Genomic DNA, 72,089 nt, shown 5'->3' with positions numbered 1-72,089 from the left:
TTGGACTCCTGGAGCTCCATCTGGGGTTTGGCCGTGGATCTCTACATCTGCCTCCATCAGTCACCAGATGAGAGTTCTATCATGACAGTTAGGGTGTTCGGCCATCTGATCACCAGAATAGGTCAGTTCAGTCATTTTCTTGACCACTGCCAATAGTCTATAGTGGAGTATCATTGTGGATTTCATGGGGACCTCTCTAGCACTCTGATTTTTCCTATTCCCATAGGGTCTTCATTCTTCATGGTATCTCCCTCTCTGTTCTCCCACTCTGTTCCTGATCGAGCTGGGACCTCCCACTCCCCTAAGCTCTCTTTCCCCTGACCCTTGCCCTCCATTACCCACCCCCACCCCCAGTTTGCTCATGTAGCTCTCTGTCACTGGGTGATCCCTATGTCTTTCTTAGGGTCCTCTTTACTAGGTAGCCTCCCTAGAGTTGTGAATTGCAGTCTGGTTATCCTTTGCATTACATCTAGTATCCACTTATGAGTGAGTACATACCATGTTTGTCTTTCTGAGTCTGGGTTGCCTCATTCAGGATGATATTTTCTAGTTTCATCCATTTGTCTGCAAACCTCATGATGTCATTACCACTTTGGAAATCAATATGGCGCTATCTTAGAAAATTGGGAATCAACCTCCCTTAAGACCCAGCTATACCACTCTTGGGCATATATCCAAGGAATGCTCAATCATACCACAAGGACACATGCTCAACTATGTTCATAGCAGCATTATTTGTAATAGCCAGAACTTGGAAATCACCTAGATGCCCTTCCACTGAAGAATGGATAAATAAAATGTGGTACATATACACAATGGAGTACCACTCTGTCATCTTTTAACAAGTCCCCAGATGGGGTTGCAGCTCTAGTAAATACTGTATTCTAAGAGCAGGAATTTTAAATAAGATCCAAGAAATCTCCATTGTCCATACAGCTCATGCTCATGATTATTCATAATGCTCACCATGACATTTGTGCTCTTATAAACTGTAAGAATGTCTTTAACTGTACATTAGCTATTCCATTATAATACCTACTTTGTGAGTGATTGAACTGAGGCACATAAGCTTAGGAATAATTTGAGGTTGAGTAGTATTTGGCAGGCCAGGGGAGAAACACAGGTATCTCCTTCCCCCAAAAACCCAGCCCATTAACATGGCAGAGGAAATTCTCTTGTCTTGTAAATAATGTAAATAAAAAATACTCTATAGCAGTGATATAGTGTTGATTTCTTAAACTGTGCTCTAGCTTGGCTACTGCCTTATTTCTTTTTCTGTCTTATGCTGCTAATTGATAATTTTTAGTGTTTGAGAATTTCATAAAACCTACTCCCTTTCTCTTCCTTCAATTCTTTTTCTATTTCTCCTAAAAGTTTCTGCTCACAACCTCATGTGCTGAGGTCACTTAGAGATGCCTGTAGGTGCATGGATGCAGGAACATCTTTTGGAACATGGGTAGTCTCTCAGGAGTCTCATCACTAGTGAAAACTGATTTAACCAGCTGCAAACAATAGCCACTGATTTCTCACCTGGAAGTGGTACTTGAAGTCTGATAACTAGTTCACTATGCCCACCTTACCTTTTTAGTAATGTTTCATGGGTAGTACGGAGCCGGGTATGGATAAGCATTTGGAAATGGACCTGGATTTTGTGGGTATAGTGGATAACTTGGATAATAACGTGATGGATAAGGCCTCTGCATAAAAACCCAAAATAAGAAACAAATACATAAATAAGAAAAAGGCAAAAGAAAATATACAGTCAGCACAGGAATTTATAAATATAATTAAAATGTTATCAACAAATGTAACATGTATACAATAGGATATATTCCAGTCATAAATAATGAAATTCTGTCATATATAGTATTATGGAACTTAAATGTGTTGTTTTAAAAGGTAGAAGTATGGAACACAGAAAAACATTATATCTTCCAACTTATAAATGTCAGCTAAATAGTTGATCTAAAGTAAAGAATAGTAGTTACTAGAGGTCAAGGATGGCACAATAGTGAGAATGATGGGGAGAAGATGGTTCATGGATACCAGAGTAAAGTTGAGGAGGATGAAAAATTTATTCTATTCTACTGCATCTTAAAGTGAAACTAAGGAAAAGCAAATGAAAATGCAAAATTTCAGAAGAACACTATTACAATTTTAGAAATTACTTATTATTTTTCAATATTAGTTTTCCTTCCCCTATTCCTCGTTTGTGACTCCATAGAAACAACATTATCCACACTCAGCAGGACTGAAACACTTTTGATTCCCAGAGACTGACAGCACACACAAGACCTCCGCCTGTTCAAACAAGACAAAATCCTTCCCAGCATGAAGCAGGGGAAGAAGACACAGGGTTCCATCCCTAACCAAGGAGCTATTTATAATCTTTTCCTGCTGGGAAAAGGAATATTGATTTTCTATGGTGAAGTATCACTGCATATAACAAACACATTTTTAATGTTACCCCCCAAAAATATACGTGTTTGAGGTGAGAGATATGCATATTACATTGACCTGCTCCTTCCACATTGTAAACAGCAGTGAATAATCCTATCATACCCCACTAGAATGTACAGTTTAAATCCTGCCTTGCTGGTGATCCTATTAGCTACAATGCTGACTTTAATGGCAAGGGTGACATTAACTATTATGGGAGAAATAAACTGCTTCTGATTATATCTGGGCCCACTCTACCAATGGGAACTCATGCCCTGTACTTTAAACCTGGTCAGGAGACTATGAGGGGGAATGAGTGGAGAATCACAGGCCCTAGTGGATAAAAAATGTTTTGCTAAATGGACATGACATTGATCTGTCTTCTTAGTACTCAGCTATATACCCAGAGATGAGTGCTGTCATCAGCCTTCCTCAGAGAAGCAAAATTTTGCTGTGATTATTGCAGAGGATCACAACTCATCAACGTGCCAATAACACATAACTGTGGAACTGTGGGGAGCTCAGCCCTAAATGGCTCATCTACATCGCCTCCTTCAATGCTCCAGGAACGTCATTGAAGAGTGAGTAGAAAGAATGTAAGAGCCCTCTGGACTATGACAAAACAGTGCCTTCTGGACTTGACACAGCCATCGAACTCATGGACTTCACTGTGTTTACCTGCAGAAAACCTTCGCAAGACAGAGCATGCCATCATTTTTCATGCCAGATGTGAGGTGCACACAAGACCAAGCTCCTCAATGAGGAAAAGTGGACAGTTACAGGGTATTGTGAGAGAGTATGCCATTTTCTCCCATGGTGCAGCCTCTGATAAGCTGCTCATGTTCCAGTGCTATCCCCTCAGTTAGGCTCATGTAAACAAGTACAATTAAACTCATTGTCACAGAAAAGAAGAAAAAACCAAACCACCACCACCATCACCACCACCATCACCACTACCACCACCACCACCACCACCACCACCACCACCACCACCACCATCACCACCACCATCACCACCACCATCATCACCACCACCACCACCACCACCACTACCACCACTACCACCACCACCACCACCACCACAACAACAACAACAACAACAAAATAGGTATACAGATAGGAAGGAGGATTTTGGTAAAGAGAGGAGAGAAAGAGAGAGTATAATGGGGATGAGAATACTGTTGACTCAAAATATACATGTGTGATACGTTAAAGAATCAATCGTAGTATAGTAAAACAATATGAGATATTGAAAATATATATTAGTAAGATGTAAAATCTAAAGGGAATTTTTCTCTATTAAATATTATCAAGTTAACTTTATTAATTTGATTAATCGAAAATCATCACAAAGTATAAACCGATTGTATCTCTGTGTAATTAATGACATTATTTTTCAACTAGGCATTATTGTAATTAAATAAGAACATTTATTCTTTTGTTCAAGACAATTACTGTTTAAGAAATATAGTTTAGTTCTAAGAATGACTGGACTTTGTAATTAAATATATTTTTTGTCTAAGTAATTTCCCAGAACATTTTTCATAGCACCAATAATTATAGAATGCTACATACACGAGTTGTGTGTGTTAATCATTCCACTCATACAGCAGTATGATCATTCCTATAGAATAGATACTCAGAAAAAATTGTACTGTATAACATAATCACCTCATGCTTCAGTCTCTTCCAAAATTTCTGCATAAAGTAAAAAAGGATTAATAGTCAGTATTTGTTTGGTGATGTTAAGTATGAAGTTGCCCAGTGGATGGGAGTATCTTACCTCACCCGATTTATCAGCACTCTGGGTGAAAAATAAAACAGAATAAAGAATTTCTTAATGCTCATTTTTTATACTGCAAGATAGATGTACAATTGCACTAATTACTAAAATTACAGTTAACAAGAAAATGAACAAAAATATCTTGGAAGAGATTATGCTAAATTGTCGTTTTGTTTAATCACATTTTGGAAATAGTGTAAAACAAACTTTTAAACACCGTATTGTACTCAGTTCTTTCTTAAATGTGTGAAACAAAATTAAATTTTATCACCATGGCTTGGCATATTAAAGTTAAGATGAAAGTTTTCCACCTTATTTTTTTATACTTTTATGTTGTAAGTTTCTCAAAACCTGCTGATATTTACAATGTTTATTTCGATTAGTCTACTGTTATGGGTACATATGAAAAATAAAATTTTCTTTCTCAGAGTCAAACAAAGTGATACAAATTGGGTTCTATTAGTAATTTACTACCTAGAATATTCATGGACTGTTTTATGACATGAATTTCAGCAGCTAGATATATAAAAGAGAGGAGTGGTGATACTGCCTTCCAGAGGTTTGTAGGCTTTTTTGCAGTAATTGCTAAAACAATCAGGGAATTCCATGCTTGGTTGACTTAAGAGTTTTTGAAAAGTTTAGAAACAACTGGTTTACCCAGCCAGCCTGAAGTTGGTGCTAGCTATCCTTGAATAAATTAGCTTTAATGGATATACTTGAGAATTCCATTTTGTACATACTCCAAAATGTATGTTCCATCTTAGTGGGTTTTGCTGTTCTCTCGGGTTTCTTTATAAGGCTTAGAGATTACAATTTTAAACTTAAATATGTATATTTCATCAGCTCTCAATTTTATTAGTGTTGGAAACATTAACTTTTTAAAAAATATAATTATAATGTGGTGCCTGGAGATAAGTACTGAATTTTCTACACCTTTATATATGTAAGTTAATTCAAGGAAAGCTAACAGATGAAAATAATAAAATAATACACACAAATTCATACATATTCATACAAATCCAAACGATATCCAGGTCACTTGGACTAGGATAAAACATAGAAACAGATTCTGGGAATACATTCTATACTTACAATCATGGAAAACATGACAGCCATGATAAGGGCGAAAAAAAGAAACCTCATGTTTGGCTGAGTCCTTAGAAAACATAAGGCAAAAAATCAGTAACACATTTATTCCCAAGTTCACACTTATAGTATTTGTCATCACAATGTATGCTAAAACACTGCAAAACATACCAGAGATTCAAAGACAAGTGAAACACATTGCCTAACTCAAGGAATGTAGACATTAGTAATATTGGTGGGGGCAAAGGAGTGTTGTGGAAACAAAACCCTAATTCAATGAAAGCCCATGAGTGAGCATCTTACATAGAGAAGTGAATGGAAGTATAAGTAAAGAAGAGAGGAAAATCTGAGTTGGTTTTTTCACAATGAATAAAGTTGGTATCATGAGACTGCAAAGAAACAAAACAGGGCAGGAGATACACCACTAGTGCCCAAATATTTCAGCACATAAAGAGGACAAACTTGCAAACAATTGAAAACCCAGGCTATTCCAGGTTTTCCAGTTCTAGAGGAGAGCACATGGAAACGTTATACAGGCACAGTATTAGAGAAATATAAAAAAAGTAAAATGAGAAGCTTTAAAGACAGTTGATGAAAATTGAGCCAGGTGGTATGGTGCAAAATATAGGTACACAAACTTTGGTATAGTTTACTCAATAGTGGGTGTGATTTGTGCAGAAGAGCTCTGACATGCCCCATGTCTTGGTCTCTCCAGCTTATGTCATCTTTACTAAATAGAATGACATAGAAAATATGGTATCGAAAAGAAATGAGGAAGCTTTGTTTTAATCTTTTACAGGAGTCTCACAAGGGAGGAAGTTGTTGTTTGTCCCCATTGATCCACAATAGCAAACAGTGCCACCAGCAGATATCTTCAAACTATACCCACGTGCTGCTCCCAACAGTTTTCAGGTGTGGCGTTTTCAATACCTTGTTGTTTTCATTTGATAATCTTAGGTCTAGTCAGCGCATCTTATGCACACATACATTGTTCTGAGTCAGTGCGTTAATGAGTCAGAGAGGAGCAATGAGGATCATGGTACTTTGGAAAGTTGAAAGCATAGAAAAAAGATTGATTATATTGCTTTCCTTAAAGGTCAGGTAATTCTAAATAAGTTATAACACCATGTGAGCAGCCTGAGCAGGTATAATGAATGATCTCAAAGCACATTATCCACTTGGATACTGGTTGGTTGGAAGTTTGATTGGTAAAGGTAAGCTTCAAACAGCATTTCTCAGAAAAAAACATTCCTACTTCAAGGCTCTTTCTTGAGAATTAGAGCATTGATGATATTATATAGATAAAAGTCAAATTGAAAAGAAGTGGATGGAAAAAATAGATGTAGGTACATTAAGATAATTAATTTAACCCACTTAATAACTGAAAATTGAATATTAATTGATGATGAAGAGAAATAGTCTTCAAGTACTTGTCACAGAAGTCATAAAGAAAAATAGACTGAATAGATGATAGATTTAGATGTAGATAGTCAGGTGTATATAGAAATCTACATTAGTATTTGAGGGGGGCTTAGATCCTAAACATCAACTTTAAATGTTGCATTGCTAAAATTTTTCTGCATATAATCTTGAGGGTGAGATGAGAAAAGCTTATTCTAATGAAGAGCTAATATGCAGAAGGCTGCTAAAAATTGTTCATTTTAAGAACTGATATATGTTTTTACATTGCTTGTTATAAAGGTGATAAAATTTTTCATTGATGTCCATGAAGTAACCATGAGTAATTATTTATTCTTTGACACATCCAACCTCATAAATTTTGAAAAATACATTATTTCTATTTTCCTTATAACTTTGAGTTAATATATAAGTTATACATAAAGTCAATATTGAGAAGATGAAAAATGGGTAGTGAAGAAGATGAGAAAATCTTGGGTCTTGCCACTGAATATGGATGAAGTACTATAGCCTCATAGTTCCCATCCTCTATGCACTGATTGCCAAGGTTGCTTGAGAGGAGCTAATACTTGAACTCACCTTTAGATCTCAACATTTTTGTCCTGTATTTAAAACTTTATAATTTAAATCTTTATAAACCTTTACAAATCTCCAAAAATCATTTGAATTACTTTTAGTATCGTTCTTATAAACTGAGCATTATCATTCAATTCAAACAATTTTATCACACAAATAATTCCACTGAGACATCCTGGAAGATTATATATGAATATTTTACCTTGATCCAAGGTGAGCCTGAACAATCAGAGCAGTGGAGGTGAAGCCTTCCTCAGAGTGCGAGGTATTTAAACTCACTGAAATACCACCTTTGTTTTTCTAAAGGATGCCAATATGAGATCATGTCTAGGGGACTAAAGGAATGCCCAGTTCTGTCTTGCAAAACACTAAAGATTAGTTTAGGAATGATATTTTTACAAGAGAAGTGTATGAAGTCAAGTGACTGGAAAACACAGAAAAAAATGCATAAGCAATTTATTCCTCTGCTGGGAACTAACGACTAATACTTATACTTATGAGTATTCATTAACTATTAATTAACAATGATCTAGGAATTTAAATAAGAAGGAAAAATAATTATGGTAAAGAAAAACATAAAAATAATTGAAATATTGAAACCGTATCCGTGCAGAAAAGCTTCTAAAACTGTCTCTGTGGACACAAGTGCCCTGTTCAAATGTTAATCCTTCTGCTAATTAACACATATTAAAAAGGTCCAGGTGAAATGAATGCTGCAGTAATTGAGTTCAGAAATTATTAAGATGACTGAAAACTAAGACTTTTAGCATAGTAGCTATTGTATCTCAAGTAGGGCATCTTCAAAATGTCATAACTCTCCAGTCATATTATAATCTTATCAAAGTCTCATCTGTTCCCCTGTAAGAATGGAACAGGGTGTCAGAGAATTAAAATCATCACTTTTTTAAAAAGCACATGACTTCTCTAAAAGTTCATAGCTCTCCAATAACCAAATCCAAAGATACTAAAATATTTAAAACAACAATTTCAAGTCTAATTTTAAAACTTATAAATAATGCCGAATGAAAGACAAATAAACATATGAACACATTAAAGATGACACTTAAAGAATTGAACAAGAAATTCACCGAAGAGATAGGGATTCCAGGGGAAAAGAAAAATTTGGAAAAATGAGAAATTCAATAAATGAAAAACTCATCAGAAGCATCACCAATAAACTACAACCAAAAAAAAAAAGCATTTTGTATCTCTCTCTCTCTCACTCTCTCTCTCTCTCTCTCTCTCTCTCTCTCTCTCTCTCTCTCTCTCTCTCTGTGTGTGTGTGTGTGTGTGTGCATGTGTCTGTGTGTGTGTGTGTGTGCATGTGTATGTGTGCATTTGTTTGTGGGTGTTACTGTGTGTGAGCACATTTGTAATGTGGGTGCATGGAAATCAGAGGTTAAGGTTTTTTTTTTTTTTGGTTTTTCGAGACAGGGTTTCTCTGTGTAGCTTTGCGCCTTTCCTGGAACTCACTTGGTGGCGCACGCCTTTAATCCCAGCACTTGGGAGGTAGAGCCAGGCGGATTTCTGTGAGTTCGAGGCCAGCCTGGGCTACCAAGTGAGTTCCAGAGGTTAAGTTTGAATGACTGCCTTGATTGCATTCCCCTTTGATGGTCTCTGGCTTGAATCAAGAGTTTGATAATTGAGCTAATCCAGCTAGTCAGCCTGCCCTGGGGATCCCTAGCCCCTACTTCTAGGCACTGGGATTGTAGGAAACCTGCCATACCTATTGACATCTAGTATGGCTGCCTGGACCCAAACACTTGTCCCCATGATTGTATAAATTTCTTATCCACTGAGATATCTCCCTGATCCCAGTTATTACAAAAGTGCTTTCTAGGTGTTATCTTGTAATTTTACTTTAACTTTGTACAATGGCTTTAGAACATATTACAGCATAAGTAAGATGTCGACTTTAAAAAAAAATGTAGTAATGAATAACATTTTATGTAAATAGTTCTTAATGTGAAGTGATTCTAGATATTGTAGTAACTTTATTTGGTAAATCTCATGTAGTAGTGGGAGTATGGCAGTTCTTAATTTAAATAAATTCATTTATTTTAATCCTTAAGAAAATCATGTTCATAAAAGGCAGTTCATTTTTGACAAAATTGTAGTAGGAAAAAAAAGGAAAAGACAATTAATTTTCACCTAATCTTTAGAAATTCAAAAAGTAAACAGTCCACCAGCTTCAAAATTGCTAGATAAATTATTCTCATAGCTAAATGTTTGTGATGATTTTCAACTTTAAGTTAAAATTTATGATTTCTGCATTTGCCTCTGAGTGTGGCATATGGATACATCATACTCAGCACCTCCTTGGATCCTGTGGGGAGTGAAAACTTAACATGATACAGTGAACTTGGGAGTGCACAAGGAATCTTCATTTTAATAACATTTCTGAGTAACTCTTTGAATGAAATTTAGAACACACACACACAGGAAACATTTTAAATGGAGGTTGTAAATAAACATAAATCTACTTAAATCTTAAGTGTTGCAAGGAAATAATCATGAAGGAGATGATCTGTGATGTGTTTTCAGAAAAATCTAGGTTATAATCTGGCTAGTGTCCAATTACATTTTATTAATATATTAAAGTATTGGTTTAGAGATGATTCATTTGGTAAAGTGGTTGCCTTGCATGCATGAAGAACTGTATTCCCCTTAAACAACATACAAATGTTGAGGGTTTTAGTGCACACTTGCAACCTCAGCTCTGGAAAGACAAGGACAGAGCTTACTTAGCCTAATAGAAGGTCCCTAGGAAGATGAGAGGTCCTGTCTCAGCACAACTATTGCACCTAAGCTAGAGGATCTTGGGGACGAGCTGGAGGAGGGGATCATAACTGAACAGGAATCATAACAGGAACAGGAAGAGGAGGATCATAACAGGAACAGGAAGAGGGGATCATAACAGGAACAGGAAGAGGAGGATCATTACAGAGGAATCGGAAGTTTGCAGTAAGGATTGTATGCTACAAATGTCATTGCAGGTACATGATTAGCATTTAATTCAAGATGACATCCTAAGCAAGATGTGAGCAATGATAGAACAGTAGACAGGCTGATGTGTAAGGGGGGAAGCTAACCAGGCTTCAACTCTATATAAAGAACTATCTGCAAATAAATGCTGAGAGTTGAAGAAATACTCTTCCCCAGGGGTGAGTCCCTCAGTTATTCAAAATCAGGTGGTCAGCCCTGAATCACAAACATAAAAGTAATATAATATAGAATAAACACGTTGTATTAATATATTTAGGACTATATACATATATTAAGGATATATGTATAAAATATAATTGGAAAGCCATGTGGCAAAACTTTGCTATAGAGCAAATGGTGAGTATATGAAAGTGGTTAAGGGAGGAAAAAGAAGAGGAAAATTATATATATATATATATATATATATATATATATATATATAATATTTAAAAAGAAGTCAGTATATACCTTATATATATTAACCATATATATGTATACGTGTATTAACCATAATAACAAAACATGCTGCCAGTACCTGAGGGACAACACAACATCTGAGGATTTCATTTGTCCATGTACGTACACACTAATACATGCACACATGGAAATTCATAAAAATAACTTAATAATTCAGTGAAATTTGACTTTGTCATTGTTGTTATTTTCTAGTATGATTTGTAGCTATAACAAATCTGATAATACCAATCAAATCCAGAGAATATTGACAGTGGGAAAAAGATTGGTAGTGTTCTGTACCTACTGAAATATAATTGATGATAAAAATCCAAGAATTCAGTCCAGGCAGGTCCAGTCCCCTCCTCCCAGGCTGAGCCAAGTGTCCCTGTATAACTGAATCTACCAAGTTGAACTCAATCCTCAGGGGAGTCTTTGCCATGGAGAAGATGGGAATGGGGGGTGGGCTCGGAGGAAGGGAGGGGCAAGAGAGGGGCAAACAAGGGAATCCGTGGCTGATATGTAAAATTAAATTAAATTATAAAATAAAATTAAAAAAATAAAAACAAACTAGAAATTTAAAAAATCTAAGAATTACTTAAGTCATTTTGAAAGTGTCAATGATATCCTTCTTTCCTTATTTTATATTATTTTATCCTTCATTTCTGTCATTTCAATAAGTTTTACAATAATTTTAGATAATCTAATTGATATGGTTGTAGCAGACCTATGATATCTATAACAAAGTGAACAATAAGCAAACTAATGATCCAAAGGCATTGCCAACCAAAAATGCATGCTACTGCACAGTTAAACACTCTGCTTATACTAGAATCAATTCAGGAAGTAGGAAATGTTATCACTCTATTACTTATTTTCTGTTTCAACAATTTAGGAATGCCAGAGATTATTCATGACAGGGGAAACAGGAATAGTGGGCTCTAAATAGAACTAACCTTCTTTTGTTAGTTATCATTTCATAATGCACAATAAAAGGTCCTTTGAGCACACTGATGACAGAGATCATATTTTGACATTTATAACTAATTAAACATGTATGTATCATCCGCTTGTCACTACACAACATGCTCATTGAAAATGCCAGATCATCTTTTATTAGAGGAACATCAATAAAGGGCTACAAGAATAACACTTGTGTGACCTTCAAGTGGGAGCTTCAGATTACAGCCCAGGAAGCAATATTGACAGTGATGTTTAAACAAGATTTAGCTCTTCCTTTTCCTCACCTCTTTCATTTATCCTGAGAATTGAAGCATGCTACAGGATGTACTGAAAACTCGTGATCCTTACTAGACTCAAATAATTATTTTCCTGTTAGAATGCATAAAGCAGAAAATTCTGACAAACATACTGCATTATATCTGTCTAATAAATATTATAGAGTCTCTCTGGTACTGGGAACACTTGGTAATATGCTCTGTTCTTGGTTCTAGTGTCTTATCACACAATTGATGAGACACTCGTAGTTACAACAATCAGTTTAAAGGTATCACAAAGTCACTTATACATGTTTACATTTTGAAACAACATGTTTATACATTTTATTAAATTTGAGCCTTTTTGAACTTATTGACTGTAGTTAAAACCATGCAAATAGAAGAGGTTATGACAAAATCCTTCATGAAATCACAAGTGAAGTAGCTGGAGACAGATATCTCATAGATAAATAACCCTGATGTAATATGATGGAGGAGAATATGAGAACAGAGGGGAACTGGTAAAATCTGTGAATATTGTGGTAGCAACAAAAAAAGAAACTTCAAGAAGGAAATCAAAATGTCTGAAAATCAATGTTGCATTGACTTTGGATGATCCTCAATGGAAGGAATTTAAAATCTTAATACAATATGTACAAGAATGACCATATATTATATTTCAGAGAACAAGTATGTGAACAAAAATGGTTAGTATTTTTTGATGCCATCATAGGTTTCATTCAAAATAATATGATTATGTAAACAATTCTCCATGAGTAATATAAGACATAGTGAGAGATAAAATGTCTACAAATAGCATGTGCTATATATCAGCTCTCAATGCTGGCTGTGGGGGGAGTTAGAAATTAGATCACGTGTAGATTCTTTTCAGAATGTCGAGATTGGGAAGTTTAACAGTGTTACAATAATTGGACTAAATTGTCTCATTAGTTTGTTCTTGAATTGGCTGCTGGTTAGTTGAATTAAACATTTCCTATATTTAACCATGCATGAGGCTAGCTAACTATCATTTAATTGAAAGATATGCAAGATAAAATAACAGGAAAAGATGTAGTAAATAATAATTAGCTCTACCTTTAAAAACATGTAAATAGCCAGGGGTAGTGGGGCATACCTTTGATTATAGCAAATGGGAGTCAGAGGCAGGTGGAGCTCTGTGGATTGTAGGCAGCTGGTCAATATAGTGAGTTCCAGAATAGCTGGAGCTACATAGTAAAACTTTGTCTTGAAAAAATATTTATTCTTGTAGTTTTATTTTTTTTTGGTAGAAACAATAGAATATGTGTGAATTTCTAGAGTTACTGAAATACTGAGGTTCACTGGATTTGCTTCATACATTTCATGTATGTGCATAATGATAGATATGTAGCCTTGGTTTCAGAAATAGTGAATTCTATTTAACTGAATACAAATAAGTGTGTGGAAATCTTAGGATCATAATACTTTCTGTTTTGTGAAAGAGAATGTTCTCAACCTTTGCTTCTTTTCTGTACAATACATGAAATCATTTTCATGTGATTTCACTAAGCTTTTCAAAATTAAAGGCTGAATTTATTTTCCTGGTTTGAAGAGCTGGCATAATCCAAAATAATTATTAGACACTGAAGGAAAAGGAAGTGTTCAGTTCCTTTTTCCAGATAGATGTGAATAGTTTCTCTTTGCCCTGACTGAGTAAAAAGATTCCAAGCATGATGGAGACCAACGATATTGTGAAAAGGAGGAAGGGGATACTTAAGCACATGGATTAGTTACTTTATTGTCATCTATGGAACCAAATACATGAAGAGAACTAACTGAATAAAGGAATTCTGTTGTTTGAGAGCATGGTCTGTCATGTCAGGGAAGACATGATGGCAGGTGACTTCATGCTTAGGAATGGAATGTTCCATTACAAAGCAAAGCAGATCAAGTATCTGATAAACAACACATCTTGAACTCAGACACTTACTCTTATCTAACCCAGTACCCAAGCATGTTGAACAGTGCCACCTACATTTAGGATAAGTCTTCCACAACCACTTAAAAATTCTAGAAATGCTCTCACAATCACACTCAAGGTGTGCATCATTACTAATCTAGGTGTCTCATACACCGATCATAACATTCTAAGCTACACATTGTTAACTTTAAGACAAACATTCCTTAAACCATAACATTGTGTCCCTGACTCCTAAATTGTCATGCACATTTCATAGTGTACATTGCATGTACTGTATTACTATGGTGTGATTCTGTAAACTGAAACAAATTCTTTACAACACAAGCTGATGTTAGTCATGGTGTTTTATCACTACAATAGAAACCCTAACTATGACACAAATTGCTTGTAAAGAGTTTTTTCTCTATAGCTTAGATGGAGTTTTCCATATCACTCATGATTAATAAAAGGCCCACTATCTCTAACAATGACTACTTTCTTTAATTGTTCTATTAATCAAATATCCTTCATCTTCCTCCAATAACTTTTTATTTTGTACTCTTTTATGGGTTTATCTTTTGTCAGAAAGAAAATATGTCCTATAAAATAACATAAGACATTGAGTCATATTGCCACAATGAGTAACAGACTATGCCTGGTACAGTTTACACCATGACAATGAACTTAAAACGAAATATAAAAATACCTAGCGAATGGAGTGTTTGAAGCCGAGAATCAAATTTACTGGGAACATGGTAGAACTATTTGAAATCAGGGAGATGAACAAAGAAGTCCTGACAAAGAGAAGTAGACATATAGATTCTTTTCTCTCTTGCTTCTTGAATTAACCCAGATACTCTCCCCAGTCAAAAAAAAAAAAATCTCTTATCTGGAAAAGAGTAGTCAGAAGGACAAACTCAAGGCAGAATTCTGAGCTTTTTCTATGGGAGAAGCATATGGCCCTTACAGGTCCAGTTTGAGAGCTGAGTTGTTATGTCACTTTTCCGTTGACCCAATGAAAGAACTCAGCCAATACTAGAGAGTTTTCATGAAGTGGGTATAGATAGGAAGGTATGAGGACAAATTACCTTTCTTTGCAGATGACATGACTTAAATGTGGAAAAGTATATGCAGCATCACCTACAGAAAACTGATAGAACTGAATACAGCAATTGCCAACAAAGTAATGCACAGCAACTGTATGCAAAGCAGTTACAAAATAATGGGGAAATGTCCAATAGTCTTAGAAATAAGTCTGCATGAGAAAATGAATTACATCCTTTTAGAATACTAGAAAATATATTGTAAATTCAATAGACTTTTTTTTTAACCATATAGTTTTCCAGGAAATGGATATTTCTTACCTCTTTTAGATGTAGATTAGTTTCCTAGGAAAAGAAAGAAAAGAGCTTTGAGTACATCTCAATTTTAAAATTCAAGATTCTACAATCACATTATTTACAGTAGTCATGATCACACAAGTTGGAATCATAGTCTTGAGCTAACAATAAACAACAATTATAATTTTAATGGTATTTTTAGAACTCATCATGTTATTTAAACCTTAAAAGACATACACCTAGTCTTGTTCTATATTGTGTAGGGAACAAGACTTTGCTTTTATATTCTTCTGTAGTTTTATATTTATCACCTATATCTTTTATTGTATTAAAGTTTGTATGCACTGTTCTGAGATTTTTTTTAATTATGAAAGTATTTGTACTTAATTGGATGTGTTTTTGGAATAATAGATATTAGCATTTGAATTTTAACTTTCATTCCCTTTATACGATGTGTTAAGTTCATTGGCTTTGATATAATGAACAACACGAAATCAACAGATAAATCTACCTTGAGCATAGCTTATGTTCTGTTTAAATAAATTAAATCATTTCAGAATAGTAAAATATAAGCTAGAAATTCAATTTAATTTTCATCATAAGTTTTCTGGTAAATGAAGATGTCTTACCTTTTCTTGTAGATTCACTGTCTCAGAAAACAAATAAAATGGTTTAGTTTTGCTTTAATTTTAGGATTTTACTATTATATTGTTTTTCATAGTTGTGATTAAGCAGATGAAGACAAAATACTGAGTAAATAATAAATACATACTTTTATTCTATTTAATGGTAGTTTTCAAAGATGTGACAGTGGGGTTTTATATTACTTGTTTCATTTGAATATCAATTTAATTACTTCATATTTTATAATATGTCTAAATGGGGAGAAAGTTTTATCAGTGAAGAAGGGCAAATGAGTGATAATTTTCTCCATTGTATCATGCAGAGTACCCTCCATCATTATAAAAGCTAGCGGGTGTGGCTTCCTGCTCAGGCCAGCTTGATATCTCCATGATGTAAGACTGAAAAATAAGATTCTCCAGCAATAGATTCTTACTATTAAGTTCTGGAGGGTAACCAAGAGCAACTGCAATCGCCTGTAAGTTTGAGGTTTTATGGAAACTCAATGTCTAACAATTCCAGAAGAAATAACCAATTCCTGCACAGAACTTTTTAATTTTTATTTGTTAGCCTGTGGAGCATAGTAGAGCTATTGCCATTCAGTTATAGGGTAACTCCATATTACCAATTCCTCACTTCTCCCCCCACCACCATACACAGGAGAGAGAGTTTCTGCCGAAGTAGGTAGGTTTTCATATGGCTTTTTAGAAAAGTCTTTAGTCTATTTACCCCTCCCTGTATTTCCTCCTGTACCCTGCCCTTTCTTTCACTATTTCAATTTAACATTTCTTGTTCCTTTAATCCTTTAAATTCATTTAGTCTTTATATCAGTACTTTCTATCAGGCTTCATTTTTAGGCCCACCCCACCAAAGCCTTTGACCAATTCTCTGACCTCTCTGTGTATTTCTAATGAAACATAAGTACCTGGGGATTTAAAGATACAAATCCTTCTTCATAGGGCTCAGGGAACTCCTTGGAAGGGGAGGCAGAAAGAGTGTAAGAGCCAGAAAAGATTGGGGAGAACAGGAGAGCAAGGCTTTCTAAATCAATGGAGCAAACTCACATAAACGCACAAGACTGAAGCCACAAGCACAGGCCTACACGAGTGTGCACCAGGTCCTCTTTGTATAAATTATGGATTTCAGTTTAGTATTTTTATGGGACTCCTGAATCAGTGGTGGTTCTCTGATTCTTTCCCATTCTCTTTGACTCCTTTCCTTCTGTTGGTTTGACGTGTCATGCTTCAATGTGATGGGTTTTATTTTATCAAATAACATTTTATTCTGTTATGCTTAGTTATTATTTCTCACAAGCTCCTTTTTTTTTCTGAGAGACATAAGAGAAGTGGATCTGGGAGGGAAGGAAGGTGGGGAGGAACTTGGAGGAGTAAGGGGGACTGTAGTCAGCATACATTGTATGAGGAAGAAAATCTATTTATTACCAACATAAGGGAAAAAGAAAAAAAGGTAACATTCATAAATTATATAAAATGAGTAGCATTTATCTTTCTGAGTCCCGGTTGCTTCACTTAGAATGTTGGTATCCAGCTCCATATATTTGTCTATGAATTTTATGATTCTATAATTCTCAGTAGCTGAACAATATCACATAGTGTAAATATACCACATCTTACCCAATTGTTAACCCGGACAGCTACAATAACATTTGTCCTGGAGAAATGCCCATTGATGCAATAAAACCATGAACATCATGGGAGTAGTTGTACTTTCTACTTGGATATAAGTCCAGTTATACAGGTAAAATCCATACCTGGCATCATTGCCAATCTGGAAATCTGTGGCTAGACAGGTCACTGACCCTAGGGAGCAACCCACTACTGTTATTTTGCAACTGGTCATAGTATTGAACATATTCCCAATGGCTTCTTATATCCAAAGTTTAATGCAGCTCTCAACTCTAATCAGAGATCCTACAATTTGCAGTAGACAGATTACTATCACAGAGACCCACAACTAGTCAAAGTGCAGTGAATGAGAGACTGTGGAATGCTCAGCTCTAAAAAGGACACCTGTATCCCAGGTCCTTCTTCCAGAGTTCAGGAATCAGTGTGGAATTGTAGACAGAAAGACTGTAAGTGCCAGAGGCAGTGGATGACTACAAGTAAACAGTGTTCTACAGACTAGAGAAGAGCATCACCTGTGAACTCACAGTCATTGTAACAGCACAGGCTGTTACAAGTACTTTGGGAGATCAAGGCATAGGTGATGCACATTGTAAATGCATGCTAATATTTAGAAATTGTGTTTGCTTTAGAGGCTTTAAGTTATCATGTACGTTAACAAAAATATTGTTTCAGTATGCTTACAATAAACAACAGAAAGCTAATTTCTTACTGTTTACTTTACAATTCTGTCCAAGAAATAGTTGATGCTTTTGGAACTGAATATCAGGCATTTGTTCCTGATGTTTGATAAATTGTATAGCTTAGTGCTTAGTTGCCCAGAGTGTGGAAGTGAATGAGTGCCATCTGGGAGCTTGGGTAAATTACAAATTCTTACTCCACTTTTCTAAATTTGCTAAATAAGAACCCAGGGTACAAATGCTTCGATGTGAGTCATTACCTATTTTAATATTGAACAAATTATGTGTGTTTCTACATGATTCCATAAGTAAAAATACAATAATGTTTTGTCTACTTTATCATAAGACACTGAGAACTGAATCTCCTATGCTTTGTTCAAGTTGTCCTTCTGAACTCTGTGATTGCTCTAAAAAGATTTTTATCTCAGTCACAAAATGTTATTTCTGACACAGATGTGCCAAGGAATGGTTGTATCAGGGGCTAGAAGTAGCTCAAGAAAAGGTAACTGGACCCTGGATCTGCAACATTCCAACCCCTCCCCCTCCTTTTGTACTAATCTTCTAATCAGCCAAGCATTCTCCTGTAAACACAGCACCTTTCCAGGAGTTCTGCACAGGACCAGTGCAAGGATTATTGGAGCACAAGAATGATTTAGTAAAAAAACCCAACAATCTAGTTGATGGGGCCATTGCCTAATAAATTATATGAAATATGACAATTCATTGGAATTAACTGACTTCAAGAACTGTTGAAGAAATGTTACTTAGTCCAAGTAACATATCTGGTTTATTCAAGACCAGATAAACGATGCTGTATTTGATATTTATTTCTTTGCTAAATGAAATGGATTTCCATCAGAATCATTAGTATTATTGGGTTTAGAAGCACGAAATTGGAGATATTAAAAACAAGAGGAATTAGAAATGTACATAGCATCATGTACAGAAATGTTCTTCTGGAAGGTCTTTTCTCATTTTACCTAGTATTTTTTTTTTAACCATTATACTGAAACACAGAGGAAGTACAAACTTTCATGAGCAATGAAAAAGCCAATGAAGTAACTGGATAGAACTCTCCAAAAGAAAAGAAAAAAGAATTATTCATAAAATGTAAAAATGCTGTAGATATTTGTTTGGCACAAAAAACCTACATGTAGCTAATATTAGTGAATATGACCCAGCACCTGAATGAGCACAGCAGACAGTGTAGAGAATGAAATAAGAAATAACCACAGAAAAATTCAAAATATCACCTGGCTTCTGCAATTTAAAATTCTTTCAAATTCATCTATAACTACTTATTAAGTATAGCTGTACTTTCATTCTCATGTGTTGCTTTCAAATCATATTTCAATATATGCTGGATATTAAAAATACTTATGATCCAAAACTTAAATGTCATTACCTAAATTTTTTACTTTGCTATTAAAACTAGATAGTTATGTTTAATTATGTGCCCAAATACAATTAAAAGTGTTGATATCACCTCATATATTTTCACTCAAACAAAGGCATCTCCTCTTTTAGCTGTGTAATAATCCTGTATTTTTGGTATGTAAATATTTGATATTTTATAAAATTTAGAATATAGTGTTGCACATAAAAAACTTTACTTTGAAACTTTAAGTTGGTGATATTAATATATTGTTATGATGAAATTATGTTATTGGTTTGAACTTGTATTGCTCATGTAATTTGTTGTGATCAGATATCTTAACCTCATTGTCTTACAAACCACATTGGAATGTTATCAAAATGGACATTCATACTCCATGGCTTGTGTATAATTTCCTGCTCTCAAGTTCTCCTACTTCCCCAGAAGACATGTGTTTAGTGATTATAAAATTGTGTTTTGGAAGGAAGAGCTTTCATCAACATCCTGGGAAGGCCCTGGGTCAGGATGTGCTCTGTGTAGTGGGATGTAGTACTTCACATTGTAATGTTACCTGTTTTCTGAATGGCAGTGGCTAGACCTTACTATGGAAAGTGAAAACAATTCCCTGTATGTTTCTTCAGAAATAGATAGAGAAAACTTGACACTATGATCTAATAACAGCATCGTCAAGACCAGGTAACTTAAGAACAAATGTAACCATCACATGCCAATCACTTTGATAACCAGAGCAAAATAAAGTAGAGAGTAAGAAGTGCATGCCACAACAAAACAAGCAGAAAGGCTAGGGAAGTGATGAAAGTGTTTCTCGCGAGCAATGACTCCCCCCTACAGCATGCATATTCAAGATGGCAGGACACTGTGCCACAAATTGTAGCATATAATGTCAATTTTATCAGTTTCTGATTAACGATAAAGATATGATAAATGTAGTCATTGTTTATTTCAGATATTTTCCTGCAGACTTCTATTTTAATTAAGCACTGTTGTAATCTATTTGCAATTGCTTTGACCTAGCAACCAATCTAAAGCTCCAAAAGCATTAACTAGCAATAGTATCATTCCAGAGAAAAGTGGTAGTTAAAATCTACAGTTAAATTGTATTCAACAATACTTAGGTTGATTTGCCTGAAAAATGTGATATTTTATTTATTTTTTGTTTTAAAAGTCAGGAAGGTCATCAATTATTCATGCGCTGTGAGACAGACATAGTGGAGTACAAACCCAGACTTAACCACTTATGTTGTAATGCCACTATTCAGGAACAATCTTTGTAGGAGATGATAGCTAAGAACATTTTATACTTATGAATGAATACATACTGCATTTGTCCTTCTGGATCTGGGTTAACTCAGTCAAGATAATTTTTTCTAGTTCCATCCATTTGCCTACAAATTTTATGATGTCATTATTTTTTACTGCTATGTAGTACTCCATTGTGTAAATGTACTGCATTTTCTTTATCCATTCTTCAGTTAAGGGGCATCTAGGTTGTTTCCAGATTCTGTATATTATGAATAATGCTGCTACAAACATAGTTGAGAACATACCCGTGTGGTGTGGTGGAGCATCTTTTGGCTATATGCCCAAGAGTAGTATTGCTGGGTCTTGAGGTAGGTTGATTCCTAGTTTTCTGAGATACCGCTATACTGATTTCCAGAGTGACTGTACAAGATGGCACTTCCAGCAGCAGTGGAGGAGTGTTCCCCTTTCTCTGCATCATCTCCAACATTGTGAACATGAGAAATTGAGAAGGCTGAGTTTGGGAGGGACTGAAAGAAAAGCAATGAAAGAGATATCTTGACAGAGTGAGACAGTATGGGTTTAGGGAGAAACCTGGTGCTAGGGAAATCCCCAGGAATCCACAAGGATGACCTCAGATTAGACTACTAACAATGGTGGAGAAGGTGCCTGATCTACCTTCCTCTGTACTCAAATTGGTAACTACCCTAATTATCATCATAGAACCTACATCCAGTGATTGATGGAAACAGATGCAAAGACCCAAGCTCCTGGAGTTCAGGTGAAAAGAAGAAGGAGGAACTATAGGAACAATGGGGGATCAAGATCACGATGTGAAAAACCACAGAGACAGCTGACCCAAGCTAGTGGGAGCTCATGGACTCTGGACTGACAGCTGGGAAACCTGAATGGGACCAAATTAGGCTCTCTGAATGTGGGTGACAGTTTTGTGGCTTGATCTGTTTGTGAGGCTCCTGGCAGTGAAATGCTGTGGGATGGTCTGTATGTCAAATTGCTCTGATTGGTCAATAAATAAAACACTGATTGGCCAGTGGCCAGGCAGGAAGTATAGGTGAGACTAACAGAGGTGAAAAGAACAGGAAGGCGGAAGGAGTCACTGCCAGCCGCCACCATGACAAGCAGCATGTGAAGATGCCGCACGAGCCACGTGGCAAAATATAGATTTATGGAAATGGATTAATTTAAGCTATAAGAACAGTTAGCAAGAAGCCTGCCACGGCCATACAGTTTGTAAGCAATATAAGTCTCTGTGTTTACTTGGTCGGGTCTGAGCGGCTGTGGGACTGGTGGGTGACACAGGTTTTTCCTGACTGTGGGCCAGGCAGGAAAACTCTAGCTACAGTGAAACGAGAACTTATCCTAAGTACATGAGCTGGCTTTTTAAAGGCCATTTCCTATGGTGAGAATGCCTTTCTCAGCCTTTATTCAGGGGTGGGGGTGGAGGGAGAGGGGCTTAGTCCTGTCCCAACTTGGTATGACAGCCTGTGTTGACTACCCAAGGGAGGCCTTACCCCCTATGAGGAGTGAATGGGGGGTGATGCAAGGAAGATGGAGGGAGGAAGTGGAGAAGGCAAGGGAGGGGGAACAGTGGTTGGTATGTAAAATGAAAAAAAATTATAATTAAAAAAGGATATTTTACACTTCAGAACTACAGGTATCAATTATCTATGACTCACATCTTGGTCTTTGTAAATTTTATGTTCTTCCATTATAAGAGAGAAGTCACCAAAGGGACATAAGTTTACTATGAGTGTGGCATGTAGCTGGGGTTATCTCCTGGTCCTGTTTGGCCCACAGTCAGGACAAATCTCTCTCACCCGCCAGTCCCCCAGCCAAGTAAACACACAGAGATGATTATATTATTTAAACTGTTTGGCCTGATGACTCAGGCTTCCTGCTATCTAGTTCTTATATCTTAAATTAACTCATTTCTATTAATCTATATCTTGCCACGTGGCTCGTGTCTTACCAGTACTTTACACCCTGCTCCTCATGGCAGCGGCTGGCAGCATCTCCTGACTCAGCCTTCTCCCACCCAGCATTCTCCTCTCTCCTTGTCCTGCCTACACTATCCTTTCCGCCTGGCTACTGGCCAATCAGCATTTTATTTGTCAATCAATCATAGCAACATATATTCACAGCATACAGGACATCCCACAGCAGTGACATCAACTTGGTGGATTAAGAATACCTAATTAATATTTAAGTGGGCCTTGCTTCTTCCTGTCTATGCACAAGCCTTCCTGTTTCTCATGAAAACTAGAAATTGTTATTCATTAGACAAAGATACAGGAAGTTTATTTGTTTAGCTAAAATATATTATTTGCTTGATCAAATATAAAACACCTAAGATGGTCTAATAACCCAAATATCAGGCTATTTTTGAAGACTTATAAAGTCCTTGGGTATTTTGAAAAAATGTCAGACAACATTGGATTCCAATAACTTCATATATCTGCTATAAAAAATTCTTCATTGTGTACAATGGGAAAAGAACATAATAAAGGGTTGTTCCTTTTTAATGCAGAAAGAATGGAAAATGGAAATAAATACCACAGACAGAAAAAGGTGCTTGATTTATTGCTTTATTTTTGAAATGGATTTCAATGAAGTAGAATCATTAGTGACATCAGATTTAAAAATCGTAAGTTGAAGAAGTCCAGCCCAACATGAATTGGAAAGCAAATATCAGGAGGCAGAGAATAAACCAACAAAGGTCTTTCTTCATTCCAAATAACTGCTTAATTATTCAGTTGAAACACTATGACAATAATATGTGAATGTAGAGATGAGAAGACACATTATTAACAGGGTTGAATCAGACCTGAATGGGAGAAGAAAATGGTGGGTTATAATAAAAATGATATATTATTATAATTTTAATATAGTAACAAAATTCTCTCTATAAAGATAATGTTACTTACTAAAACCCATTAAATATCACATGGAGCAGAAAATAAAATTTAAGCAAAATACTTTTATAATATTATCCATGTTTTACAACTTAAAATTTTTTAAGCGCTTCAACAAACTACATTTTCCCATAAAAGAATCTAGCCATTACCTTAATGTTTGTTGTTTCCAAATAGTGTCCTAATTCATGGTACAATTTTAAAACATCTTAATCATAAACCTAATGACTGTGTTCATTTTCTGATTCTTCCTCTTTATTAATCATAACCTGAAATCAACTGGAATGAAATGGACAATGTATTTATAACAAATTAAACTATTTTGCCTTTCATCTTTGAACTGTAAGATATTCCTCTATTATCTGACTTTGTATAACATGAATATTCCCTTTTCTCAGAAATTGGAATGCTTCAGGATGTGTGTAAATCGATGAGTTGACATTCTAAAAACACTGTTATTTTATAATTTTATACATCTTTATGTTAGAATTATGCTATTGGTTTTGCCTTAAATTTTATTGGTTTCAACCAAAATTTCTCATTGGTATTGCTTAAACTTTGAGTTTTATAACACACTGTGCTATGAGTCACATGAGCAATGCTCTTGACATACTGACTCTAACTTGTAAATGTGCATATGGTTTCCTTTATTCTGTAAACGAGTTCCCAGATGGACATGTGTAGCTCTATCAAGACTGTATTTAAGAAAGATGAATTTTAAACACTATCTAGAAAGTCTTCATTGTCCGCACTGCCTGTGCTCATGAGTTCATGAGCATTCACAATACTTACTATGACATTTATGCCTTATAACTTGCAAGAATCTTTTAACTGTATATTGTCTATTGCAATATCATATATATTTTGTAGATCTATGATAAAACCAATGTTAATGAACTTAGAAATAATTTAAGGTTGAATAGTAATTGACAGGCTAAGATAGAAACACAGGGATCTCCTTTACCCCTAAACCCAGACAGTCTATTAACTGGGGCAGAGAATATAATTCTCTTATCAGGATCTGAACGAATAATATTATTCAGGAATAAAGCATTGATTTTTTTAATTTGAGTTTTAGCCTGGTTATTGGCTCATTTCTCTTCTTTTTTACACTTTTAGCATCAATAACTTTTATTTTTTGAGAATTTCATATGTACATATCTGCATTTTGACCAAATTCACTCCCCTTTCTTCTCCTTCAAAATAATATGTACTATAAACATATTATTGTATATATATAAAACATATGATTCAACAGAGTTGAGATTAGCTGAGTATCAGGAATAATAATATACTTCCCAAATAATGAGGGCTATTTGGGTCCAGCCCAAATTACCCTCTCCCAGGGTCTGCAGGAGAATCTACAACTAGCTGGAAATCTAATCTTAAGGATATCAAAAGAATCTATGCACACTGTGCTCTTTCAGTTCGATTACTTTATTATTCTATATAAGCTAATTCCCTGTCTCTGATCTCTCTCTGTTCTCTATTTTTTTCTACTGCTTCTCTAAATCTACAGCTTCTTTTCAGCTCCCATTCTTCTCTCTTGCTTGACTTCTCACATTTCTAACTGGAGACTCCTTGCAATCCTGAGAAAAGTTTCAAAACCTTCAAGGTCATAGAGCATTCCTAGAATAGAGGATAAGGAGCAGAACCATTACCATAGTAAAGCAAGGTTCCAAGGTCTCAGGACAAGCGATAGGGGGAACAGTACTCAGTGCCACAAACTCTGAGATATAACTTTTTATTAGCAGACTTGGCAAACGAAGAATTGCCAAGCTTTTCATAGGTTGTTTTGTGTTAGTAGCCTTGATAGACACCTGTGATTCTGACCTTGTGCATAACTGTAGCTAGAGTTTTCCTGCCTGGCCCACAGTCAGGACAAATCTCTGTCATCTGCCAGTCCCACAGCCGCTCAGACCCAACCAAGTAAACACATAGACTTATATTGCTTACAAACTGTATGACTGTGGCAGGCTTCTTGCTAACTGTTCTTATATCTTAAATTAATCCATTTCTATAACTCTACACCTTGCCACGTGGCTCATGGCTTACCGGCATCTTCACATGCTGCTTGTCATGGCGGCTGCTGGCAGTGTCTTCCTCTGCCTTCCTGTTCTCTCCATTCTCCTCTCTGTTAGTCCCACCTATACTTCCTGCCTAGCCACTGGCCAATAAGTGTTTTATTTATTGACCAATCAGAGCAATTTGACATACAGACCATCCCACAGCATATAACTGTAAAGTTTTAAACTTATGATCTATTTACAAAGACCTTTAGTCTAGTTTGAACTTGCTCTGAGCTGAATGTGTGCAGTTTGTGTTAGACTGAGGAGAGATCATTATTTTCTGTGTTAGTCTGAGCAAAAGGAACAAAGCAGTTTTAATTGTCCACAGTCTCATGGAAAAATGGATCTGGCTGTGAAGCATATTCTAATATATTTTCTATGTATCAAAATTATACAACTAAATGAAAAGCCTTCTTTCTGACCACCCACAGATATATGTGCCCATAAGATTAAGATATAATCATGAGATTACATATATACATTTTATGAAAATGCATGGTAATGGGAAAATATCATATCTGTTGTTGCACAAGAAGTTTACAACAAGAAACAGCCAATTCATTCAAAAGGCAGTAATTCCAAAACACCTTGCACGATGGTATCCTCCACCAGTAACCTTGGTTCTGGTAGGTTGACCTTCTGAACTCTAGTTGTCACCTGCTGTATACTCTTATGGCCTTTTGCTACCAGCAGCTCTCAATACCTGAAGAATTACATTGGACTTTACTTCGATGTGATGGGTTAGTTCTCTTTATTTTTCTCAACTGACAGTATCAGTCAGTTTTTGAACTAAACACATATCCAGATCCATCTTACCTCTTTAAACATTTCCTGTGGTTAGTAACCCAAAGGATTATAAGTTAATCCTTTTCCAGCATCATGCTGTGGAAGATCAGTATCCGTGTCTACTACTGTTTCAGGTGGCACATATCGGCGATGATGTCTCTGCAAATACAGAAAGAGAAAGTTAAAGATTTGAGACCACATAACTATAACTACTATATCTGTCATTAATGAATTGTATGGCCTGGAGTCACTGTAGATTTATGTATGAATTACATGATGCTATTCATACAGCTTTATGAGATTTTTATATTGTATGCAGAAGATCAAGTTTCAAAGAAGGTAAAAACAATATATTCATAGCTTATTAGTTTTTTATTTACAAGTTAGACTACTGGTGAAAGAAAAACATAGAAAATGAGCTTTAAATCTCTTTTATGATGTTATCTTCATCTGACCACCCCGAATCCTTGAATCTACAGGGAAGTGATTTCAAACTTATAGCTTCTCTACAGCACTGTTGAGTTCTATCAGCCTCCGGCCTCTTGTGCTGCCTATACTTCTGACTATTCCAATGAATCTCTCTTCTGTCATAGGTGTCCTGAATCATTTTAAGCTTTGTATATTGTGTATTAGAGAAGAAATTTTGGCGATATCACATTGATTTGATACAATTTAATGCAGCACCAAAACAAAACAAAAAAAGTCAAGCTAGTCTTAGCAGTTATCTGTCACTCTCACCAAAAGACTGGAAAAAGAGAAAATGATGTGTCCCTCAATAGAGTGTTTGAGGAAGAACATGAAGGCCACTAGAAATAATGTCAAATTGAAATCATGGAGATACATGACAGCCTTATGCAGAAAAGTATTCACAGCTTCCTCCCTAGTCTCTTAAGATCAACAATGAACTGAAAGTTCAGCTAATACCCTAACTGTAAGAGCCTTTGTCCAGTGACTGATGGAGGCAGATGCAGCAGAGATCCACAGCTAGGCACTAGGCGGAGCTCTGGGAATCCAATTGATGAGAGAGAGGAGGGATTCTGTAGGTGAGGGACATCGAGATTATGATGGGAAGACGTGCAAAGACGACCACACTAGTGGAAGCCCATGAACTGTAGACCAGTGGCTGTGGAGCCCCCATGGGACTGGACTAGGTCCTCTAGATTTGGAAGACAGTTGTTTGGCTCGAACTGTTTGGGGGGCACCCAGGCAGGGGGATCAGAATCCGTCCCTGGTGCATGGTCAGGCTTTTGGGAATCCAGTGCCTGTGGTGTGACATCTTTCAATATTAACTGTGATATTTCTACTTGGCCTTGCTCAGCCTTGGTGCAGTGGGAAGGGTCTTGGACCTGCCTAGGCTCAGTGTGCTGGGCTCTGCTGACTCCTCATGGGAGACCTTGATTTGGGAGATGTGGAGATGCAGGGTGGCTTGGGAGAGAGGGCTGGGGGTGGGAGGAGAAAGGTGGGATCTGTGGGTGGTATGTAGAGTGAGTAGAAAATTTCTTAATAAACAAAAATGAAAAAAATATTCATCTCAGCAAAGATAGAAAGCAAAAACAGAACACTTCAAATTCTGGCTTTAGTGTCAGCTAAATAATTACAAACTTCAATTTTGTGTCTTTACTATAATAAATACATTCTCTGTTTTAAAACAACACATGCTTAATTTAAATTCATCAAGTGTTCATGCTATTATGAATCCTACAGATTCTAACTGTCTCTGACAAACTACCAAGTCATATATTAATATACACTTCTAAGATAAACATCACACAGCCATTCAGTTATTTAAACATTTCTGTTTTATGTTTTCATTTACTACCAAGGATGCATTAGAAATGTGTGTGTTGCTGTAGATACAGGGGTAAACATGACAAATACACATCGTGTAATGTAGTTTATGACATATAGCTATGCTGGGAGCTATTAGTGCTTGTCAAGAACTTATTAATGACTTTTTTTTCTTTTCATAAAATGAGGTTCCAGAGGTGTATGAGATTCCTACCATTTTTTAATTGCATGAAGTGTTATCATTAAAAAAAAAAAAGAAATACAACTACTTAGGTGAAGACAAATACTAATGAGAGAATGTTGGGAGTCAGAACAACACAAGACTTCTTAGAAGCCCCGATGAAAGGACAAAAGGAACTTTAACTCTGTGTCCTGGTCCAGGAAAGACTTGGCAAGGACAGCCTGAGCCTGGAGTCAGTGCCGCTCTGCTAAGCTTGGACATTTCCCTCCTGCGGATACAGGGTGCTCTACTTCACTATAAACTAGCTTGGCACAAGACACAGCTTGTGTAAGACCTCCTGAGCCCAGGTTTTCTCTTCCCTGTCTTCTACCTTCTCGCTCTCATCCCTAGGTGTACTCTTAGCCTGGAATCTTTTATTGTAACAACCTACTGGTCCAGCTCAAGAGAAAGTCAATTGACTTTTAACAGTAAATTGGTTACCTTAGAGTGACATTGTAGAATTGTTCCCTAAATTATTTCATACGAGACTGAGCACTTTTATAGAGAATCAAAAACAAGTGAAATCTTTGGAGACATTATTTGTTGGTGATACATGTTCATCTTCACAAAGCACTATTGCGTCTTCCTATGGAGTAGATGCTTGAGAATAATATATAAATTGTACAACATAATCAAAACAGTCCTTACATGACTTCTCTCACCATGGCTTCTCTCTCCATGATCTCTCTCACCATGATCTCTTTCACCATGCTTAGACTGTCTCTGCAAAAATGAAAAAGAAATAATAATTCAGTTCATGGCCCTGCTGTGGTGGCACAGGCCTTTAATCCCAGTACTTGGGAGGCAGATGAAGGTGGATCTCTGTGAGTTCGAGGCCAGCCTGGTCAACAAAGAAGATGCCATTATATCTCAAAACACACACACACACACACACACACACACACACACACACACACACAGAGAGAGAGAGAGAGAGAGAGAGAGAGAGAGAGAGAGAGAGAGAGAGAATTCAGTTCATGTATGATTATGAAGTTCCCAAGTCAATGAGGAGATCTTACCTTTCTAGAACGGTCAGCAGTCTAGGGGGAAAAAGAGAAACAGGAATTAGAGAATACACACCACTTTTTTTTTTCATATTGACTCTAAATTTGCCATTTTTTATATAATGATATTGGAAAGCATTAAAATCAGACTTCTCTGTGAATAATTTATCCTATTTAGTATTCATTTACTTTAGTCTCTATGTCTTTAAAGTGTGCACTGCAGTGAAATTAATTTATACAGATGGAGGAACGACAATGGAGAGAAAAAAAAACCTGAGTTTTTCTTTTATAATGATAAATAGTAATTGTTCAAAATCTGCCCAATACTGAAATTTTGGGTTATAAAATCCATCCTTATCCATTTCCCTATATTTTATAGTTGAATTTTTTCTTCATGTATATTTTGTAGAAAAATGTGACAAATGGTTCTTTTTTTTCCGTTTTTTTTTTTTTTTTTGGAGACAGAGTTTCTCTGTGTAGCTTTGGTGCCTGTCTTGGATTTCACGCTGTAGACCAGGCTGGCCTCGAACTCACAGAGATCCGCCTGGCCCTGCCTCCCGAGTGCTAGGATTAAAGGCGTGCACCACCACCTCCGCCTGGCGATTTATGGTTATTTTATAAACAATGTTTATTAAAACATTGTTTCAGACCGGGGGGAATTATTACGTTTTTATTTCACAGTTTTCAAGTTTTAGATATAATTAAAGAGAGAACGAGCATGACAGTAGGGGGGTGTGCTGGAGAGACACAGGATCTTTTCACTGACACAGCAGCAAAGAAAGATATGCGGATGTGAAGTCTGCACTGGGCAAATCTACGCTTTCATGTTGGTATAAAAGGCTCATAACTTCAAGTCGGAAAAGACAGCTCGTTATCAGGAATAAATGAGGGGTTGGGGATTTTGCTCAGTGGTAGAGTGCTTGCCTAGCAAGCACAAGGCCCTGGGTTTGGCCCTCAGCTCTGGGAAAACAACAACAACAACAACAATAACAACAACAAACCCCAGGAATAAATGAGCTGTAGAAGGTATAAGAGAAAACTCCCATTGAGATGTAGGACACCCATTGGGGTTCATTATTAGTAATCTCATTCTGTGCTCAGTCTCTTTACTTCACATGTACCAGAGGTTTTATTTTTCTCAAGTATAATTTCATCAGCTTTCAATTTCTCCGTTATTGATTACTTTTCCATTTTTTTTCATATGAAAACACACTTCCATGTTTGGGACTAGATACTAAGAACTTCTAGATAATGTGTAAACTTACATAGATTGATTCCAGAAAAATCAATGCATGAAAACATTCACAGTAATAAAGCTTCATTCAAATATAAGTTACTCAAACATTACTCAGAGTGTTAGGAACAAGAGCAAATTTTTGGTTAATTGCTGAATGCCCCTTCTTCACACTTTCTGGATGTACTTACCAGCGTGGAGACCAGGAGAGCCATGATCAAGGCAAAGATAAGGAGCCTCATGCTTACTGAACCCTGTAAAAGCAACATTCTATAACCATCTTCTTCGCAGCTTCCACACAAAAGCATTGATGACCATGCTGTGCTTTTAGTCAATTGTTAATACCCTCAGTGTTAGCAATGATTCAATGGGGGAGTAGGCCAATTAGAAATGAGCTGATAAGAGTGAGCTGATAAGAGAACACTAAAGTTAAGTATAAACACACTAATTGACAGCATAATGAATTATTTATGACCATTTAGAAATTAAAATAAAAATACTAGTGAGAGTCTTATAGTATAGTTAATGAAAATGATTCAATGATCTTTACTTAGAATTTTCATATTAATGATAGCTTATAAAAAGTTAACTTGTAAAAGAAAATAGAAAATACATTCATAGTTACACAGAGAAATTTACTTTTAACAGTTTATTTACACAAATTATGAAATATGAACATTGAGGGAAGATAAAATAAGACATCTTTCAAAGATAGGATAGAAGGCAGACAGACAGAGAGACAGACAAGTAGTCACAAAGAAAGATACACACACAAGTTGATATTAAAATGTATATTAATTAATATATTGTTTGAGAAAATATTTACCAAACCCAAATATAATATTTGAAATATCAAAACTCTTTTATGAAATGTTATTAGATAAATTGAAATGAGTTAAAGAGAATGAATAGGTGACATTATGTGCATCATTAATAATGTAAGTACTGATGAATGAAAGATGTGTTGTCTATGCTAAAAATATTATGGAAAGTTGGTAAAACAGCAACAACAAAAAGAGAGTTGATTGTTGAAATAGAATAACTCAGGGAAGTTGTTGTTTGTGTAACAAATTCATCCAAATTGAAAACATCCCTCCTGAAAGATGAGGTAAGCTTGCTTGCAGAACTCAGGAAGCTAAAACACCTTAAGACTATGGAAACTCAAAAAGATACAGTATCAGAAACTCCCTGAGAGTGCATAAGCTGCAAGCTAGTGCTGAAGAATATGATGCTCCTGGGAAGAAGTTCATTAAAGTATGACAGAGGGCTACAGAAATGCAGATTTGGTGAGTCCTCAGTCATACTGAGATGTTTTTTACAGTGGCACAGTTGCTTTTGGGCCCTCCCCTGCTCCTGTAAGAAACCCCTACACAAGTTCCTATGTAATCCTAGTAGGCTCAGTTCAGTATTACACAGGCTAGGGAGAATTCTTTCATTTCCTCTGTGGTCTGTGATCAGTGCACTGTCTTGTATGAGCAGACATTTGTTCTCATGTCTCTAAGAAACATTACCCAGTGCACTTCTGTCTTGGATTTTGACAAGCACAAACATTTTCACAATGGAACTTGTGCTGTGTTCTTATGAATTTTAAGCTAACATATAAGATTAATGTAAAAGTCATTATTGAGAAAGTGAATATTGTCTAGTGAGGAATGAAAATAAGAAAGATACAGTAATTTCTAGAAAACAGGTGAGAAGGAATACACCACTTCTAATTCTACATCATTTGTTTGAAGATGTCTGGAGTCTGCTCATAGGACTCATACAGATGCTATATGGGACCCCCATACGTTAAATTATTTCTGAATAAAACTTTACAGTAGTTAATGTGCTTTATCACAGTTTACATTTGATCAGTTTTCACAAAGAACAATTTAGCCAAGGCAGCAGAATAGAAGGCACACAAACATTTACCTTTACCCAGGATGAGCCTAAAGTGTCTGAGCAGCTGAGTTTCAGCCTCCAGATGATGAGACTACTAAGAAGGCTGAGCATTTAAACATACCGAAAAAACAAGCCTGCTATTCAAATAGTGCCAATTACAAGGTCATGTTAAGGAACCTGAAAATAATGCCCAAAATCTGTCTCTAAAACTCTGGTAATCAACTTGAAAAGGTGATTTTTCAATAGGAGTTTGTGAAGAGCAGGTGACCAGGAAATAATAGGAAAAGGGCCTCTTCTAGGCATTTGTGAATAATCAGGACAGCTCATCCTGAAGTAAAGAATCAGAGAAATAATGGAAATATCAAAGCCATGTTTCTGTAGAATCACTATTATTTTCTCCGTCTTGGGAAACAGTTTCAAATCAGGGAGATCTTTTAGGAAATTGTACTGAGTGACATCATTTTTTTTTCCTACTCAGTAAAAATAATGATGTATATAACAATACTTGAGCCCAATGTTTATTTCACATGTGTTTCCTGCAGAAAACTATTGAAATTATACTTTTACAATATTTTAGAGTATTTTCTGCATAGGTTAGAAGCAAACATTTGCCCAAATACATTATTGTCTTGTTGAGTTTAAACAATAAAAGTATCTTCTTCTTTAAAATAAAGTGACTCTGGGAGCTTGGTACTATGTATCTCAAAAAGCATTGTGTCCTGACAATTGGGAATTTAATTTACTGCCTTGGAGTTTTCATGCACTCATGAGTCTGAATGGAAGTCATATATTCACACAATAGAGAAAAAGAAGAAAACACTGTGCATTATATTCTTGGGAAACTTTGAAATCTACTGGCTAGCTACTGTTCTTATTTCTGAGTACCATAGATGCTACTGTTTGCCCATAGGCAATGCATCTCTAGAACTTTCTCAAGACTGTAAAATTACACAGAGTGCAGAAATAATTTAAATATGTCTGATGTTTTCATTGAAAATAGTTTTTATGTACTATATTCTCGTTATTGTTTCCCCTCCTCAAACTTTTTCCAGAGCCTCTCCGCTTTTCCAGCCCTTCCAAATCCACACCCTCTCTATCTCTCTCATTAGAAAACAAACAGACATCAAAAAAAGAAAGGAAAGGAAAAAAAAGTAATGATAAAATAAAAACAACCAAATGTGAAAAGAACAAAACAAACAAATGAACAGAAAAAAAGAGCCAAAGAAAAAGCAAAAGAAACACACATATATGCTAAGACACACATTCACACACATTGCATAAAGACACAAAAACCAGAAAGCATAATATATAAGCAAAAGGCCTTTAAGGGAGAAAACTACCCAGACAGCATTGTAAGACAAAAACAAAACAATCTTTCAAAAATGTCATTGAGGTCATTTTGTGTTCGCCATCTAAAGCTGGGCATGAGGCCTGCTCTTAAGACTGCTTTGTATATTCAGTGAGACTCAATGGGATAAAACTAAGTTTTCCTTTGTGAGGGGTTATCAATTGTAGATAGGTTCTGGGTTAGGGATTGGGGACTTCTATTTCCCCTCTCTATCTCGGAATCCCCATCTGGCTTAGACCTGTGCTAGTCCTATGCATGCTACCAACAGTCTGATTTAAAAACAAAAACAAAAACAAACAACAAACAAACAAAACTCTAGTTATTTTGAATTGTTACATGACATTTTTTTCTCTTCTCTTTTGCTCTCTAATTACATTCTCCCCTAATTATTTCATCTCCAATTCACTCACCTAAAACTGGAGTCATGGTGTTAACAGATCTGACCCTGAAAAACAATACTCAAAATGCTCTATATCAGTGGTTCTCAACCTTCCTAAAGACGTGACCCTTTATTTAATACAGTTTGTCATTTTGTGATGCCTTCCAACTGTGAGATTGTTTCACTGCTACTTCGTAACAAATTTTGCAACTATTATGAATCATAAAATAAATATCTGTGTTTTCTGATGGTCCTAGGTGACCCCTGTAAAAGGACCCTTCAATCCCCACATTGGGGGACACATCCGATAGGTTGTGAACCATTGCTCTATAATATCACCTACTTCAGGAAACACACAGTGGTTGAAATATTTGAAAATTATAATTAAATTTAAAGTTTATTCATTTAGGTAGAAACAGTATAATGAAAGCATTATTTCACTCATTATTTTGTATGGTCATTTCTAGCTGTTTAAGGATGGAATGTGATGGTGGAATAGCATTCTTTCAACACTGCAGTGTGCTCTTGTCATAGTTATAGCCGTGTGATCAGGAAGAGTAGGAGATTGCTCTAAAGTTTCATGTAACAGAATATGATTGATATTTCCTCACTATCCAGAGCCAACACTGTGGCCTTTAGTAAAAGTGTGACATTAATCTACAAAGGAAGCACCAATAAATGACTATAGGTATCTGGCAAGGGTTTTATGCTATTGACACTTAAAATTGCAACATCAAAATGGATATTTATAGAAAATATCATGTTGCGATTCCTTCCCCTCCTCCACTTCCTCTTCTCTACCAGCTCTACCTCTACACTTCATCACTACCCCTAGCTGTGTAATTATTTTACATTTGAAATATTTGATTGACTGTACTGTTTATTTTCCTTCCTTATACTCATTTTATTGAAGAGTGTTTTGAATATTATTTAGTACTGCCTACATTTGTAAATAGCTATACACTCTTAAAACTAATACAATCTCAGAGTTGTATGGATTTGCATTTCCCTGATGACTAAGGATGTTGAGCAATTCCTTAAATGTTTTTCCACCATTTGAGATTCTTCTGTTGGGAATTCTCTGTTTAGATCTATACCCCATTTTTAATTGGATTATTTTGTATATTGATGTCTAGTTTCTTGAGTTCTTTGTATATTTTGGATATCAGCCCTCTGTCAGATGAGGGGTTGGTGAAGATCTTTTCCCATTCTGTAGGCTGTCTTTTGTCTTATTTTACTGAGTCCTTTGTCTTACAGAAGCTTCTCAGTTTCGGGAGGTCCCATTTATTAGTTGTTGCTCTCAGTGTTGTGCTACTGGTGTTATATTTAGGAAGTGGTCTCCTGTGCCAATGTGTTCAAGGCTACTCCCCACTTTATCTTCTATCAGATTCAATGTAATTGGATTTATGTTGAGGTCTTTGATCCACTTGGACTTGAGTTTTGTGCATGACTATAGATATCGATCTATTTGCTTTTTTCTACATGTCGACATCCAGTTATGCCAGCACCATTTGTTGACTATGCTTTCACCTAACTAGACCCTCTGAATGTGGATGACAGCTGTGTGGCTTGGCCTGTTTGTGGGGCCCCTGGCAGTGGGACCAAGATTTATCCCTAGAGCATGAACTGGCTTTTATGGAGCCCATTCCCTATAGTAGCATACCTTGCTAAGCCTTGATGCAGGGAGAAGGGACTTGGCCCCACCTCAACTTGATATGCCAGACTTTGTTGACTTTCCATTGGAGGCCTTACCTTCTCTGAGAAGCGGATGGAGGAGTGGGGAGGGGAGAAGGTGGGAAGAAGGGCAAGAGGGGAGGGAGGGGAACTGTGGATTATATGTAAAATGAAAAAAAAATTTAAAAACTAACAAAAAACACAAACAAAAAATACAATCTCTCAGGTCTGACATTTTCTCACTTAAGAATGTTGTATGGATGATTTCTAGGATCTCTTCTAGTCTTTACTTTTTGAGTGGTGGTTTACTTTATTTTACTCTTTGTATTGCAATTTTCTCCTTTTTTGCTATGTATACAACCTCGCCTGTTACTTTTAGGGGTCACTCAAAACTTATGTTTGCATATTTCAGACCCATCACACAAATCCTAGGACATAGTGCACTGATTGTATTTTCTTGCCCCAAGGCTGTTGAGAAATCTCAGTGGGTATGATTCCTTTTTTGTGAAAACTCTTAGTTGAGCAAGACTGGGTTGCTGTACATTGCTTCTTATACATTTGTGGTCTAAAGCTTACCTTACTCCAAAAGTTTGCTTTATTTTAAGCCTCTAGTTTTTCTATTTTTTTTTTACTGAAAAATTCTCTTGCTTTAGTTTATTATTCATGTTTTTCTTGATCATAATTTTGTTTAATTTCCTAGCTCAGACCAATCTGTAAGTACACTGATTACAAAATTTAAAGTTGCTGAGAGAGTCTCAAGGAGATGCTGTAGCTATTGCACAGGACCTAAAGCATTTTACTGAGAAAATTAAAAGGAAATGTTGCATGAGGAAGGCATGCTCACTTTGTATTAGTTTTCTTGGAAATCATACGTTGTTGCCTGTGGTATTGGCAATCCAGGAACCTAGCACAAGAACACACAAGGAAGCTAAAATATTCCTAAAATGGCTGAAGACATTGGAAGAATTTCAACATTTCGTTTCCTAGATGCTCCTTAGCTCAGAATGCTCACAGACTTAGAGAGAATATCACCTGAAAACAACAAACAAACAAACAAAACCCAATGAAATATAATAGTCATTGACTTTGGTTTCTCAAGGACTATAACACAGATTGACTATCAGGTCACTGTCTACCATAAATTTAGTGGGATGTTATTGTAATACCTGTTCAGAAGAAAATGATGGTTAGCCAAATGGTAAAGTTATTATTTGCAAAAAGAAATTATCTTTTACAGACAGAGTAATAGAAAGAAATATTTAAAAATAACCAGCATCAAACACAAACAGGTAAATATTTTTAAGAGTATCAGTCATTAAGTGGACAATGAAATTTGAGACCTACCATTTGAAAGTCTTTGCAAACCAAGTACTTTGAGGCCTCCTTCAGTTTCTGCTGTGGTACTTCTGCAAAGACTCTGCATCCCTCTAAGTTTGGTTCTGTTTTTTTTTTTTTTTCTTACTACTGTCTCCTTGAAATGCTTTCTATCACTGCAAGTAAGAAAAAGAGAAAAGAAAGAAAAAATGCCCATACATGGTCCTGTTTAAATTACTCAGTGCTAAGATAATTGTTCTCTGGAAACAATCATGGTCCCAATACCTCTCTCCTGAGAACCTTCCATGCACCCCTACTATCTCTGTAGAATACAAGTCATGAGACTGAAGACAACAACATTCTTTGCTTGTCACTGTTTTTCACCCTTTATTCTGGTCCAGATGAACTGCTTGAACTAATTTAGCTACTTGGTCCTCACACCCAGGACTCCAGTCTCTCCATATTTATCCTTGAATTCTCTCTCTCTCTCTCTCTCTCTTTTTTTTTTTTTGGTCAGGTCGACCCAGTCTTCACCTGTATCACTGTTCTGCCCAGAACTCATGACTCTGTGCATCTTCTTTTCCTCTTTCTAATCATCATTTGAAATTAATGAGCTATCCCTTCTCTGTCTGTTCTTCTGTATCACAGATTTGTAAAATGCTCATTACTCTTCAAGTGATAGGATTTCAACGACATCAGCATTCAGTTATATCATGTATTTTGTTCATATTGACTTCCTATATTCCTTTCTAGTCCCTCCCTTCTTGCTAGTTATCTTCCTTTCCCCAAATTATCTCCCCTCCAATTTCAAATTTAATTTACTATTCTCTATCTAATTTCTGCTGTTTCTCGTATCTTGATTTGTATCACAGTTGACATTTCAATCACCATGTAGACATAGCCTATTCATTTCTCTAATTTCTACTATTTCCCATTTTAATGACATCTTCTTTTTCATCATCCAAGTTCCTTAGCACCGTCTCCCTACTTCAAGTCATTAAATATCTGTCTTAGATTCAGTTACAATTTCGTATAATCACATCCTATTAGCAGATCATTGAGTTTATGTTATCATAATGTTTCAAAATCTAAAATACTTTACAGTGCTTCTTTATTTTAAATCTTTAATATCATTTCATGTTTCCAATGAATAATGTCAATAAAATATCTGAAATTCACAAGAATTCGTGAATTTCAAATATTTCAAATATCAAATATCTACCACAATAGCTTGTGCTGTCTATACTTTTTGAATCCTCAGAGATGTCGCATTGTACTGCTGATTGATATTTCAAAATTCTACTTATTCTTTATGACCTAGCTATAGAAGCAAACTCATCTTCCTACATTCATCAAATATGTACCATTTTGCTATTAGACAAATTAAATTCTATACATTGAAACAAAAATGCTACATTCAAAACTGAGAGTTTTTTTTCCACAACAAAACCTCTGAAAAGTTAAAGTCTGGGCTGCAGGACTTACATGTGACTCAATAAAATTACTTGTAGACTGATGTGGGGTGGATATGACAACCTTACTGTTAAATATAACATGACTGAACAAGGTATTTGATCATCTGCTGTCTTCATTTCCTACATGTTAAATGAGAGAAAAGAACAATTTCAAATTGTTTATGATAATAATTCTGGATTTAGTGGCTAATATACACATAACATTAAGCAAAATAATAGTCTGTAATTACTACGATGGTTATTATAACTGAAGTAGAAAATGATAACTGCTTATTAAACAAATAAAACTCTATGACTATATTCAAGAAAAAGGCAGAAAAGAAGGAGAGCATGGAGTTAGAAAGAGAGAGGGGGAGAGAGAGAAAGAGAAAGAGAAAGAGGAGGAGACAGAAAAGGTAACACATTTACTGGTATTGGTTGCCGAAACCTGAGGCTTTGGATACTTTAGTGGCTGATCCTCGGACCTTTTTGTAAACTTTTTGCTACAGATTCATAGTTTTATTTTCAATACAAATTTTATGGATTCCTTCTCTGATTTGTTTTAGTGCTGTATAAAATACATCCCTTTGTGTAGTAAATATTGGTTTGAATTATCTATTTTTTCCCAAATCCGGTGAATGTGAGTGATAAAGAGTTTGCTGCACATGACTAAGCTATCTTACCATCATTGAGCTCTTAGTGCTAAGGTTAAATCCTGACCTCTGTTAAGCTCTGTGTATCTCTGATATCTATAGATAATTGCCCCACAACTGAGGTGAAAGCCCCCACCAGGATGCAAAGAGAACTGAATCTACAGCAACTGGGTACTAGGCTGGAGGGCCAACCAGTTATTCTAAGTTATTGGACAATTGAATTTCCTGGATGCGTTTCCTACACCAGCTTCTGAATTCTTGCTTTGTTTAATGTACCCCAGAATTTCTTGGGATAGACAATTGAAAGAAACCATTTTCTAATCATGTGGTCTTCTTGGAATTGAAGGGACTTCTTGAATATTTTACAAACCACAAAATTAGCATGTCATTAAATACAGTATATATACAGTCGCAGAAGCAGATAGAACATCATTCTCCCAGCTTCTCCTTCACTCTTGGCCTCCACTAAAGGTAAGAATTTCAGACATAATTTTGACATATTATTTTGATAATTTATTTAAAACTAGACTAGGTCATAGAAATAATACAGTTACTTAAATACAGTTTTTTGAATTAAATATTTAAGAAGTGATAAGATAATTGAAAAGCTAGGCTTAAAAATGCAGAAATTGCCTAGAAAGATTTGATACAAATACACTGACTATTAGCTTCACAAAAATGAGAAAATGTAATAATAAATACAAGGACAATGAATAGTGTAAAGAGGAGACTGAGAATTTATTTCCTATAAGCTATCTTATTTGATTTGATGTATTTTAGTAATAAAATGCACTCAAATTATATCATAGATAGATGGATATTTATTAATAAGGCAACAATTAGAAGCTGCAAATTACATGTTTGTGAACAAAAAGATAGTAAGCATAAAACTCGTCCAGGCTCTTGGAATTCTTGATCTAGCTCATAATATTTCAAAAAATATTAAGACCCGTGGAAAATAGAAACAAAGTCTTCTATTTGTAAAAGAATTCTAGAAATGTCAGAAATGACTTAGAAGCAGTGATCGTGGAAATGCAATGAGTTGAAAGAACAGTGGCCTATAGCATATCAGATAACAATAACGTTCTTGTTTAAAAATAGGTATATAGAATGGTAAGGATAAAATATAAGAACTGCCATGTGATTCTCCCTACATGCATAATCTATAAGGGTACAACTTTCTTTTAAACTAGGACAATTGAATTATATGGAAACCCACAGATGAGGCTTTAGACAAATACAGGTTAATAATGAATTATGCAACATCTGTCAGAAAAACCAAAAACTAATAGAATAATTTTCACTAATAGGATAATTTTACACCTTCAAGTATTGGAAAGAATGCTTTGTCAATATATTAAAAATTTTTATTTTTCATACTGAGATCACTCACAAGCAATGCAGCAATTTATATACATTGTCTATCAATTCATTCTAGAAGTGAGGCTTCCTAGTGCTGAGATCTTCATATTCTGTTCACTGTCTGGCCACCTGTAAGTGCTAAATAGTTTTAAATAAATGGATCATCAAAGGTTTCCATAGTTATGACTTCTTCATAGCTTCTGTAAGGCATCTATATTCCTGTTAACAAAAGAGAACTAGCAAAAAGAATGGATGAAAGTTGTGAGCTGAAAATCCTGCTGGTGGCTGCTGAAGTCTGAATTTGATGTTTAGTAATAGGAGTATTTAGGAGCCAGAGTAGGGATTGACTTTAATAGACTGACTAATCTTTTATAATTTCTTCATCTTTTCATTCACAGGATTTGACAACCATGAAGGTCTTCATCCTTGCCTGCCTTGTGGCACTTGCTCTCGCAAAGGAGGTATGTAAAGAAGCTTCCTAAGTAATTAAGATGTAGAGAATGGTCTGCTCACTTATAGACAGTAACAGCAGTGACAGCTCAGTGTATGATTGATTAATGGAGAGTTTCAAATCGATTTAATCACTGCTTCTTTGAGAGTCACGTAGTGTCGCAAAGTTTCTGTAGTGTCTCGAAGCTGAAACAAATGTTTACTGCATTATTGTACCACCGATTCCCTAACCAAAAGTAAAACAGACAAATAAGAAACAAAACAAGGCACTAGAAATAGAAATACATGAAACAAATATGATTCCTCAGAAGTAGACTCATATATGCAGCTTGAGTATCTCATTCTGGTGACAGCATGTATGCATCTCTTTAGATGACCAGGTGAAGTCTTACTGTGTCTGTCCAAAGATATTCAGAGGAAGGAAAACAATCGAGAATTGTGGTAGTCTCACAAGCATAATAAAAAAGATTTTAGTAGAAATTAAAGTAACTTCTTTTTTGTCACTCATCAAAAATTATGCACAAATTCATCTAATGTAAGAATGTACCAATAAAATTTTACTAAATTATCAGAGAGATAGTAAATATAAGCTTTCAAGATTCTAAAAGGCATATAACAATTTTTTTTTGCTTTTTAAGTTTCTGAAAGAGGTAGATGACATAAAAGTCAAATAGGAAGCATGTTTAGTAACAAGGTAGATATAGTCACTAATAATGTTTTTGTTTGTTTGTTTCTTTTTACAAAAGGAATCACTCAGCATATCCTCTGAGGTAAGAGGTTTAATTAAGCACATTTTATCACCCTATAATAACTACATTATCTGGAAGTCCTAATTGGATCTAAAAATGAAAATATATGTATTATTATTTTTTTTACATACTGAGTGCATTTCCAGCAGTGAGGTAAGACAATTGTCACTCAGAGGTAGCTTCTAGACTTAGAACAGTGAAGTGCTGTCTTTCTGTTGAGTTACATTGTGTTAGCTTATCCCACTTAGGTAAATGTGCTTTGCATTATATTTGGGGCATAAGATATCTAGATAGCTGCATATTCTGGAATTTACCAAGTTGGTTTATTATTTGAAGTGTTTTCACTGCCTCTTATACCCCTTTTTATTTGAAAAGCTCACAGTCGTATTCTCTGCTAAGAGCTCTCCCTAATTTGACCTGCATTTTTAATATTTACTATGTGCCTTTTGTGGGTCACTCATTGACTAGGAGCTACAACCTGAAGTAAAGACAGATGCCAGGAGAAATAACATACTTGTTCTGTAGTACATAAACCTGCTTGTAGAAGGGATACATTTGGTTATTAAAGTTGTCATGTAGGTAAATAAAAATAAGTGAGTTGCACTGCAGTCTGAAATATACCTGAGAGTATCACATAGACGTCTTTACCTTGAACTACTTATTTGTATGTGTTACCATTTGTTTATTGGAGAATACAAGTACATACTTTTCTCTTCAGAGGAAGTATTTATTTCTTATCGTTTATTTGGAAGCTAACATATTAGCAAGTGAACTAAGAGTGACTTCCAGAATGTATTGTCATTAGACTGTATTTTCAGCTACGTTTGTGCGTTTGGTTTTAAGAATCAAATGGAATTTAAAGATCTTTTGTAGCCAGAGAAAGAACCATGGTTGTAGGGGCAACTAGCATTGTTCAGATGTCTCTTTAAATACTGTGCTCACTAATTCACTTTTCTCTCTTGACTGCACTCATCTTTTTTTTTTTTTTGTACACAATAGGCTTATACAAAATGTTTTAAGTGGTTTATAAGTTTCATCAACTTTCCCACTAGGAACCTATCAAAGCAGCTACCAAATACCTTAATTTTTAATACACATTTAAACTATTATTTACTCAGTAAAACTCAATGTTTTTTTTTTTTTGACGCAGTCTACTGAACACACCGATGAGGTAAACCCATTATATTTAATATCCATGGTTTGCTTTTGAAGTTGACAATTTTGAGGTTTTTAATGTTCACTTTATTTCTGTCAGAAGTTTCAAATGGTGGAGGAGATGCAACAACTGCAAGCAAAGGTAAATCGCTCGTGAAGAATGTACGTCTCCTGCTTGTGATGTGTAACGCCAGAAAATCATTACCCTGTGCATGTTCAGAGTAAAGAGTGGTCATACACCACCAGGGCTACACATGCACACTCGGGTGTCAGCAACACTTTCTACATCATGATTGCAGTTACTAGTGGTATTATGTATTCTTTTTTTTTTTTTTTTTTGGTTTTTCGAGACAGGGTTTCTCTGTGTAGCTTTGCGCCTCTCCTGGAACTCACTTGGTAGCCCAGGCTGGCCTCGAACTCACAGAGATCCTCCTGGCTCTGCCTCCCGAGTGCTGGGATTAAAGGCGTGTGCCACCACCGCCCGGCGGTATTATGTATTCTTAATAGTCAGCATATGCATTTCTCCAGTAGAAGCCATGTTCCTTTTATTTTCTACATGAATCTGATGTTAAAAGCAAATATCGACAACGTGGCAGAAATCCTAAACTGACCACCTACCAGCTGAATAATCTTGCTTATTAGTCTCTTTGTAGTTCCCTTTCTTTACCTGTAAGCTGAAAACATTCTTAAAATTTTCCCATGGATGTAGTTAATTGGCTTTCAGTTGAGTCAAGGGTTTTAATTCAACTTTTGGCTTATGATAACATTTGTGCTTTATGTTTACCTAGTTTTGACAGCATTTCTAGTCCAAAGATAGGATGAGTGAGATATAGAACAACCAGATGAACCACTGCTTATGCTGTGATAGAAAGTACAAGAGCTTGCCTTCAAATCAATGATTTTCCACTATTAAATCACATGTATGGCCATATATTCAGTGCAGTACAATAGTTTAACTTTGACAGTTTTTTTTTTCTGTAGTAAATTGCTTGCTGCTCACATTATATTTTCTAAATCAAACTAAAAATTTTAAAAATCGATACCTCTTGAAAAGGTTAAGAAAACTATTTTTACCCAGAGAAGCCATTCTAGAAGTTGACCAATGTTAAGTAGCTCACAGAACTTAGTCACAAATTAAGGCTGATTTTTTTCTTTAAAATCAAATAAAATAAATTTTAGTATTGTCCCACTACACCTTTTAAAATTAATTTGCTTTAAATTATACAAAAAATTTGTGCTATTACCAATCTACAAAGGTTGAAAAAAATCAGTGCTGTCTCATATGCAAGAATATATACTACAGATAGATGTAGAAATGGCTTTGAAAAAAGCGAAAAGATAATAAAAAAAATCCTGAATATCAACTTCATTTTGCACCATAATTAGTCTATGAGTAGAATATGTTAGGGTGAAATCCTTTGAGAATACTTTAACTATTTTCTTAAAGGCTTATTTTGTGTATCTTAAAAAAAAAGAAGTTGAGATCGCTTCTTACTCTGTACCCCAGGCTTGTCTAGAATGCACCATTTAGCTCAGATTGGTCTCAAAGTTGTAACAATCCTCCTGCCTCAAGCTCCCAAATGATAGATTTAGAGGCATTAGACACCATACCCAGCTAGGCCAAGATAGTTTTTTAAGCAAATGAAACATGATAGTTTCTTGAGCAAATTCACTCCTTTGCTCAATTATCATTGGCTAAACGATTATTAATTAATTAAGAAAGATGATGCTGCTGAATTGTGGACTGAAAGGTTGGCTCTCTTCTTTCTAGGATGTGCTCCAGAATAAAATTCTCCCCTTCATCCAGTCCCAGCCTCAGGCCTTTCCTTATGATCAGCCCATCTCTTGCACTCCCATTGCACAAAACGCCCAGCCTATTGCTCAACCCCCTGTGGTGCCTTCTCTCCGGCCTGTCATTTCTCCTGAACTGGAAAACTTCCTTAAAGCTAAAGCCACCATCCTTCCCAAAACCAAAGCCATACCCTACGTCAACTCTGAAACTGTGCTTCGTCTAGTTAGCCCTCCAGTCTTCAGCACTGCTAATCTTGCCAATCAGCACATTCCTCAGTCTCAGGCCCAGCTCCTGGCACAAGTCCCGCAGACTTTCTTTCAGACTCCCGTGGTTTCTGCTCAGGCCCCCCTGTCTGTTCCTCATTCCAAAGTTCTGTACCTTCCCCAGCAAGTAGCACCTTTCCTTCAAAGTGATATGTCTGTCCAAGCCCTTCTGCAGTACCTAGACCTTCTGCTTAACTCCACCCTCCTGCTCCCTTCCAATCAACCACTTCATCAAGTCACTGTAAGTATAAATTTACTTCCCTTTCTAAGCCTCTCAAAATGTGCATATGATGACATTAATAGAAGAAACAGGAGCTCTAGAATGGAAGAGTAGATATATAATTCATTAATAAGTTGAGGATCCTCAGTGTGAGCTATGAAATAGAATCACCGAGAGCTCTTCACTTCAACCTGATTCCCAGTGCCTAGTGACTTACAGATTCTGGTGGAACTGTTATGACTGCCAAGACAAAAGTCATGGCCTGTTAGAAATAGGCAATTATGAGAATGCTGATTTAACTAGTTCACTGGAATTCTGATCTTGAGAGTACTAAGGTTGACTAAACCACAGTTAAACTTGGCAATTCAATAGATTTGAATAACAAAGTTTGTTTTGTAGAGTTCTAAAATTTCCTTGTGCATACGTATTATCCACATACTGCAGTTTATTTGTTCTTTTTGAGTATATGTACATGGAGTCAAAAGATGGAGATGTTTCATTTGTTACCTTGGACATACTTTAGGCAGGTGTTACACTAAGAGGGAAAAATGTATACTTATTTATTTGTATTTGTTTGCTTTTAAGGTCTAAGAGGATTTCCAGGTTAATATCTCCTCCTCATTTTTGGTAAGTTTCTGGAAATTGAAGATAGAATGATTATTTTTGCAGACATCTTTTTATATTTCATTCTCCTATAGAAACACAGCGGAGTAGCAAATTTCATCAAAGTATTCACTTACTTATCACTGTGTTCTCACTGGTTGACAGCTTGTTACCAACATGACACTAGGCACAGCTTAAATTTCAAGGAAATTTTAATTTTATTTGTTTGCCATTGATATAGATCTGTTTCATTCCAAAAGCTTTTATCTTAACATATTATATCATTAAGTTATATGAAACTCAGAAATAAAATTTCCTTATATTTTATGTGAACACACTGTAGCTTTTGTTACAGGTCAATTTTAGTTTCAGTGCATATCTTATGTTTCATAAACTTTATGTTTACTACATTTAAATTTGTTTTTTAATTCACTATTCCAAAGGAAATTACTCAGCCCAGGTATTAAAAAGATACAATAGGGCAGATAATGTAGCTTTGAGATTCTAAACTACAAAACCATTTAGGTTGAAGAAAGACTAGATATTTTGCAACAATTTCTTGTGAGCTGATATACCATTGAGTAGGAATTGTATGCCTTTAAGGAAAAGAACATAGAGTACCTGTAGTAAAACAATTGATTTTTTTTTTTTTGACTACAAATGGTGAGAGGTGAATGAATGTAAAACCAGGATTCTCAACCTGTGGGTCAAGACCCCAATATGAGTTCAAGGGCCCTTTCACAAGAGTCACATATCACATATCTTGCATATCAAATACTTACATTACAATTTATAACAGTAACAAAATTACAGTTATTAAGTAGCAATGAAATAATTTTATGGTTGGGGTCACCACAACACGAGGAACTGTATTAAAGGGTTGCACCATTAGGAAGGTTGAGAACCACTGATTTAACAACACAAAACTAATTCTACATCCTTTCTTTCACAGAATTGACTGAGACGGGAAATGCATCAACTTTTTCATCTTTGGATCATGCTACAAAAAATGATATATTTCTGAATGAATCTACATAGAAAAAAAGAAATTTTATTCTTTCATTTATTCTATGTATTATATGGTATTCATTTCATTTGAATTTGAGTCATGAACTCTTTATACTTTCCAATTGTATTTCATATAATGTAAAAGATTAATATTGAGTTGAAAACGCATGTCAATAATGTATACAAAATAGTTTGTGCAATTGGATTTGCTATTATTTCTTTGAGAATCTATTTCCTTTCCAGTCATTTCAATAAATAATCCTTTAGGCATATTTAAATTGTCTTGTCTTTATTGTAATTTTTCAAACTTTCTAAAGATTATTCAGTGTTAATATAAAATTATTATGGATATTTAAAATTATCATACAACTAAGTGCTGTGGGAATGCACACCAGTACTGCTTGAACTTGAAGGCGAGGCTTGATAGCCAAGCATCTGAGGCCAGGCTGACTTGCATAATGAGTTGTAGGTGGTTTGGGCTACCTGATGACACCTTGTCTAAAAGCAAACAAAATAAGGCAAAAAATAAATTTAAAAAATCTAAACGATGAAAATAAAATAGATATATTAATGATAAATGTGGAAGAGCATTTTGAAATCAAATGCAATGTTTTAAAATGATGATCAAACAAAAAACAAGGCACAGAAGAAAGTTTAGATTTATGTATATTCCTTTTGTTTTTGGAAATCTTGGTTCATACTTATTTTCCTGTGCATTTATAGCATCTGTTTCACTCAAATAGATGCTATACTGGGTGGTAAATTTTCTAGTCATCTAGAAAGATAATTACAAATGTGAAATCTGTGACACACTTCTGTCACATGGTAGCTAAGTGATGCTCTAGGAGATGTTTATTCTCTCATTATTTCAATTTCACACTCACAATGTGTTGCAAAGATTCTCACTAAGGTTTTTTATAGTGCATTAGCAACAACCTTAATGAAGTAGAGAGAACACGGCAGCATCTCACTGTGTCTGTGTACTTCCAATGCCTTTACACTATCATATCAGTACTCTACCACAACCAGAACTTTATTAGCTATGATTGTCCAGTGAAGAAAGTTGTAGGTGATGCTCTGATCATAATTACCTCTGGCTTTGTAGTGACTGTTACATTGTGATGAACTCTCTCTCTCTCTTTATAGCAACTTTTTTCATTTATACAGTATTTATTTCATTTTTACATTTTTCATTATACATTCCATTTCCTAAATTTATGCAATAACTAATATTTAACAATTAATACTTCTTATATCAAGTGTTTCCCTTTCCTTATTATACCGTAATTGTAATGAAAGCCTTATATGTGCTGAAATGTCCATCTTAAAAGGGAAATCTCTTCTATGTAGTACTTCTAAATTGTTCCCACTTCTTTGGTTCACTTTATACAGTCCTTTAAATTTGAAACCCACTCCAGGCACATTTAAAAAAAGCTATATTTTTTTTTAAGAATTTCAACAGTTGTCATCTCACTCACCTGCTTTCATTTAGCCAGTGTCTCTGTGATGATTGCTAAAGTTGACTATCCTTATTATTTAAATATACTTCTCCTCATCTGAAATCTCCAACCATATCAACCTTTGATTTACTATAACTCGCCCGCCGCTCTCATTTGTTCTTGTGGAAGTTTTGCGGCCACACAGTACTCTATGTATGGGTCTAAGCCTGAGTAACCACTGTCAGTTTGGCAGGCCCTATTCTAAGCCAAGTTTCAGCTAACATCTCAAACTTACTCTGGTAGACACAAAACCTACGCCCTTGGTTGCCTTTTTGACTTGACACTTCAGTGTCTAATGGGTATCTCACACTGCTATGGACAAATAGAGCTTAGATTCATCTGGAATCTCTCCCAGGTTGCTTGTTTGTCAATCTTCCCACAAAATTAAAATACCCACAGTCTATTCTGTCATACAATTGGAAACTTAGCAGTCATTATTAATTCACCCCCTTTATTCACTGTTAATACTGGATAGCACGGTTATCTAAATTCCATGTCCTTCTGGAATCTAAGATTTTAACTTTATTTGGACATCAGATTACTGAAGGTACAGTTCAAGTGACATCATGTGGATGTAGGTTTGGCCTTCAATTCAATATGATAGTTACCCTTACAAGATGAGAAAAAGAAAGACAGAATCAGAAACAGAAGGAGAATATCTACTACAGTGGAGATGGGATGTAGGATATTGATGTCATAGGTAAGGGAAGGCAAATGCCGTTGACATCACAAGCTAAGAGAGAGATTTCGGATACCTACCCTTAGATCTGTTCAAGAGATCAAAGACCTATTGGCATCTTATTTTGTAGATCAGCTTCTCAGTTTAATAATTTTTTTCTCAAAATGGCATGTAAAGGAGTAGAGGGTAAGGACACTGGCTATGTAAATATGTTTGCTAGGTTTGAATGGGAGCACCACATGCATACTTAAACATAGCATAGCCGTTCTGATTTACTTTATCTTTCTGTCCCAGTTGCCTAATCTTTAAAATGTAATTAACATTTATTTTTAAGGTTGTAGTATTCTTCAAAACTCAGTCATGAAAAATTAATAAAATGCTGACTGAGGGACGTGTGATGTACAGTTGTCAATTATTAGCCACAAAATATTGAAACTCTCATGAAAATGCTTGTTACATTATTCATATAAAACTATAGTCATAGTAATGAAGTTGATATTGTAATTAAAATCTTCCCAAAGACATTTCATCTCAAGGTTCATATAATACAGTAGGATAACTAGATTTTTAAGGTGGTACATTTTTTTGATTTTTTTTATTACTTCTTTTAGAATTTAGTATAAAACGTTTTGTTCATTTTCACCTCTGTCCTCCTCCTCCCTACACTCTTCCCAGATCTATCTCTATTTGACAACCCATTCAACTGTATTCTAATTTTTTTTCTACCTATCAAGTCCAATTTGTGCTGTCCATATACTCTTTGATCTGTGGACCATCACCACAGGGTTGTCAACCCACCAGAGTATACACATTTAATATAAGTGATTCTCCTCTCAGCAGCCATCAGTTGCCAAGATCTGCTTAGCTAGAGATGGGGGTTTGCTCTTGTTACTGGGATTTTGTCTGGTTTGAGATTGCATAGGTCTTGCTCATGCTGTCTCAAACATTGAGAATTAAGAGATTCAAGTGCCCTTAACTCAATGACATCTTGGAAATTCCTTGTCTCATAATGTTGTGTCAGGGTTCGTCTTTGATTTTTTTAAAATTTATCTGAATATACATATATATATATATATATATATATATATATATATATATATATATATATCAGGTTCTTTCTGTTTATCTTATGGCTTCCAGGTAAGTGTTTTAATGGGATTTCTGATGTGTGAGTGAGTGGGTCTCTCTTTCTTGTGCCTTATCTTGGGCCCTTTTCCTTCCATTTGTTTATTTTGTTCAATTCCTGTTAGTTTTTGTTTTGTATTCTTTTCTTTCTTATTATTGAAGACCTATTATTTTGTATTGAGAGACAGAAAGGAGATAGGAGGTGAGGAGGTAAGAAACTATGAGCAGAATTGTAATTGGGATGTAATATGTGAGAAAAAACTATTTTCAATAAAAATATATGTACACAGAAAGCTTCATATATCATACTAAATGGTGAAATAAATAAGATTATAGGCTAAAGATTAAGGTAGGAGTGGCAGTTCTCATCATATTTCTAGTACTAGAGTACTAATCTAATTATGGAGAAAATCAAGAAATAAAAATATATGGTATACATCTATTCCACATCCCATGCATGAAGGAGGTGCCTTCTTTATTGTAGGTATCTGTTCATGTGGTTCATCCTATTGACGCTCGGACATTCATGACTCTCTGCTGGGTTACAGTGCTACAAGTTGTTGTAGTCCAGATTCAGATTGGTGTTAAAATCTCAAAAGATCTTAATGCTGTTGTTAGATGAGATATAGGACTGTGTGTTTTCATAACTGGGAATTAACCATGGCTATAATAGGTGAAAAACAAGAGAAGCTGGAATACAATGGGAAAAAACTCAACCAACACTTGAAAGTGAGAGTTTATCCTAGCAAGGCCAAAGCCATCACTAACGGACTCACGTGGGTCTGAGGGGGGGATCTGACACAGAGAATTGGAATGGAGTCAAAGAAGAGAAGAACATTTGATATGCAAGAAAAATTTCAGGAAAACTCAAGAATAAAGCAAGGCTCTCACCTTAAGCGAAGGAGTCTACAGACATGTCTAAGACAAGAGGATGGAGCCTTGGAGCAGCTAATAATAACTATCTCTCTTTCTCTTCCTGGGTCTGGTCTGATCTGGATCATTTGTCTTCTGGTCACCTGGGTTAGTTTTCAGCATTCAAAAGATATTTGCAGACCAAGATTATCCTGTCCTCTTGGAAGAGACTAGGAGGCCCCATCTGTAATAGGAAAAAAACCATAGTTTTGATTAAATGAAAATATTTCCTTTTCTTTAAAAAAAGAAGTGTAAGGTACATAGATTGTGTATTGTAGACCACGTGACTATTAAAGTAGAGTAACTCAGTGAATCTAATCAATGCTCTTGAACTAAGAAGTGAGTTTAGTAAGTTTTCTAGAAAAAACACAATAATGAATATAATAGCAAAACTCTAATGAATATATAAAACAAATAACAAATGTAAAAAGCAGATGCAAGATAAGATACATGCAATAAATGAAAAATGTTAATGGATTAAAAAGATCTTTAAATAACTAGGCAGATATATTGTGTTCATGCTTTGAAAGACATAATGTAATGAAAGCACTATTTATTACCACATTGATCTCTAGGCTTCATGTAATAATCATTTTTATTTTGTTGATATGGACAAGCTAAATCTTAATCAACATTTAAAGGTAAAGGGCCTATGATTATAAGAACATTTACTGATAAATTAACTCACAGGGCATGGAACATAAAAATTAGACATAATGACTGCCAAGGACATGTGAACACAAAAACTGCCAAGGATTTTATTAAGTCACTGAAGAAATTTATTTTAGGAATAAATTTCACCATACTCATAAAAAGTCAACTTTGAATTATAATTATTCTTTTTACTTTTTAATTATATTTTATTACTTAAAGTATATTTAAAATTTTTATTGAAAATAGATTCTTCTCTCATACAAGACATCCTGATTGCAGTTTCCCCTCCCTCCATTCCTCCCAGTTCCCCCCCCCCCACCTCCCATCTTCCCCAGATTAATTCCTTCTCTGTTTCTTCTTCAGAGAAGAGCAGGTCTCTAAAAGATGACATCCAAATATGACTAAACAAGATGCAGTAAGACAAGGCAAAAGCTCTCAAACTGAGACTAGACAAAGACAACCTAACAGGAGGAAAAGAGTCCTAAGAGTAGGCAAAAGCGTCAGAAGTACACCCACACCCACATTTAGGAGTCCCTCAAATCACCAAGCTAACTACCATACATACGGAGACGACCTGGTGCAGACTCCAGCAGGCTTCATGGTTGATGCTTCAGTCTGTGGGCCCATGTGAACCCTGTTTAGTTGACCCAATGGCCCATGTTCTCCTGGTGTTCTTCATCCCCTCTGACTCATACAATCTTTACTTCCCTTCTTGTGTGAGGTTCCCCAACCTCAGCTGGGAGGGACCCAATGGAGACCTTCAATTTAGACTTCCTCTCTACATGTATTCTGCCATTTCTGGTGGGAGCACAAACTTGTGCAGCCACTGCCTAAGTCAATATGGTGGTTCCTCAGAAAATTGGGAATCAATCTACCTCAGATCCAGTTATATCACTCTTAGGCATATATCCAAAGGATACTCCATTCTAACAAAAGAACACTTGCTCAAGTATGTTCATTGTGGCTTTATTCATAATATCCAGAAACTGGAAATAACTTACATGTCCCTTAACTGAGAAATGAATGAAGAAAATGTGGTACATTTAAAAGAATTTTTAAATTTGAATGCTGTGGGATGTTCTGTATGGCAAATGTGTTAATAAATAAAACACTGATAGGACAGTAGACAGACAGGAAGTATAGGCGGGACTAACAGAGAGGAGAACTGAGGGAACAGGAAGAGAAGGGGGAGACTGCCTGCAGCCGCCCCCAGGATAAGGAAGATGTAAGGTACTAGTAAGCCATGAGCCATGTGGCAAAGTATTAATTAATAAAAATGGGTTAATTCAAGATATAAGAACAGTTAGCAAGAAGCCTGCCACGTCCATACAGTTTGTAAGCAATATAAGTCTATGTGTTTACTTGGTTGGGTCTGAGCAGCTGTGGGACTGGCGGGTGACAGAGATTTGTTCTGACTGTGGGCCAGGCAGGAAAACTCTAGCTACATTTGAATGTATTTTGATCATATTCTTCCTCTCCTCCAGGTCCTTTCAGATCCTCTCCTCCTCCCTTCCCACCCAATTTTAAATTCTTTTTTAAAAAACAAACAAAAATCCAACACAATAACAACCCCCCCAAATTCAAGAAAACAACATAAAACCACCCCCAAAAGAAATGAAGAAACAAACACCAAACTATAACCAAATGAAAACACACACAAAAAAACCTGTGAAGTCAATTATTTGTTATTCAACTACTCCTGCACATAAGGTCTTTCCTGGAGGGGTTAATATTTGATTTTAGTCTATTACAGAAAACTGAATTTCTCTCCCCAGCAGATATAAGTGGCAGTTCAGTTGTTAACCTTTACCCTAATGGTTAGGTTTTCATTCATTCATTCATTCATTCATTCATTTATTTTTTAGATATTAAAAATTAAAATATAATAAGGTAACACAAAAACTATAACATCAAAGTTGGACAAGACAAACCAACAGAAGGAAAAGAGCCCTAGAGAAGAAGGCACAAGGATCAGAGATACACTCATTTGGACCCAGGAATCCCATAAAAGCATTATTTTCAATAAAGGGAAAAATGTATACATAGACATAATTCTTTGAAAGAGATCAATGGATTAAGTTGTCAATTAGAAATCCCTATGCATATGTTGTGTTTTGACAGAGACCTTAATATCATTGAAATGTGGATGTCAGATTTAAATATGAATAATAAACTTTTAAGACTTCCAGGAATTAACTTTGGAAATGTTGATATCAGCAATTACTTTAATAATGAAGTCACTAAACCATATCATTTGTAAAACAATGACTGGGACATATAAATTATTTATGAACTGACTTCCTCAAAGAACTTAAAGTTCATTACAAGAAGCCATTAAACACGTGGAATGGCACACGAGAGATGGGGGAAAGAACCCACAGTACCTGTAATGGCTTACATATGAAATGTGTAAAGAACCAAATTCAGATTAGTAAGACAACCAGTATTACAGTGTATAGCCTATGCAACCGAAAGGATCACTTTTGTATAAATAGCCTAGCTACATGACGTGGTCGTTGGAAGGAAAATGGTCCCTAAAGGAAGTAACACTATTAGGGGCTGTAGCCTTGCTGGAGGAAGTGTGTCACTGTGAGGGCAGGCTTTGAGGTCAAGAGACCTCAAAAGATTGCTCAAGCTTCTCTCAGTGTGACTGTCCGTTAATTTCCTGCTGCTTGCAAGATGTAGGACTCTTAACACCAGCACCATGTCTGCCTGCATGCCACCATGCTCCCCACTACGATGATAATAGACTGAATCTCTGAAACTGTAAGCGAGCCCCCTCAATTAAATGTTTTCCTTATAAGAGTTGACATAGTCGTGGTGTCTTTTTACAGCAATAGAAACCCTAACTAAGACACATGACCATTCTTAAAGTTTGCTAAAATAATTTGTTCTATTCTAGCCTCAGATACTTGACTAGATAGAACAAGAAATTTTGATGATTAATGAAATCAGGAAGGTGTTCACATCTCTAGTTCTCAGTGAAAATACAAATTCAAGACAGTATATAATAGCCAAAGGGGCTGAAATGAAAAGAATTAAAGTCTAGAAATACAGTATAAAATCAGAACAAAATGAAGCAACAACAACAAAAAGAACAGCGATAAAAGAATGCTTTGCAATGCTGACTTAAATAAAAGTTGGCAAAGAACATGCAAAATATCTGTTAGTATTTGTTAAAAATTGATGACAGTATATTTTGACTACTGGTCAATGACTAGTGGTCTCATTGTAAGGCATGTTGTGTTAAAAAGATATTTAATAATTATTAAAACAGGATAAGGAAGAGTTTGTTCAGAATCTCTCTCACACACACACATACACAATGACAACAGCAATAGGATTTTGCAAAGACAGCAACTCGGCTTTGGTAAATGTAGGTCTGTTAACAACAACAACAACAACAACAACAAAAACAGGAAGGGAGACAGTGCATGCTTACTTACTAAGAGAAAGTATCAGGAGTTAGAAAGATTCTAGTAAAAACCAAACTCACATGACACTGAGAACAAGCCAGAGTGACAAGATATTATTTAAGGGAATGAGACAAGGAACCAGATCAGATAGTGAGAATAACCAAATACTGAGGGGGGGGGTGCTATTAGATCAACTTAGAGGTGTTCTTTGCTAAAACTATTTTCCAAGTGAGTACATGGATGGGCTTGTATGTTTCAGATGCCTGTATAATATATGATAAAGTGAAGAATAATTGCCAATTGCCAAGATAAATATGTTCAACTAAAACATGTACCAATGGCAATAGCAATATATGTATTGATCCCTCAAACTAAAATCCACAAAATTGTGATTTAATAATATTTTGGATAAATTGAGTACAATGGAATGGAATATTTTAGTATAATTGAAATGAATGAATTCCAACTACCTAAAATAAAATGAATGGATGTTGTGTAAATAACATTCTATGGGTGTAGGTCAAATGCAGGATAGAAGAGACCACACAAACCACAGTAGAATATACTAGTATCTTAATAAAATATATAAATAAATCTTTATTTATTCTTCAGTGCTTTGCCTACCTGTGTCTTTTGCCCTGTGTGTGAGTCTCGTGTTCATTGCTTTTAGAACTGATTGAAAATCCACACTGATGAATAAAATCTTTTAAGATTAGTGCTTCATTTAGGTCACAGATACTAGATGAAATAGCACTTGAATTTACAAATTTTGCTTCTCTGGTATATTGTTCTATATTCTGTGAATGTGTGTTGCTCTGATTGGTTGATAAATAAAACACTGATTGGCCAGTAGCCAGGCAGGAAGTATAGGCAGGATAAGCAGACAAAGAGAATTCTGGGAAGAGGAAGGTTGAGTCAGGAGTCACCAGCGAGACACAGAAAGCAAGATGTAAAGGCAGAACTGAAAAAAGGTACCAAGCCACATGGCTGAACATAAATAAGAATCATGGGTTAATTTAAGTGTAAGAGCTAGTCAGTAATAAGTCTGAGATAACGGCAGAGCACTTGCAATTAATATAAGCCTCGGTGTGTTCATTTGGGTCTAAGTGGCTGAGGGATCATGGAGTCTGAGGAGCTGGGTGGGACCAGGAAAACTTCAACTTCACTTTGCAGGTCTTAGGTGACATTTAGGAAAGTAGAACATCAATGATAAAATCTACTGTATCAGAAAATACATTATTAAATAGAAAACTACTTAAAAATACTCATAAAATTCTATTATGTTTATCTTTATCATGATAAGCATTGCATAAAAATGGTTAGACAAGAAGTTATGACATATAAGTTTTATTTTTTTTATTTTATTTTATTTCTCCATTAAGCATTTAATGGCAACAATAACAGAAGATGTATATATTATTGGAATATCCGTGAATGATGAGCATATTCTAGCTATCATTAGAAACACTCACAGGGCTCCTCATTCTCAGATTCCAAACAAGAATCAGTTATATGTTTATATCCCTTGAATGCAGAGAAATTAAGTTCTATAGGAAGGATCCTGCAATTATATCATATTTCTCAGCTTAATGCTTGCTCTCTACCTATGAGTTTTACATCCTTTACCTGGTGAAAGAAGTATAATCTTACAAAGTCTGAGATCCATGCTTTTGCTTGTTACTACTTAGTGTGGAGAATGCTTTGAAGAGCTGTGGTTAGTGACTCGATTTCTTTAAAGTTAAATAATAGATGGTGTTGCATGAGATTTTGCCTTCACTAATTCTAGGAAGAATATAAACCATTCCTGGTTAATTCTCAGGCTGCTCAGGTTGCAGTGTATAGTTTGAATGGCTATAAAAGACTAATTCCCCAGATGTATAGAGTAAAGAGGTAGAAAAAGGTGCACTAGAAATTATGTTTCCTATAGTTAAGTTGTAAATTAACAGTGTACTGTATTTCTAGGTAAAAAAGTGCTATTGACTAAAATGGGAAATGGAGCTTGAGGTTTCCTGCCTGGGCCACAGTCAGGACAAATCTCTCTTACCTGCCAGTCCCTCAGCCGCTCAGACCCGACCAAGTAAACACAGAGACTTATATTGCTTACAAACTGTATGGCTGTGGCAGGCTTCTTGCTAACTGTTCTTACAGCTTAAATTAATCCATTTCTATAAATCTATACCTTGCCACATGGCTCGTGGCTTACTGGCATCTTCACATGCTGTTTGTCATCGTGGCGGCTGGCAGTGTCTCTGACTCAGCCTTCCACTTCCCAGCTTTATTCTCCTCCTTGTCCCACCTATACTTCCTGCCTGGCCACTGGTCAATCAGTGATTTATTTATTGACCAATCAGCAACACACTTGACATACAGACCATCCCACAGCAGAGGAATGTTAATGAGTCATACGGTAATGTGATTCTACTTCCTGATGTTTCTTGGAGGATAATGAAGGATCATGAAAAGTTCACAAGGCAATGATAGGTACTTGTAGTAGAATATTTTAAGGTGTGTTACTTTTGTTTATGTTGCATTTGTTTCATTCTGTAAAGTTTTGTTATTGTGCCTGTCTAAAACACCTGATGGTCTAATAAAGAACTGGCCAATAACAAGGCAGGAGAAAGAATAGGCGGGGCTGGCAGAGAGAGAGTATGTATAGAAGGAGAAAACTGGGAGGAGAGATCTAAGATCTAGCAGCCAGAGGAGGAGGACAATGCCAGGGGTCAGCCACCCAGCTACACAGCAAGCTACAAAGTAAGATTTACTGAAGTTAGAGAAAAGGAAAAGACCAGAGGCAAAAGATAGATGGGATAAGTTAAGAAAAGTTGGCAAGGAACTAAGCTAAGCTAAGGCCAGGCATTCATAATTAAGAATAAGCCTCTGTGTGTGATTTACTTGGGAGCTGGGTGACAGCCCCCCCACCCCCCCAAAAAAAAACCCGAAAATAATACAATAGGTACTTATTGCAGGTGACACATATTTTAAATGTGGAAATTTTAAAGTTCCTGGTATTTGTCTTACACACAGCAATCTTGTAAGTCTATCTTCTTCAAAATGATTTAAAAAGTAAGGAAAGAGAAGCAATTTGTTTTATTCTACAAATAAAATGTCTCACTTCACTCAACAGTCTCATAGACAGATTTAACCTACGTTGGCACTACAGTTTAGACTGCAGAAAATACAGCTGTCTGTTCTGTTAATAATGGATTCAACTGATATGTTTGCTCTTGTAGGGTTAATTTTTAACATATGATTGTGATGCTGCCTCAAATGTATTCAGAGGGTAGAAGTAAAGCATAACCAGGTTCAAACTCCCAGTGTCCCACCACTCACATAATGATGCATAACTCTGTATACTCAGTTGGTAGATAGTCTATGATAAAATCAACTTTAAGGATGCTGTATACAGCTTACAAGTATCCTTTATGACTTTCTGTACCAGCTAGAAGTAAAGATATCTAAAAAAATTTGTTAAAATGCCATAAAGTTAGCTCAAACACAATTTCACACACACAAACACTCCACAACGTTATATAAATATCCAGTAATGACAAAAACATGATTTGTGCCTTAAAACGTAATTTATTGAAAAGAGGAGAAAGAAAATCTCAGTTACTGCACACAATTACTCCAAATGATAGCATTTACAGAAGAATCGATTAAATGACTTTTAAAACAAAATTTCCACTATAGAAACTTAGTTAAAGACTTTGATTCTCTCTGCTCGGGTGTTTTCCCTACTGGCATGATGCAACCGGAATTTAAACAGAATCTGTCTAGGAAAGGTTAGCTTAAGGAAGGGTGCTGTGCTATCTAATAAGCAGTAGACAACTCAGGGTGAATGAGTGCCTTCTCTACGGCGTTTTCCTATTCTAGAATAGCAGTTAAGCCTTTGGGTAAGATGGTGGTTCCATATGATGGATGAAGAGGGGAAGTGAAGAGGACAGAGGTTCCAGTCACATCTGTAAGTAGAGGTGGAGAGGCGTGGTTAGCTATATTATTTAAATTTGAGGGGAGAATTGTTATGATTTTATATACTTTGCTAGTCATTTTCTTTTTAACTCATAGGGTCATTTTTATTTGTCTACTACTGATAATCATTACTCCTGTTTTTTATGTAAAGATAATTTTTTACTAAGCTGTAACTTTTTGTGTTATCATTACAGATGCCACCAGGCAAACACACACAAAAAAAAAATGCTGTCACGTAAGTCAGAAGATTATCGTTTTCGTTAATGTGATATTTTAGGGGGAAAAATAAGGAACATCTCATACCACAAACAAACACAAATACTCACACACACTTAGTGTAGCTGAGATGATTAAAACACACGTTTAGTTTTACTGTGTGATTTGCTATCGATTCCTACTTTAGTATCATAAAGCATAGAACCTTACTGTTTGGCTTTACATGTGTCAGAGGCACTATTCCATGAAGAAGGGGTAACATTCATACAGACTTGCACAGGCTTTTCCATTTTTATAACTTTTACTAGTGAAACATTATTTGCTATTAAATACATTTTAATACTTATGCTATTTAAATATATGATTACGAAAACTCAAATTTCAGATGAAAGTAGGGCTGAACACTAGACATACAGCCTATAAACTCACCAAGTGCTATAATTGTGGAGTTCCTGAGAGTTGACTTAAAGTCTCTGAAAGAACAAAAATCACTTGCATCAGTGGATGAATTTATTCAGTAGTAAAATTTTAATGAGGCGATGATGATAGTCACTTATTAAAGTGCCTGTTTTCATAATACTACGCTTGACAAAGATTACTGAATTCAATTACCTTAAGGATAACAAGAAAAAAGCGTAACCATAGTGTTTCAAATGAGGAAATGGCCAGGAGTTGAATTCAGGGTGAATGCGTGTTTAGATAGTTGCTCTTAATACATACATAGCATTTCCATATTGATTATGTATACACAGATGGAAAGTGCTTAGAGATTAGTGAAAATTGAAGAAGGATAATGTTTACTGTGTGTTGGCAGTTTTCTGCTTCCACCACTATAATGGGTTGCATTTACTAAATGGAGAATTCTGCTCTGCAAGTTTCTGAGGAGTGATTTTAAGTCTTAGATACCAGAAAGTATCTGACTGGTCATTTTTATTTTAAATATTTTCTTGCAGATGCTCTTTAAGCTTCTTTACTTCCTTTGGTAGAGCATCAGCATTCAGTAATTTTCATAAACTTACCACCACACTTTGGTTTCTTCAGCATTCTTGGGGACAATAGCCTTGAGGGTGTTCAGTACAGCTTCGGAAGTAAGGTGCTGCATGTCTTGTGGAAAATAAGCCCAAAAGGGATAGGCATCATACTGGTAGAATTGTGGGAAGGCCTGTAGGGAAAGACAAACAACAACAACAACAAAATTGTGAGCAATTGCTGTTTGAGTTCATGGAGAGCTGGATAGCATTCTCACTTCTTAAAGTCACTGTTCAAAACTGAATCCCAAGGACCAACGTTGTCCATATTGAGTCCAGTTATCAGAGCCCAGAAGAAAATAAGAACATGAATCTGTGGGGCCTCTGGCAGTGAGACCAGGACTTATCCAGGGTGTATAAAATGGCTTTCTGGAACCCATTCCCTATGGTGGAATACCTTGCTCAGCCTTTATGCAGTGGGGAGGGGCTTGGTCCTGCCTCAACCTGATATGCCAGACTTTGTTGATTACCAAAGGGAGGCTTTATCCCCTCTGAGGAGTGGAAGGGGGTTGAGATGGGAGTGATATGGAGAGAAGAGGGACAAGGAGAGGGAGAGGGAACTGTGGTTGGTATGTAAAATAAAAAAATAAAGAAAAAACCCATGAATCTCATTAGTGCTTATTCGGAACTCGTTGATATTTTAACTACAAAAAATTGTTTTGCTAATTTAAACCTATTTAACTTTCTTAACTTTTTTTAAAGACTCTGATGTCCAAAGAAGGGTCATTTATACAGGGTCAATATAGCTGATCCCTGAATGTCTTATATGTAGAAAATAATTTCCTACATGTTAGCTCAGGATCTCCCAAGAAACTAGTGTGTTCCTTTCCGAAATATTGGAACAGCTTCCTCTATTGATCTATGATAAAATTTTTGTTAGAAATTTAGGAATTTCTATGCTAATGCACACAAAATTCTCTATATAAGTGAAATTTGTATTTTATGAGATCAGGAATAAAATTAAAAATGTCAAATTTTCCTGTGAACATTTACATAAATAATAAAACAAATACTATATGTGAAATTTTCTATTTTTCTTAGTAATACATATATATATGAAATAAAATTAAATAATAAAACCAACTGACCTGAACAAAGAGCTGGGCCAGTTCCTTGGTGGAGACAGAGGAAAAAAAAAAGTCTTTTTAAGTTACATATAGCTGGGGACCAATAGACACCAAATTATTGTACCAAACTTGTAAAGAAGAAAATCTATATGTACAATTTTCACACTATCTTTTAAAAGAATTATATTAAAGGTGAAATCAATATATTTATTGCACTGTAATAAAAACCAATCATTGCCCTTAATTTGCCTTTACTTTGAGCAGTGAAAATGATTGGCGTATTCAAGAATGCAATGAACTTAAAGCACACTATCAAATCATTGAGCAACTGATTGCTTCAATACTTAAAAATTTGGGAAACAATTTAATCATAATCATTTTCATAGAAAGAAAATTTCCTCACTTTTCTACACATTCTTTTTAATATTAGAATATTCTATGTAAGATGTACAAGTGGATCCATCCATCAGTGGCTACCTTCTCCAACTTGAACATGACTTCTTTTAAAACATATATATATATATACTAGAAGCAGGAATTGGGGGAGATGAAAAATTGACAGACATAGTAATTTCCCCAAAGTGAGACATAATATATATTCAGATTGAGAACCTGAATTGATTCCATTGCAGAACTGCATTTGGACAACAGGGTATCAAGTTGGGATTTTTCTGATTTAAAGATTGGACTGGAACAATTTTCATTCAGTGATGTCTAAAGAATTAGTCTCTCATTTTTATTTGACAACTTAGATCTGAAATTCTACAGCAAGGTCAGAACTATCCCTGGAGAGCCCATGAGTAGCCAGCAGCTAAGAAAGACTGGAACAATGCTACTTATTGATGGAAATAGTATATATAAGAGTATTTATGACAACATTATACATGCACACACAAATGCCACACAAACACACGAGTGTGTGCATATGTGATATGTGCACACATACACACAGATGTGCGCACAGATGAAGCTTTACCTGATCCATTGCACTCATAGGCTGTCTCTGGAGAGAGAAAAGGAAATAGGAATTACATTTTAGGATCTATTAACGCTGTAAGGATAGAAGAAACAACCTGTTTGAAACTTTCCTTGTTAGTGATTTGGGAACTGACACTAATTAATGCTTTTTAATTACCCAGTGACATCTTTTCCTCTAAGACACAGAGGCACCCCAACAATCACTAATTCACTAAATTGTGAGTTCCTGTTAGAAATCTCCATGCCTGGTATGCAATCGGTCTAGTGATCTGCCTGAGTCAGAATTGCTAGGCAACAGTTCTTCCATAGTAACTGATTATTATCTTAAATCCCAGAGACACTGTGGGACCAGTGGTATACGGAATAGAGCAGACAGTGTCCACTGTTTAGGACTGATAAATTCACCTCATAGGTGACAAGAGAGAAAGTTGAAGGATTTTGATCCAGTCCCCCTGGAATCTGGAGTCTAGAATCTAGATGGTCTCTTTAAAGAACAGCAAGTCAGTCAGTAAATCAATTTCCAACATGCACCCACTAAGCGAACATGACTAAAACTGATCTGGACATCCCCAAGCCACATTGATTGAGTTTGACAATCCTAAATATACAGGTACAGTTACATGACAATAAAAGAGGTGTTGACATGAATAAATGTAACTGTAGAAAGTGACCCTTTGTAATGCTTGTCATTATAGCTGTGCTGCCCACAGGAACTGAGATATGCACAAGGAGGCACAGGAGCAGGTCCCACCCAAAGGATGGAGATTGGCCATTCTTTTTCTTGTAGTTAACCAACAAAAGTTAGTTTAGAAATGGGAGAAAGAGAAAGAGGAAGAGAGAGAGGATTCTCTTCAAAAGTGAGAAGTTTTAAAGCAAAAATTTAACAATATATTATTATTTTATAAAACAGAAAGAAATATTACCATTTGAACTTGGTTGTGTGCATTCATTCTGTAAGCCTGCTCCTGTATAGAAGGAAATGTGTTCTAGATTACTCAGACATCTGACTTCACACTACTGTGTTCACTAAAATGAGTAGAGATTATATCAATATCCATGAAACTTACAGTATACAATACAGATTTTACTCAAGGGTTATTGAAAAAAATCTAAAGTTTCATATTTTGAGTGTATAAAAAGCTTAGCTGAAGCTAAATTCTCTGGAGTTTAAAAACATAAATAGTAAATAAATGTTATTCCCTGGAATACATAAAAGCCTATAAATTATTTAAGACTATATTTTATTTTCATACCTATTTGTAATCATTATTAACATCTTTTCTTTGCTAAATTCCAAATAAAATATTACCATATTTGGGTAGTAGAACTGGCTCTGTCTTGGAAGATGTTTCTGTGTTTAGGAAAAAGTACAAGTTATAAAATTGTAACACAGAATATAAATATTAAAATATTTAAAATTGAATAAATTATCTCACCTGGGTAAAGACAGATTGCTAAAGAAGAAATACATTTTGTTTCTTTTAGTATACTGGTTTTTATTCATTAATGAATAGTCAACATTACTATGCACTTCTCTTGTTGAGAGACTGTAATTAATGCTATGAAATATAATGGAAACCTTGGGCAAAACTAGGATGCCGCTAACATATGTAAAGTTTATTATATAAGCAGACATACAGAGCTAAGACAATTGGCTAGTTTCTGAGAGGAGTAATGACATTTGTGCTGATTAAATAAAATATTTAAATTTTTGTAGATTTGTTCTAGACAGAATCAACTTGAAAACTAGAACAATAATATGGATCTCCTTATAACATAACACATAATGGAAATATTAAAATAATTTAAATTTTAGTAAATAATCTTACCTGGGCCAGGGGAGCTTGCTAAGGAAGGAAAGTAATTCTCCTTTTAGTATATTGACATAGAACTTGTATTGGCAGAGTATTTGAGAAATAGTAAGATAATTTAGAATTAGTAAAAAAATCTTAAAAAAAAAAATCTTACCTGGGCCAGGGAAGTTTGCTATAGGAGAAAAATAATTCTCCTTTTAGCATATTGATTGACATAGAATTTGTATGGGCATAGTATTTAAGAAATATTAAAATAATTTAGATTTAGTAAAAAAAAAATCTTACCTGGGCCAGAAGAGCTTGCTATAGGAGAAAAATAATTCTCCTTTTAGCATATTGATTGACATAGAATTTGTATAAGCATAGTATATAAGAAATATTAAAATAATTTGGATTTAGTGAAAAATCTTACCTGGGTCAGGGAAGCTTGCTAAAGAAGAAAAGTAATTCTCCTTTAGTATATTGACATAGAATTTGTATGGGCATAGTATTTGAGAAATATTAAAATAATTTAGATTTAGTAAAAAATCTTACCTGGGCCAGGGAAGCTTGCTATGGAAGAAAAAATAATATTCCTTTTAGCATATTGAGATAGAATTTGCATAGACATAATATTTTAGAAGTATTAAAATAATTTAGATTTAATTAAAAGTCTTACCTGGGCTAGAGAAGCTTGCTAAAGACAAAAAATAAGTCTTTTAGTATATTGATTGATGTGAAATTTGTATTGTCCTAGCATTTAAGAAATATTAAAATAATTTAGATTTAGTAAAAAAAAAAAAAATCTCACCTGGGCCTGGATAGCTTGCTAGGAAAGAAAAACAATTCCCCTTTAGTATATTGATGGAAATAGAATTTGTATTAGAGTAATATTTGACATTGACTCCACTAACACAAATTGTTCTCTAGTTAGCAATTAAGTATGTGATGTCTCCTTTAGCTCAAACTTAAGAAGCCCACATCTACTCTACAGTATGTAATAATATTCCCTCTTTCTTTCCCCTGTCTCCTAATGTCATGTTTACATCAAAGAGTTGATAAACCTGATCTCTGCTCCAGAAAAGTAGAAGGGGTAAACACTGCATCTTGATATTCAGATCAATAATTGGTTAATTATTATTCATTTCAAAGTTAGAATAAATAGTTTACTTAGGAAGAACTATCGATGTGAGTAGAACTCGTTTATAATTGAATAGGAATATCATAATGAATAAAACATTACCTGGCACAGTTGATTGCATTTCATCTGTCTCTTAAGCTGTTCCTGTTTAAACTGAAAACATATTCTCAATTTCATGCACACAATTCAGTAGTTTTAGATAGTAAAACTGCAATGTCTTTTCTCTGGACTAAAGGATGAGGAATTATTAATCTTAATTTAGTACCCTTTCTAGCCCCAAATGAATTTATCTTTTTTATAATCGTTAAGAAATTATCTGTAAAAATTGCTTTCATTTAAATCATAATGCAGTTATCTCTAAGTGTGAGTATTAGGCAGCCCCACTGGTAGCATTCCTCAGTCTGGATAACCAGAAGATGGAAATACTGTTTCCTTTATAACTGTAAAAATTAGATTTTACCAAGTAATTCGAGCTCATCATGAACCAAGTTAAAAATGTTTCTAATAACAGTTAAAGTTTATTGAGAGACTACCATGTGTTACCTTTAACACTATTATAATTTAATATTTACATTATCACAAGATACAGTGAATGCATCAGATTGACTGAAAGCACAGCTCCAATTGGAGCTTAAGTTTGACAAGATAATGTGCCATCATTTAGTGTGTAATTCAGATTCAAAAATGACAAACCATGAAAACATCAAATAAAATATTTAGCTGAAGTGAAAGAATCATAAACATAGGATAGGATAAATGTTGTTCATTTAAGTTTAGAAGTTGGCAAGTGGCCATTTAGATTTTGTGAGACTACATATTGTAAGTCAAGCCGCTATCCAAAAGGAGATACAGCATCATTATAAGGTTCTCACTGATGCCTGACTTTCTGCTTTTGAAAGATTCACTGAAGTCTTACCAGGGTGCACTGGTTGAGTATGTCTTCTCTTGAAATGTGTTTAGCCTAAAAAAGAAAGAAGAAGAAGAAGAAAGAAAAGATAAGCAAAAAATAAACTACAGATGTGAACATTGTCTAGGTATGCTTTGTTTACCTAAGTTAACCATAGCATATGGTTAACTTAGGTTAAATTTAGCAAAAATACCTTACCTCACTGATATTGGGAATAGCATTCTCAGTTTCCTAACAAAATGAAGAAAACACAGGTGTGTAGTTAGGACATATTCTCATTTGAGGTATTCTAGTCAGTAACATGCTGTATTACTAAATTACTGCACTGAACTCTTCTTAAGGCACAAACTCCTGGATAATAAGATGGAACAAGTAATTTGGATGGCACATTATATTTACACTGTCTTTCTTCTTACTATTTTTACTAAGTCATTACTCAGAATGTTGTAGTAGATGGAAATAAACTACTCTAAAAAATTAACGTGACTACCCTCCTTGTCCTACATTTTATTTTAATAACTGGAAATTTCAGTTTTAAATCAAAGCCTTGCCCTCAGCATCTGATCCACTGTCCTTTCTTTAGATTTGCAAGACGTCAAGAATGAATACTACTTATATTATCCCAGAGCTGGGATGATCCAGATCCGAGTGACTTCTACACAGAATATAAAGCACACACATCGTTCAGTTGGAAGGGATAATTTAATAAGTTCAAGTTCTGTAAAATATCTGAGGATGATGAAAAAGGATACTAAATGTAAAGATAAACAAAATGACACCACACATGGTCGGATAGGATTGTTTGCCCAGAAATAACTCTTTAAATTCATGTTTGACAAGTAGTTACTTTCTTCTTTTTGGGGAGTGATAATTACATACAAAAGCTGGCAGAAGGTCAGACACATAGAATCTAAGGCAAGGAGATCTTATGTTGTAGTTACATATCACATGACAGATTTTCATAAATGACTCCTCATTAGGTGGAGCTAGGCGTGGAAATGAAAACCCTTTACCTCGCTTGATGAACTGCTGCTGGAGTCTTCCTGCTAAAAGGAAGAAAAGGAATGTTGTGACCTCCTGCATGCTTAGAATTGGAAGAGAACAATCCCATGGCATTGAAGGGGTCATTTTAGTGTTGAAACAAACTATGTAAAAAGATTTGTGGACACCATAGTATATTTTCTTAAAAATCATATGCGGGAAACCCAAATAATTTAGCAAGGAAGTGAAAGAAAACAAACAGTATTTTTTATCTATTAAAACAAAGACACTATCATTAATGCAAAATTTATGAAAACTCGATAAAATGAAAAGTTAAAGGAATAGCTATTGAGCACGGTTATCAAAGAACCTAGGGTCAGTGTTTATTCTCACATGCCTTGGGCCTAGTTGATGTGAATAAACAGAGAACATTAAAATAATAGTCTCACTATGGGAATAAATATCAAATCATATAACCTTTGAAATATTTACTCTTTCTTCTAATTCATGCATATATATGTATATATGTAGTTTCATCTCCAGGATTACATTTTAAAAGATTAGTTTTACTATTTCACTGATTATTTGCTTCTGGAGATAGCTGATTGACTATATATGCAATAGGCCCATGGGGCTTCTCTCCATGTTTTGGAGTTGGCAGCACAACACATCCATCCTAGGTTGCTGGTATGTGGATCCCTTCCGTTACAGCACTGTACTCAGGAGTAGAAAAGGAAGTTCTTGGATCCAAATGTCAAGCAAAGTGTTTTGCTGCGGTATCTGATTTTGATGCACACTTTGCTTTTTAATTTTTGTTCTAATAAAGAAGCAATCTTTTTTATTCTACTGACTATTGTTTAAATGGCTTAAATTTCTACTTCCAATTCTAACTGGAGCACAAGGTGTTCTTTATTTATAAAATTGTACACAATTCTCTGAGAAGTCCAAGAAAGAAAATCCTTCTAAATTCATTTTCCCAGTGTACTCAGAATAAAGTAGTTTTCTTAAAATGGAGGAGACTGCACACAATATATGTGATGCATAGTCGCCTAGTTCCTTAGAATAACAGAGCCTCACCTGAGCACTTGCCATTGCTTGTTCCTAGGGAAAAGAAACAAGAAGAATATTTATATTATTTTTCATGACAAACACTCAAATATAAAATTAATAACTAACAATTCAAATAGATGCTAGAAAAAAACTAGAAACAGAACAATATCTAAGAATTGAGGAAAACAATAAAACTTACAAAACTGAAGTATTCACTTTCCTACTCTGCATTTCCAAGATTAATTCAAATCTTTTGAGTTCTTCCTCACTGGGAGTGACTGACAACATTTTAATATGTCTGTGATAGTGCAACTTTTTGTTTTCTTTTAACTTGGCTTCTGGACATTGAGCAGAAGCACTGTATCTAAGGCATGCAATAGATAAAATTGTATCAGAGTAGAGTGGTTCAAGGGTGCATTGATATTTAAGAAACATATTTTTTTCTACTTAATATCTTGTGTGCAGGTTTTAACATCACAGTAGTGGAAAGATATCACCCCCAGGTCTGAATTTCAAAATACCAGTGTTGGTGTGTCATCTACTTAATTTCAGCAAACACATCAGAGTATCTTTTCTTTTTAGGAATTAGAGGTATTTGTCATAGAATGATCGGAATTGTTCTCTGATGTAGGTAAGATCACGCAAGGGAATGCTTGTTATGTGTTGTCCCCTCCCCATACATGGTGGAATATTTTTAAAGCAAAGGGCTTTACCTCGGATGATTCATCCATAGTTAGCTGTAAGAAAAGATTTCAGTCATCAAATAGATTTTTAAAAGACACACATCATTGGTCTTACAAATTTTGAGAACTATATAATCTTCCAACATTTAATTTATATAAAAAGTATTAAACAATCAAGTTCAAAAGTTGTGACTGGTGAAAGAATACCAGTTTGATGTAAAATGTTCTTGGGTAATACTTTTTAATCATCCCTACCAATGCATTCCTTCAGCCTTCATAGTACATGTGAAATATGGACCAGACTGAAAATGCATTTATTTGTTTAATCATTGAGTTACTTCATCATAGCTGTTCACATAAGTTCATAAAATTGGAAGCCCTCCAAATTATCAATAGAATCTACTAGTCATTTTGAATGTGTTCTTGAGAGGTTCAAGTAAAGGATAAATGACATAGACAGTCCAAATAAAATTATTTTTTGTGCTAGGTAGATGCTATATTTGTCACATTATTTTGTGGAAAACTTTCGTACCTTGATTTCATCACTCTGCTTTCCTGTCAGAATCTCTCTCTGCTGAAAAATTAAAATGTAACTTGTGTAACACATATTTAAATCACAGACTTTAATAATAGTTTAAGTTTTATAGATGTTTCTTACTCTGTTCAGGCCATTGATGAATTTCTTATGGTTACAAAAGAAAGAAAAACAGTATTAGTGAAAAGGACATAATTAGTGAAAATCTGCAATCAAATTGACATTATCATTTCCTGTTGCAAATTTTAAAAATAAATCTATTTTCCATTGATGCCCCAGTGTTTCTTGTCATATCAATTCTAAACTTAATTGTTTCTTTGCTGTGCTGTCTTTGTATACACTGTCAGTAAATGTACTCTTAAAATATTTTCACATTTGTTTTACGATTTTTTTTGTCTTTGGTTAGTGATCAGTTCTGCGGTCTATTGATTTCAACACTTGAGTACCTACTTTAACTCTATGTCATATCCCATGGAGTCATTCTGACCTGCCCTAAGTGTGCTGCTAATTAGTCTTAAGACAGAGTTATGTCGTCCTTGCTTAGCTCATGTTTAGGCAGTCACGTTAGTGGGACTTTATGGGTGTGGCCTCTGACAATAAACGTGCTAAAGTGGATGGGGGAAAGCCCAGGAGGCTTCAACCCTACACAAAGAACTACAGGGAACTAAAGAATGCTGAGAGTATGAGAAATAGTCTTCTCCAGGGAAGAGAGCACACCAATCCACCGACAAATAGCTCTGAAAACATACATTACATACACACACACACACACACACACACACACATATATATATATATGTACTGACTATGTTGTATTTATGTATTTAGAAATATATATATGTATAAGCATGTGTGTGTGTGTGTGTGTGTGTGTGTGTGTGTGTGTGTGTGTGTACTAATTAAGGAAGAAAGAAGAATAGCTGGGACAGCTATTTTGGAGGGTTTAAAGAGAGGAAAGAAAAGGGAAAATGAAATAATTATATTAAAATATCAAAAAATAGGGGAAAGAATTAAAAGAAACTTAAGTTAAAACTCATTCAGACAACGTTGGCTTAGCCATCAAGTCTTCTAAATAAATCATGGTCTTCCATTAGACTTTGATATTCTGACATTCAACAAACAACATTTTAGAGAACTGTAGCACATCTGAGGCATCATTCATGCTCCCAGAATACTCTACACTGCGAGCATGGAATCTTGAGCTGCTAAATAGGTCATGGGAGAAAAAAGACAAGTGTTTTGATCAGAGGCAAAATTTTAGATACAAATTAAAATTAAAATCTACCTTTTTAATGAATGAAAAGGGTATCAACTCAAGTGAAAATGCTTTTAGAAGCAAACCATACTTGGTTTTGTCCATTTGCTGAGAAGAAAGTATAGTGACACATGCGTGGAAATGCTATAATAAAATCCACTACTTGTATGTTAAAGAATGAGTTTTCTTCTAAGAGTGCATTTGTGTATTAAGAACTCATAACACTTACCTCATTAAACCTGAGATATTGTGGTTGTTTAACAAGTTCCTGTTGTTCCTGTTGGAATTACGTTTTGCATTACAAAATGATAAGCTGACCACTGAGTATACACAAGTGTTGAAACATATTATTTATTAATATATGAAGATAAATGTAAAAACACAAATATGAACTCTTTCTCCACAGGAACCCAAGAGTTTGATTAATTAATTCAGTAAATTAGTAGATTTTTGGGCAGAAGAAAAAAATCTATACTTTTAGTTTTATATTCTAAATCAAAAATCTGAAAGAGGCACCTTAACTGGTTCCCTTTTTTGCCAAACCTAATAATCTGTTAAGCATGTTTTCCAAAATGTCCAACAAACACTTTACATATAGAATGAATCAAATCAGAATTGAGAGGGCAATCCAGGTGTCTGAAAACTTAGATAGTTTTGAAGATATATAAAAAAACGGTTCCTACAAGGCAACTTACCTCACTGCTGTCCTGGAGTTGATTCTGCAGAGAATAAATGATAGCATGGCATTAGTTCCTATACTAGAAGGAGTGGGGGATTAATGCCTCTTGTACTGAGTGCCATAGAAGTAATGAATTCATGATTCACAATACAGAATTAGAGCAAATTAAGTCACAAAAATTAAATGGAAAAGAAAAAACCGAGAATATGTTAAAATATTGACATATTAGGTTTTGTTAACTATTTTTTGTGAATAAGTACATGAAATAATTCTCTCTCTCTCTCTCTCTCTCTCTCTCTCTCTCTGTCTCTCTGGTGTGTGTGTGTGTGTGTGTGTGTGTGTGTGTGTGTGTGTGTGTGTGTGT

The 72,089-nt window shown here is 35.2% G+C and overlaps 2 protein-coding genes and 2 long non-coding RNA genes across 4 annotated transcripts; 1 reads left to right on the top strand and 3 right to left on the bottom strand.

Moving 5' to 3' along the window:
- Positions 1–1,597: 1,597 nt before the first annotated feature.
- LOC131920572 (uncharacterized) lies at positions 1,598–5,380 on the bottom strand. The gene is made up of 4 exons (XR_009381711.1): positions 5,315–5,380; positions 4,223–4,243; positions 4,111–4,137; positions 1,598–1,697 (listed from the first exon to the last, which is right to left on the bottom strand). It is a non-coding gene; the product is annotated as an uncharacterized LOC131920572 (long non-coding RNA).
- A 35,948-nt stretch (positions 5,381–41,328) lies between these two features.
- Positions 41,329–51,083, top strand: Csn2 (casein beta). The gene is made up of 6 exons (XM_059274761.1): positions 41,329–41,379; positions 42,838–42,840; positions 43,268–43,288; positions 43,373–43,414; positions 45,044–45,568; positions 50,946–51,083. Exons 1-6 carry the CDS (start codon positions 41,329–41,331, stop codon positions 51,081–51,083), a joined length of 780 nt encoding a protein of 259 aa, XP_059130744.1.
- A 7,916-nt stretch (positions 51,084–58,999) lies between these two features.
- LOC131920969 (alpha-S1-casein-like) lies at positions 59,000–64,052 on the bottom strand. Its single transcript, XM_059275497.1, has 7 exons — positions 64,011–64,052; positions 63,625–63,666; positions 62,700–62,726; positions 61,745–61,768; positions 60,648–60,790; positions 60,058–60,101; positions 59,000–59,402 (listed from the first exon to the last, which is right to left on the bottom strand). Coding segments are annotated over exons 1-6 (240 nt in total). The 5' UTR covers positions 64,014–64,052; the 3' UTR covers positions 59,000–59,402; positions 60,058–60,100.
- Positions 64,053–65,737: 1,685 nt separating this feature from the next.
- Positions 65,738–71,325, bottom strand: LOC131921148 (uncharacterized). The gene is made up of 9 exons (XR_009381867.1): positions 71,276–71,325; positions 69,915–69,938; positions 69,789–69,830; positions 69,287–69,310; positions 68,601–68,624; positions 67,556–67,588; positions 66,741–66,773; positions 66,552–66,596; positions 65,738–65,788 (listed from the first exon to the last, which is right to left on the bottom strand). It is a non-coding gene; the product is annotated as an uncharacterized LOC131921148 (long non-coding RNA).
- Positions 71,326–72,089: the final 764 nt, after the last annotated feature.

The sequence above is a fragment of the Peromyscus eremicus genome, chromosome 10, assembly GCF_949786415.1.
Source record: "Peromyscus eremicus chromosome 10, PerEre_H2_v1, whole genome shotgun sequence".
In the NCBI taxonomy this organism is placed as follows: domain Eukaryota; kingdom Metazoa; phylum Chordata; class Mammalia; order Rodentia; family Cricetidae; genus Peromyscus; species Peromyscus eremicus.
The sequence above is the reverse complement of the archived record's forward strand: the minus strand, read 5'-3'. Positions and strand labels throughout refer to the sequence as shown.

Bases quoted from the DNA above. Each gene is read 5' to 3' on its own strand.
- LOC131920969 (XM_059275497.1), bottom strand. The intron at 62,727-63,624 runs GTAATATTTCTT...TTCTCTCTCCAG, and splicing joins CACACAACCAAGTTCAAATG to AGACAGCCTATGAGTGCAAT. The intron at 61,769-62,699 runs GTAAAGCTTCAT...GTCTCCACCAAG, and splicing joins CTATGAGTGCAATGGATCAG to GAACTGGCCCAGCTCTTTGT.
- Csn2 (XM_059274761.1), top strand. From the start codon at position 41,329: ATGAAGGTCTTCATCCTTGCCTGCCTTGTGGCACTTGCTCTCGCAAAG. The intron at 43,415-45,043 runs GTAAATCGCTCG...TCTTCTTTCTAG, and splicing joins TGCAACAACTGCAAGCAAAG to GATGTGCTCCAGAATAAAAT. The intron at 45,569-50,945 runs GTAAGTATAAAT...TCTTTATTGTAG, and splicing joins AACCACTTCATCAAGTCACT to GTATCTGTTCATGTGGTTCA.